The sequence below is a fragment of the Acomys russatus genome, chromosome 27 (assembly GCF_903995435.1).
Source record: "Acomys russatus chromosome 27, mAcoRus1.1, whole genome shotgun sequence".
Taxonomy (NCBI): Eukaryota; Metazoa; Chordata; class Mammalia; order Rodentia; family Muridae; genus Acomys; species Acomys russatus.
In genome coordinates this window covers 55,049,378-55,121,466 of record NC_067163.1, presented here as the reverse complement: position 1 = coordinate 55,121,466, position 72,089 = coordinate 55,049,378, and the positions used below count along the sequence as shown (strand labels likewise).

The 72,089-nt window shown below is 44.0% G+C and overlaps 1 protein-coding gene across 3 annotated transcripts; it reads right to left on the bottom strand.

Moving 5' to 3' along the window:
* Positions 1–22,915: 22,915 nt before the first annotated feature.
* On the bottom strand, positions 22,916–51,610 carry Ints10 (integrator complex subunit 10). Of its 3 annotated transcripts, XM_051169614.1 has the most exons (19): positions 51,445–51,610; positions 50,903–50,970; positions 49,167–49,270; positions 48,384–48,523; positions 47,804–47,885; positions 47,206–47,346; positions 45,077–45,248; positions 42,163–42,332; positions 41,155–41,288; positions 39,126–39,279; positions 37,711–37,793; positions 35,912–36,064; positions 35,336–35,444; positions 31,004–31,083; positions 29,479–29,641; positions 28,230–28,323; positions 26,188–26,265; positions 25,319–25,396; positions 22,916–23,105 (listed from the first exon to the last, which is right to left on the bottom strand). In XM_051169614.1, exons 1-19 carry the CDS (start codon positions 51,571–51,573, stop codon positions 22,949–22,951), a joined length of 2,289 nt encoding a protein of 762 aa, XP_051025571.1. In that variant the 5' UTR covers positions 51,574–51,610; the 3' UTR covers positions 22,916–22,948. The 3 variants fall into 3 exon arrangements, with proteins under 3 accessions (XP_051025571.1, XP_051025570.1, XP_051025572.1); XM_051169613.1 differs by lacking the exon at positions 26,188–26,265; XM_051169615.1 differs by lacking the exons at positions 25,319–25,396; positions 26,188–26,265.
* Between the last annotated feature and the right edge of the window lie 20,479 nt (positions 51,611–72,089).

Genomic DNA, 72,089 nt, shown 5'->3' with positions numbered 1-72,089 from the left:
AATAATAGAGGCCACTGAAATGCTAGAGATGATGAAAATGTTTCAAATTCATCAGAGGGTAGCAGGTCTGGGTGGTCTGAGTTTCTAAGGTTTTTGGTGTATGCCTTTAATCCCAGCTCTTGGGGAGCAGAAGTGGGAAGATCTCTGTGAGTTCAAGGCCAGCCTGGTCTACACAGAGAGTTTCAGGCCAGCCAGCCTACACACCAAAACCAAAACCACAACTAAGAAAACAAAAGAACCACATCCCAGCTCTGTCACTGGTCTCACCTGGGTATAGCACTCAGAGGACAGAAGGTGCTTGGCCCCAAGACCAAGTCTGTATCTGTCATTTAATGTCATGTTTTCTCTCATTCAACTCCGCTCTGGCATCTGACAGCTCTGGATTTTCAAACAATTTTGTTATCACTGTGGGACCCTATGAAATTTCTGAAACTGAGTCCTATTTTCTGGCCATAAAAATCAGGGTAATAAAGTCTCTCAGGCATCATGTAAGGAATAAACGAGGTAAGTGTGGTTAGTGCACTGTATTAAAGGGCAAAGGCAAGAAAATAAAACAGGAAGTGAGCCTATCATTTGTCCACTTTGGGAAGGTCACATTTGGAGCATGACTCAGCCTTATTGTGAAGTATATTAATTGGGCTACTAAATTACAATAGACTCATGATCTCAGGGTCAAGAGAATAAGTATGGGTGTGAATCTTTGCACATATACAGGATCATTCAAAACTGCTGCTAGTGTGTGTGTGTGTGTGTGTGTGTGAGAGAGAGAGAGAGAGAGAGAGAGAGAGAGAGAGGGAGGGAGAGAGAGAGAGAGGGAGAGAGAGGGGGGAGAGAGAGAGGGGGAGAGAGAGGGGGAGACAGAGAGAGGGGGGGAGAGAGAGGGGGGAGAAAGGGGGGGAGAGAGAGAGAGAGAGGGAGGGAGAGAGGGAGAGAGAGGGGGAGAGAGGGGGGAGAGAGAGGGGGGAGAGAGAGGGGGGAGAGAGAGGGGGGAGAGAGAGGGGGGAGAGAGAGAGAGAGAGAGAGAGGGAGGGAGAGAGGGAGAGAGAGGGGGGGAAAGAGAGAGGGGGAGAGAGAGGGGGAGAGAGAGAGAGAGGGAGGGAGAGAGAGGGGGGGAGAGAGAGAGGGGAGAGAGAGAGAGAGAGAGAGAGAGAGAGAGAGAGAGAGAGAGGTTATGGACAGGCTTTCTGTTTTTAAACTGTATCCTCACCTCAACGAGAAAGAGCCGTCATGGTATACCTATTTATAACAAGTTGGTTTTTTTCACCTAATTTATTATAGCTTGGAAATCTGATGTGAAAGCTTATTTGAATAGAGTGTCAAGCAAGAGCATGTCCGTTCTGAGGGATGAAGGTACATAATTCATCAACTCTTATGCATAGAACTTGTATAAAGTGGATTCTTTTTCCCATGTCAAAAAAAAAAATCTGCTTCTCTTTTATACCATGAGTTATCAAGGCTGTGAGCTACTTGAGAGAAAATGAAGTTTAGGGCTTATTCTTTGTTACTGACTATATTCAAGCTCTCAAATTTAGACTCAGAGTTTTCACTAGCAAATGCATCTGGAGAGGCACAGGCCTTCTGAGTGAGAGACCACAGACAGGTAGAGGGAAGGCTTTTCTGGTGTCAAGTGAGCAGCTGGCACACAGGATGGTTCTTTTGCCAGATGCCTTGGCAAACCTTTACTAGGTTCTGATAACCATCTCATTTAGTCAATATTATTGCAGGAAAAAAAGGCTAGAAGGCCAAATTTTTTAAAAGTAAGAGATAAACAGCGGAGGGAAAAAATCAACTCAACCTTTGGAGATGAAAGAGAGAAATATCAGACCAGAAGAGTATCTGCCATAGAGCTGGGAAGACAAAGCCCGTTTGTTCTTGATCTCGCTTTCACTGGATTCTTCTTTATCCCAGAAAATGTATTTGGTTCCTGGTTTCAGGTAAAGACATGTCCTCGGATCTTCATGGTGGCACCATTCCACATGCAGTGTGAGAAGGATGCTCTGGGGTCACCACTGTTGACAGAACTGTAACGTGAAATATTGTCTTCCTTGATTCGAATGGACACACTGCAGCCTGTGTCAGGGAGGACTGATTTCCGTAGACAACCAGAAACTGTGCTCCATGCTCTGAACTTGGCATCAAGGCCTTTTGTCAGGTAGATGCTTTTAAACCTCCAGCATCCATGCAAATACCTTTGGAACTTCAACAGAACAGATTAGGGTTCTGCAGGTCTGGGCGTGGTCTGAGTTCCCAGGAGATTTTTTTTTTAATGTGTGCATTTAATCCCAGAACTCTGGAGGCAGAAGCAGGCAGTGAGTTCAAGGCCAGCCTGGTCTACACAGAGAGTTCCAGGCCAACCAGAGCTATATGATGAGATCCTGTGTCCAAATAAATACCCCCCCCCACACACACAAAGCCACATTCTAGTTCTGTGCACTGATCTCACCTGGGTATAGAACTCAGAGAAAGAAGGCACTTAGCCTCAAGACCAGGTCTGTATCTGTCATTCAACATTGTATCTGTCATTCAATGTCATGTTTTCTCTCACTCAACTCACCTCTAGCATCTGACAGCTCTAGATTTTTAAATAATTTTGTTATCACTGTGGGATCCTACAAATTTTCTCAAACTGGGTCCTATTTTCTGGCCATAAAAATCAGAGTAATAAAGTCTCCCAGGCATCGTGTAAGGAATAAATGAGGTAAGTGTGGTTAGCGCACTGTATTAAAGGGCAAAGGCAGGAAAATAAAACATGAAGTGAGTGAACTGTTAAAAATCAGATCAATAGGCAAAGAGCTGCCAGCTCATGGGGCTCAAATAGCTCAGATGTTCTTAAGGAAGCTTAAGAAATTGTTGTATTTTTCACGCTGTTTCTCTTGTAAGTTTCAAGCCATGAAAATGACAAGTCAGGAAATGCCTCTGAAACTTTCCATTGAGTTAGAAATCTTAACTATCTTATTAGAATATATTTATTTTATTATATGTGTGCATCTATGCATAGGTATGCGCACGTGGGTGCTAGTGTCTGTAGAGGAGGCCAGAGGTGTCTGGTCCCCCTGAGCTGAAGAAACAGGCAGCTGTGAGCTGCCCAAACAGGGATGCTGGGGATTGAACTTGGGTTCTCCGAAAGCATAGGCAGTGCTTACCTATCCTGCTCACTCTCTAGGCCCTTAACCAAAGCTTTCAAAGCAGCCACTTCTTACACATATGCGATATCTTACTTTGACTTATGCTGATAGCAGAGACAAGAGATAAGGGTCTGGGTTCAAGCAGGATAGTTGGGAGATGTGTTAAGCTAGATAGATATTGAAGATGAGACCCCAAGATTCCCCACTCTGACTTGTGGGACTATGACAAGGTCGCCTGATGGAGATTACATGACTATAACACTGTAGAGCGGGAGGGGAAAGTCAGTTGGTTTTACTCCAAAGGGCAGGATTACTCAAATCAGTTTAATCTAATTACACAAGGCCTTTAATAGTAGAAAGTTTTCTCTGGCTCTTGGCAGAAAGGGACGTTACACAGATACAAGTAGTGAGAGGCTTTCACTCAGGCTTTGAAAAGGGGCAGTCAAGTGGGAAAGAACTGTGTGTAACGGGCAGCAGTGACTCGCACACTGAGCGGTTGTGTACCTGAAGGCAAAATGAAGGAGGGACTCTTTACCACGATAAAGGGGACTGGAAAAGGGGCTCGCGGTGGGGGTAGGCTGAGGGTAGGGGGATGGCAGTTGGGAAAGACAATGAGTAACTGCAGAGTACATAGCTGTATGCACATATCAGTATGCACACACACAGATGGCATTATGTCATGAGAAGCCCATTAAGTAACTTTAAAACTGATAACAAACCGAACCAACCTATAAAATGAACAAAAGGCCTGGGCTGGGCACGGCTTCCAAAAGCTGTGAACAACCACAGCTGACTGATGAGTTGCAAAGACTTGCCTATCCAAATGGTGCAGGCTCATCTTCCAAGCTATCTTGGAGGCTGAAGGCAGAATATTACAAATTCAACGACTGGTAGAATCCAGCCAATTCCATCTGACCTCTGGCTTATGGGGCAGGTGATAACTTTTATTATAGGTAATAAAGATCTGGTGACAAGTTGGATTTGTTATTCTGCAATAAAAACCTATTATAGGAAGGGGCCTCAGCAAGTAGGAGTGAGGGAGTGGAAAGGGAAGAGGGAAAATGGAAAGCAAGTGTAGGAGTGGCCGACGTGACTGTGTGACTGGAACAGAGCAGGCTCAGTTCTGTGACTTCCCAGGATTATGTGACAAGGTCATAGCATCCTCCTACTTACTCCCCTTGGGCTGGTTCTGCCTCCAAATGCCCTTCACTCGGGCCTCTGAATTATCTCCATTTCAAGGCAATAGTTAATACTGTCAGCAAGGCAGGATCTGAATCATGTTCTGGTGACCATAGGCCATAAAATATTGGGTTGCTACCTCATAACTGTAATTTTGCTACTGTTATGAATCATAATGTGAACATCTGATATGCAAGACATCTGCTATGTGACCCGTGTGAAAGGGTCCTCTAACCCCAAAGGTATTGAGACCCACAAGGAGGAGAACCTTGGGTCTAGATTAATCTCTGCACATGCCTATGAGGAATGTGTTGTTGTTGTTTTGAGGGATGTTCTTTGTGATATTAACTGGGGTGGGAAGACCCATCTTGTACGTGGATGGCACCTTCTGGCAGCGAGGGCCAGGGGATGGTTGTGAAGGCAGATGTAAGGAGGTTGAAGAACAGCTTTTCATTTTGGACTGCTGGCTTTCACATCCCACTGGAAAGTTCACCTGCCCTGTTCCTGAGTTTATCTACCTCGTAGCGCTCACTGCCATGCCTTGATGGCGTTCGGACTTCTTCAGCATCTCAATGTGATAGCGCAATCCTCCAGGTCTTGATGCCAGACTGGGACTGCTCTGGGATCCAATATCATAGGCTGAGGCTATCGGCAGCTTCTTGACGTAAGGAACCACGCTGTTAGACTACTCTGACCATCTTGTATACTCTCACCCAGTAAGTCCTCTTTTAATAAACATTCTTCCTATGGGTTCCATTCCTCTACAGAACCTTGACAAAGACAATGGCTGTTCTTGCAGCTTAGTCAAAGAGTGTCCAAAGTGGGCTAGAGTGGGCTCTGTGGCAGAGGGCAGAAAGACGTAAGAAGCCCTCGGGTGTGAAAAGCAAGTTCTATGGAATGATTCTGAGCTTGCACAGGAAATTCTAGAAAGCTGTGCCTGAAAGAAAAAAAAAAAAGTCAAGGTAGTATGAATGACTATTTGTGATGAAATAGTAATCATAAATAAATACCAACCTCTGAGTGTCAGGTGTGAGGCTTCGGGAGGAAACAGTGTCTCGGGGGACCTAGTGCTGCCTGGTGGGAATAGCAGCTGAAGCCTCACAGCCAGCCCCAAACCTCTCTCTGACCCTCCTAGGTCACTTCTAGCCTTTCAGTTCATTGTAACTCCCTGAGCCCTGGGAGCTTTGAACAAGCAACTAGTGTCAGCATTGTAGGGCGCTGGCAAAACAAAAACATCCTATAGTTCAGCAGTGCTATGAAGATCGCTGGAAAAGTGGAGACAATTGATTTTGAGCTTGGAATCTCTCTGCCATTGATTTTTGCCTTTCCTGACCTGTATATGTGTATGTATGTTTTCTCTCTGTCTTCTGGAGGAGGAATTGAATGAGAAATGAATGAACAAAGCCACCCTGTCTCCAGACTTCTTTCTGACAATATCTTGTTTTCCGCTCTGGAACAGTCATTCTGATCCACGTGGATTGCTTAAAGAAACAAGTCTACTATTTCTAATATCGACAGACACCTTATCTTGAACAACCTGCCTTACGCAGCTGATAGGGAGTCTATCAAGCCCCTGATAAAGACATATCTTCACTGGAAAAAGCAAGCGTCTGAGCATATCTTCTTGGTTTTGTTTGTTTGTGTGTTTGTTTCTGTTGGCCACACTGGGCAAGAATTCTCAGCATACGGAAGCTTCCATTCCAAGTACCCAGATTTGTAAAAAGGAAAAATAAGGAAGTGACAGACACTTCACCAAAGATGGAACAGAGGAAACATGATGACGTTCCAATGACCCCAACAGTCTACAGTTGCCTTAATGTCTAAGCGTGGCAATTTAGTAAGTCAAAGTTTCAACAACTCTGAACTCAGGATGCTGCTTACGTTGCTAGCGAATATTCGTGACATATTTAGTTTTGCCGAGCCATGTAACTCATTTCAAAACTATCAGCATCAAAGAAACTCACAGAGGCTCCTGTAGTCACCCGTACACAGCCTCACTTCTGTCTGCTCCCTGCTGTTTTCCTCTGCATCTGCCTTCTTTCGTAGACTTGCTCAGGGCTGAACGGTCTTGTCTGAAGCTGTAGATTTGGCTGGGCTTGAGAGCATTTGTACCCCTAATTCAGGATGGAAGTGTGTACTGAAACAGCCACGTAAATAAAATAGCTTCCAATCATGATGAATCTGCGTTTACTCACATTCTCTGCATTTTTCCTCATCGGCTTGCTTATTGGTTAATCAGCTCATCAATTGATTACCTCCTCTCCCCAGATCATAAGGTCCTGCCTTAGTCTGGACTCCTGACACACTCATAGTAGACTCTCAGGGAGTATGTTGAAAGAATGAGCATATGATAACTTTACTTTAATCCTGTAGCACACAATATTGGTATTACCAAGACAATTTTTACCCAAAATATTTCATTCTGTTGAATGAAAGAAACAAGAAAGAGAAACACTTGCTGGCATAGACCTGCCTGGTGTGACGGGCTATGTTAGCTCCAGTGTTAGAAACTCTGTCCCACCTCTTCATTTCCAGTATTATTTTATAATTAATTAATTAATTCACTTTACATTCCAATCATAACCCCTCCCTCCATTGCTCCCAGACCTTCCCTCCCTCTTTTCCCTTACCCCCTCCCCTACTCCTCAGAAAAGTGGAGCCTTGCCTACCCACCCACCCACCCCACCACAGTAAGCCACATGAGGACTGAGCACATCCTCTTCTACAGTGGCCTGGCAAGGCAGCCCTACCAGGGGGAAGTGATCAAAAAGCAGGCAACAGAGTCCATGTCAGAGACAGCCCCCAGTCCCCTTACTAGGGGACCCACATGAAGACCAAGCTGTCCATTGGGTACATATGTGTAGGGGGCTTAGATCTAGCACATGCATGGTCCTGTGTTAGTGCTTCAGTTTCCCTACCCCCACCCCCATCCCGGGCCCAGGTTAGCTGACTCTGTTGGTCGTCAGGTGGTGTTCCTGTCCCCTCCAGGTCCTTCTATCCTTCCTCGTACTCTCCCACAACCCTCCCTGTGCTCCACTCAACGGTTGGCCATCGGTTTCAGTTTCTGTTTCAATCCATTGTTAGGAGGAGCCTCTCAGAGGACAGCTATGCTAGGACCCCGTCTTCAAGCATAGAAGAGGGTTAATAGTATCAGGGGTTGGCTCTCTCCCTTGGTCTCAGGTTAGGCCAGGCATTAGTTAGCTCTTCCTTCAATCTCTGCTCTATCTTTATTCCTGCACATCTTGTAGGCAGGGTAAATTTTGGGTCAAAGTTTTTGTGGGTGGGTTGGTGTTCTGTTCCCTCTACCGGGAGTCCTGCCTGGTTAGCGGGTGTCCTCTTCGGTCTCCATGGCCCTTGTACTTGGGGTCTCAGCTAGAGTCACCCCGTATCCTCCCAGGAATGTACCCTGTCGTAGGTCCCCAGCTTGTCTCAGAGATGACCCAGCCCACAGTTTCTCATCTATCTGCAAGCCTTCTCTCCTCCCACCCCCCCCCCCTCTTTACATTTGATCCCCAACATAATTTCCCTCAGCACTCCCTCGCCTATCCTGTTCCTTCTCTTCAACCACTTCCTCTGACTGTTCTATTTTCCCGACTGAGTGAGAGCCAAAATCTGCCCTTGCGCCCTTCTTACTTAGCTTCCTTGGGTCTGTGAATTGTAGTATTGATATCTTATAATATATGGCTAATATCTTCTTACAAGTGATTACATACCATGTGCGTTTTCTAGGCCTGGATTACTTCACTCAGAATGATCTTTTTTAGTTCCAATCATTTGCCTACAGATTTCATGATTTCCTTGTTTTTAATAGCTGAGTAATTGTCCATCATGTAAATGTACCACAGTTTCTCCCCCCGCCCCAACCCCCTTAGTACAATAGTAAAGTGTTTTCTTGATTTTATCATTGAAACAAATCTGGTACATATTGTTGTATGGTATTAATGTTTAACATGAACAAGATGAACTAACTTTCTTCCAGAAATATTTGTGCTCTTTGAATGACATTTAAATATGACTTTGACAAAAACCTTCTGGTAACAAAGAGTAATAAATGTATCTAATGGCAATGACTATTTAAACAGATTTGAGTTAAGTTATGAGAAAAGCTTTTATGTTCAGTGGTCATGCCAGAAACTTTTATTTACATAGACTCCCATGAGAAAAAGTTTATATACACAAATTTTGTATTTTTTAAAAACCACCTAGAAGGAAGTAACAATAGGTATACTGTCAGTAGCCAACTTTCTCTTATAGAGGTATTTTGATGTCTATAAAATGTATAAGAAACTATTAGTCATAATTCACCAATGTAACAATAAAATCTTGTCATTATGAGAACTGGATGAACCCTAGGGACATTACACCAAGTGGAACAAACCAAATACCATGTAATGATGTCACCTACGTGTGTAATTTTAAAAAGTTGAACTCATAAAAACAGAATAGGAAGGTAAAGGAAGTCCTCAGGGTGTATGGGAGCAGATGGTGTGGAAATTGTTAAAGTGTTCAAACTTTGAGCTACATAATAAGTTCTGGACATACAATATCGTAATTGCAGTTAGTAATACTGTATTATACACTTGAAATTTATGGAGATATGTCTACACATCTTTAACACACACAATGAAAACTAGGTTTCGTATCAACTTGAAGGTGATGACGGTTTTACTTATGTGCACATATATAAAATCACCACACTACACACCTTGAACATGTCTTTTTATCACAACCACAACAAATCTGGGGGAGGGGTAGAAAATGCAGTCATGTAAGACCAGATTCAAAGAGTGTTTGTAAGTAGTGTAGTGCAGCCTTATACCACAGTTTCTTTACCCACCCTTTGGTTGAGAAACATCTGGGTTGGTCCCAGTTTCTGGCTATTAAGAATAAAGCTGCTATGAACATAGCTGAGCATGTGTCCTTGTTGTGTGGTGGAACATGTTTTGGGCACATGGTCAGGAGTAGTATAGTCTTGAAGTAGAGCTATTCCCAATTTTCTGAGAAAGCACCAGATTAATTTCCAAAGTGGTTGTGCAAGTCTGCATTCCCACCAGGAATTGAGGAGTGTTCCCCTTGCTTCACATCCTTGCCAGCATGTGCTGTCACTTGAGTTTTTAATTTTAGCCATTCTGACTGGTGTAAGATGGAATCTCAGAGTCATTTTGATTTGCATTTCTCTGATGACTAATGACATTGAGCATTTCTTTAAGTGCTTCTCAGCCATTCAAGATTCCTCTGTTGAGAATTCTCTGTTTAGCTCTGTACCTCATTTTAAAAATAGGTTACTTGGTTTGTTGGTGCTTAATTTCTTGATTTCTTTATATATTTTGGATATTAGCCCTTTGTCAGATGTATGGCTGGTGAAGATCTTTTTCTAGTCTTCAGGCTGTCATTTTGTTCTGTTGACAGTGTCCTTTGCCTTACAGAAGCTTTTCAGTCTCATGAGGTCCTATTTATTAGTTATTGATCTTAGAGCCTGAGCTGTTGGTGTTCTATTCAGAAAGCTGAGGACTTTGATCCACTTGGACTTCAGTTTTGTGCAAAGTGATAAATATGGATTTATTTGCATTTTTCTACATGAAGATATCCAGTTAGACAAGCACCATTTGTTGAAGATGTTTTCTTTCTTCCACTGTATGGCCTTGGCTTCTTTGTCAAAAATCAAGTGTCCGTAGGTGTGTGGGCTTTTTTCTGGGTCTTTGATTTTTATTCCATTGATCAATCAGTCTGTTTCTATGCCAGTACCATGCCATTTTTATTACTATTGCTCTGTAGTATAGCTTGAAGTCAGGGATGGAGATACCTCTAGAAGTTCTTTTATTGTATAGAATTGTTTTAGCTATTCTGGGTTTTTGTTTTTCCATATGAAGTTGAAAATTGTTCTTTCAAGGTCTATGAGGAATTATGTTGATATTTTTATGGGAATTGCATTGAATATATAGATTGCTTTGATAATATGGCCATTTACTGTGTTAATCATACTGATTCATGAGCATGGGAGATCTTCACATCTCCTGATATCTTCTTCAATTTCTTTCTCCAGAGACTTGAAGTTCTTGTCATACAGATAGTTGACTTTCTTCATTAGAGTTACACCAAGATTTGTGGCTATCGTGAAGGGTGTTGTTTCACTAATTGCTTTCTCAGCCTAATTTTTGTATACAGAAGGGCTACTGATTTTTTTTTTTTTTTTTTTTTTTTTTTTTTTTTTTTTTTGCGTTAACTTTGTATCCATCCACTTTGCTAGATATCTGTTGTAGGAGTTCTCTGGTAGAATTCTGGAGGTCACTTACGTATATAATAATATCATCTGCAAATAACCATACTTTGACTTCTTCCTTTCTAATTTGTGTCCCTTTGATCTCCCTTAGTTGTCTAATTGCTCTAGCTAGAACTTCAAGTACTATATTGAAGAGCTATGGAGAAAGTGGGTATCCTTGTTTTGTCTCCTGTTTTAGTAGAATTGCTTTGAGTTTCTCTCCATTTAATTTGATGTTGGCTATCTGCTTGCTGTATATTGCCTTTATTCTGCTTAGGTGTGGGCCTTGTATCCTTAATCTCCCGAAGGCTTTTTATCATGAGGAGGTATTGGATTTTGTCAAAGGCTTTTTCTGCATCTGATAAGAGATCATGTAGTTTTTTTTCTTTTCCATGCTCATCAAAGGAAAAATCCACCAAGATGACATCTCAATTCTGAACATCTATGTCCCAAATGCAAGAGCAGTCCCATTCATAAAAGCAACAGTATTAAAGCTTAAATCATACATTGGTAGTGTGAGACTTCAACACCCCACTCTCACCAGTGGATAGATCATTAAGACAGAAACTAAACAGAAATAATAAAACTAACACGTGTCGTGCATCAAATGGACCTAACTGATATCCCGCTGGATGTTCTTCTCCTGGCTGTGTCCCAGCCGGGCAAAAGAAAGGCTGGGCAGGCACGAACCTGGCTATTCCCATAGTCCCGCAGGCCTGAATGATCCTGGGGCAGCAGGCTTCCTCCAAAGGGAGCCCTGTGGGCTATATACCCTGGCAGGCAGGAGGAAAGCTGGGCACCCTTTTACCTGGCTTTTCCTGGAGCTGGCAGGCCTCTTCCAGAGGTGGAATTATGGAGCTCTGCTGGCTGTGTCTCTGGGCAGGCAGCAGAAAGGCTGGGCAGGCTCTAACCTGGCTCTTCCCACTTTCCAGTTTTTAAGCCTGTAAATTGGTGCTTGTTTGTCAATTCCCTCTCTGCTTCATAATCAAGACCAGAAATAAGCAAAGTACCTGCACATTTATTATTTGTGTGTGTGTGTGTGTGTGTGTGTGTGTGTGTGTGTGTGTGTGTGAGAGAGAGAGAGAGAGAGAGAGAGAGAGAGAGAGAGAGAGAGAGAGAGAGAGAGAGAGAGCACGTATGTGCCATAGTACATGTCTGAAAGGACAGCCAGCAGTAGCAGTTCTGTCCTTCCACTGTGGGTTCTGGGGATCAAACTCAGGCCACCAGCTATGTGCAGCAAGCACTTTTAGCTTCCACACTGTCTCACCAGCCTACCATGGATTTTGTTTCTTTCTTTTTAGCCTCAATAAATGCACCTTTGCTGGGGAATGACTTACTCACACCACCAATCATGACAGGAGAAGGAACATAATTCCAAATAATCCTATGGACCAATCCCCTTGGGATGCAGAATCCAGTCCATCTCAGGGTAAAGGTCAAAGAAGTTCTAATCTTTTCTATCATGTATGGACCCCTGAAATCCATTCCATTGGTACAAATGATGCTCTTAAACTTACCTCTCATAACCTGTCAGCCACTGAGCAAATGCCTTATCAATGCCGCTTTCCTTCCGCTTTCCATTGTGAACCTTCCTAACAGAACTGTAAGAGCAGTTTGATAAAATTGGAAACCTGACAGCAGACAAGGAGGCCTGTGCAGCACGAGGGTGCACAGCATGGATAGCATGGTGTCTCTTTTATAGAGAGAGAAGTTGAGCTTGAGGTGAAGCACTGTGCTGTGGGCACAGCGGGGAGACCCTTGATCTCAGGAGTGTCTACTCTTTCACCTTCAAATCCCAGTGGGGCCTTTTCAGCCAGGACTCGTCACTTCCACGTCTTACTTAAAACAAAAGCAAGACAGACCTCTGCCATTCAGTAGTGCCAAATTGGTTAAAATCAGAAAATCAAAGCCAGCTTCAGTTTCTTCTGGTTTCTATGCCCATCAAATGTCTGGTGTGCACACTGTAGTAACGGAACACTCATTCGTCTAGATCTCTCCTGTTTTCAGTGTCCTATTGTGTATTCTTTCTGTAGGGGATGAGATGCTGCCACTAAATCCCCAGAAAGTGCCACATGATGATAAAGAGAACGTGTCCTCTGGTGTGGAGGCACATAAGAATCTGTTCGGAGCCAGCCCGGGGTCATTCAAGGTTAAAAGAGTCTACTGGCTATGAAAAAATACTGATGCCCGTTCCAAAGCTAACTTCCTCCTTTCAGCTCCTGCAGATGTTTAACAGGTTAGCTGACTTCCTCCTCTCAGCTCCTGCAGAGGTTTAACAGGTTAGCTGACTTCCTCCTTTCAGCTTCTGCAGATGTTGTTTAGCAGGTTAGCTCAGGACTTCCCGAGAGATAGTTAGCTAAGATAAGATAGAAACTGTTCCCCTGACCGGATAGTATTATCTGGAGACGTTCTTGGGCTCCTCCTACTGCTTTGTTCCTGCCTCCACCCCATATAAGCTTTTGCTTTTGATTCAATAAACAGACCTTGATAGGAACTCTACTTGGTCTTGCCTCTTTCTTTCCCGTCCCATCCTTTCAGGTATGGCTCCCCTCGCGACCTCGTAATTACTGGTTCTGCTGGACGGGACAAGAATCCTCACCCAGTTCCTCATCCATAGAACAAGACCAAGGCACACAGTTACCCACACATAGAGAAAGGAATGGACTGGGAGAAAAAGTCAGCAGAGGAGCTCCTGCAGAACTATACCATCTGGAAAAAGCAGTTTGCTAATTGAAGTCAGGAGTGGGTGCGACAAAGAAACTGATGTAAGTGGGTGCAGGGGAGGTAATGGGAAAGCTGTCAGGGGTGGGTGGGAGGATGTGGTGAAGGCTTAGTGAGGCACAGAGATGCTAAGACTGGAGGAATAAGTGTGGGCAGGGGTAGAGAGAGGGGGGACGGGGGCAGGGGGAGACTTGAAGATTTCAGGGGCCAAACAGGACAGGAATTGATAAGGTCATTGTGGGTGAATAGCGTTTAGGAGCCACTGTGCAGAAACTCATTCCTAGTGTTGCTGCAAGATCCAGACTCAAAGAAAAAGGGGCTGAGGAGATGGTTCCTGGTACCCGAGTTTGATCCCTGGTAACCCATGTAAAGCTGAGTGTGCCTGCATCCCCGGTGCACAGAAGGCAGAGGCAGGAGGATCCCTGGGGCTTGTGCTGGCCAGCCAGTACAGGCAAAGCAGCAAGTTCTAGCTTCAGTGAGAGACTTTGTCTCAAAATAAAAATAGGATGGTGTTGGATTGAGGAAGACACCTGATATTAACCTCTGGTTTTCACATGCATGTGCACATAAACACAAAAACCATGTACACACACACACACACACACACACACACACACGCACGCACACACGCACGCACGCATGCAAAGAAACGGAACAGATTAGGGGGTCCCATCATGCGTGTCAATGGGATCAGAGACAAACTCACTAGGTCCCTTTCTCCTTAAATCAGTGTCTATCCAAATCTGATCACCAGTACCGCTGTGGTTTCAAACTGCTGTACTTTTAAACAAACTCTCAGAAGTCAGTAAATAAGTGAGCCGCTTCTATGGACATGTGCTGGTCTGCCCTACAGGCAGGGATTTCTGGGAAAGAGAAGTTAACAAATTCACCTCTGCTTTACAAAACAAACACCCAAGGAAAAATGGACCATGTCAGAGAATTTGATGATTTCAGTTTAGTGTGGTCAGTATTTGTGACCACGTTAATTTGTGGTTCCGTATACTCTGCAGAAACAAAGAATTTTCTCACTAAAGATCAAGCCACAATAGAAGGACCAACAGGGAGTGGCTAAAAGCCAGCCTGTTCCTGCTCTGAGTAGAGGATAGTGACACCTGCTGGCAATGTCTTGAATTTTTACTTCAAGGGCAAGTACAGTATTTAGATAGTAATTTTTAACTAAAAATAAAACAAGAGCATGTTTAAAAACTGAGAATAACCAACGGCATATGGTGACACTAGTTTAACGCCTTTCTCTCCCCCCGCAGCTCCTTGCTTCTTTCTGCAGGTGAGTTACTTCTAGCCCATTCTGGCTGTTTTCTTATTTTCTGGCTGTTTTCACATATGTCTGCTTTTGACTCACAGGCTTTTTTTTTTTTTTTTTTTTTTTTTTTAACTAAAGAACTCCTAGGTACCAATGACCTTGTCTTTTCTCTTGGCCACTCAATGTCCCCAGAGACAAACTCATCACTCTCTGACATGTGGCAGGCAGCTGTCCCTCCTAGAACAGGATTATAAAAGAGGCTTGGAATGCTTGTCCATCAAAAGCAACGGACTGAAAGCAAGCGGTGTAATCTCCATTAGAATTCCAGTGACAGTCTTCTCAGATTGAGAAAAAAAAAAATCCTAAAATCCATAGGAAGTACAGAAGTTCTGAATGCCCAAAGCAATTCTTACAGAAAGAGGGATCTCAGACTTTAATCACAGAGCCACAGCAGCCAAAACACTACGGTACTAAGTACTAGCACTAATATGGCCCCATATACTAATGGGACAGACTTGAGACCCCAGAGTCAATCACACAGTTGCAGCCACCTACTTTCTGATAAAGCCCTCAGGGGAGTATTACCCTGGCTGCTTGCTCCCTCACTCCCTGCTTCCTGGTATGGCATGAGTGGCGGGAGCCTCTCCTCCATGCCTTCCTTGACACACTGGATGCTCGGTAGTCATGAGCCACAATAAATCTTTATTCCTTTAAGTGGCTTGTCAGACATTTTGTCACAGTGACATAACAGGTCAAAAACAATGTGTTACCCAACAATCACATTCACTGGCAAGAACCAGCTGTGTTAATTTCTTGGCCACACATTCGTCAGTGTCCCTTGGGCCCTGTTGTGTCCACTAGGCCTCTGCCTTAGTGTGCTGAATCCAGTTTCTAAAAAGAATTTCGAGAAACCAGTTTTCTACTATTTACCCCTCCCTTCTAGCTAACCTCCTCCTCACCACACTTAACATGTAATTGGCTTCCTTTGGCCAGGTACCTCAAGCCCTCACACCTGGCCCAACTTCCTCGAAGTTCCATAGCTTCCTCAGCTGCCCAGTGGCTAAGAATCTCCACTCGAATTCCATCTCCTTCACACTGCAACAGAGTTAAATAAAATCTGCCTTGCTATTTTTAACTAGTACTGAAAAATAGGCTTCCCAGAATAGTGCCTGGGGAATTATTTCTGTTGTAAAGCTCAATAGCCCTCACAAAATGAGGAACAGAAATAGAGTTTTAAAGTACAATAGACCAAATGCCTAAAGGAGAAGGGCTTCTTTTTGTTCAAAATTAACTGTACTGTACCTTGTGGGAAATGAGGATACCTCGAGTCTAGAGAGCTGTGAATCTTGAGATGCAAACAGACTTTGTAGATAAACAAAGCAGGATAATTTTTTCACAGTTTTTTTTTAACACATTTTTATTGAAAAATAAAATAATTCATATTACATCTCATTTTCTATCCCATCCCATGCATCCTCCCATTCCTCCCTCCCTCCCACTTTCACCCCAATCCCCCTTCCCTATGACTGTGACTGAGGGGGATCTCCTCCCCCTGAATATGGTGCTAGGGTATCAAGTCTCTTCTTGGTAGTCTGCTATCCTTCCTCCGAGTACCATTGGACCTCCCCAACAAAGGGACATGGCCAAATATGGGGCACCAGAGATCCTGTGAAAGTCAGTCCCCAGTCTCCACTTAACTGTGGAGAATGTTCTGTCCCTTGGCTAGATCTGGGTAGGGGTTTGATGATGACCAAAGCAGGATAATTTACACGGGAGTTTAGCTCTTGTCTCTGGCACCTTTGTACTGTAATGGCACAACCGAGGAAAAGCAGCACAGGCCCTGGAAGCCCCAAAGATTTATCACCACACCATTCATATAAGAAATATTTTCAAATATATAATATAAATGATATTATAGGCCAAACTTAGATTGATCAGAAATTCAGGAAGTTGGAACCAATCTGGGTGTTTACAGCGAGCCCTGTGGCTGGCTTAAGAATGAGGTAGTGGGTGGGGCAGAGGCCTCAGAGGAGCCAGTAGTTCCCTTTGTGACGTCAACACTGAATTGGGTTTAATTTGGGTTAAATTTGAAAATCCATTGTGTCACGGACTCATGGTGTACACAGCTTTTAGTATTGCAAGTTTACTTTAAAAACTCATGTGTTGGAAATTCTTAAGTTTAAGAAAATCAGAGGTAGAAATGGCAACATCAAGGATTTAGGTTTTCCATATGATTCTTTTTTTTTTTTTCTTGAATAAGGGATATTATGAGAAAGAAAAGATAGTGTTTCAGGAAACTTGTAATTCTCTGAGGCTATCAAAACAGTGGAAATAAGTTGGCACGCCAAGGCACTTACTTGTAGCATGATACGAACAGCTCTTTGCTTTCGTAGAAACCCTCACCACATTTGTAATGATGTCATCTTTATGTCCTGCAGAAGAAACTGACTGTGTGAGCTGCGAATACTGCTTTAAATGCTCATACAGGCAGGCTAGCACGCCTTAGAAGGTTACATTTATATATAAGTAAGGTCTGTATGTCTCCTAGGATTACAGACGTCATGGAGGGTGGACTCCTTAGGTGAGCCTGATAGACGGGTTCTTCAATTATGGGCAGGAGGAAGAAACACGAACCCTCCGATTCATTGTTCCTTTTTCTTTTTGCTTATATCTAATCTCCTTACCTTTTTAGAAAACTATAGCAGAGTTAGGACTTAACTAATTTTAATATAGGCTTAAGCATGAGAGCTAGAGAGAGGAGCACTGAGTAGGCTTCTCCAAGAAGAGTCCCTGGTTTTCTTCAGTTTCATTAGCGTGCTCTGAGGTTTCATTGGTGGCCTCAGGGGTGCAAGGTGGTTTCTTTTCTGAGCCTGCTCTCTTAGATGTGCCACAGTCTCTGCAGTTTTGCTTTTGGTTTCAATTATACACATAGAGTTCTTAGAAAGTAAGAATAGTTTCATAGTTCAAGAACTAGGAACCAATTACTCATTCAACTAGAAAGAGGTTAAAGTTTTCAAAGGGCCAGTTAGAAATTTATCTTGGGCCAATGAAGAGGCTCAGCAGGTGAAAGTGCCCGCCACCAAGTTTGCCAGCTTGAGTTCAATCCCCAGGACCCACACAGTGGAAGGACAGAACCAACTCCACCAAGTTGTTTTCTGACCTCCACACATGCACTAGCATGTGTACATCCACACATGACACAAGCACTAGCCTGTGTACATCCACACACATGAATAAATACAATTTAAAACTTCTTGTTTTGAGGATTTCACTGTGTAATCCTGCCTCACCTAGCATTTGTTATGCAAACCAGACTGGTCTTGAATTTACAGTTTGTGTCTCCTGGGTGTACTAGGATTAAGGGCATGCACCACCACACGTAATCTGATAATTTAAAAAAGTTAATTTTATGTCTCAAAATATACATACTAAATAAAAATATCAACAATAACGAAATAAATTCTGACCACTTATACAGTCAGTTGTGACGTGACGCCTTTTTTGGGGGGGCAACTATTAGTAGACTATGTCTACAACTTCTAAAATATTCATTTAATGCTTATATCAGATAGCATGATAAATGCTTTATATTATAATGTAATAGCTCTATTTACTTACCAGTAAGTAATAGCATGGCTTTGTTCTCAGGACCCTCACATCATCTCTGACCCCAAATGTCACGCTTCCTTTGGTTTTCTGATGAGTGATAAGGAACTGGGACTTTGAATGAGACTCCTGACCAGTGCTGTCCCTGCTTGAGTGCTGGGAGGGTCTCAAGGTAGTTCTGTCAGTTACTGCACTGCAGTGTTTGAGGTAATGCGTGCTAAAGACATCCTTCCCCTTTGGGAAGGAACATGGTGGTGACATCAGTGGACATCAATATAGCTTCCACTTGTGTGCCTCACCCCTCTTACTGTATAAGTCAAGTCTGGCAGGTCCTGGAGATATAAAGGAGTCTTACTGAGAGTCAGGGTATGCTCAGACGAGCAGACAGTGGATATGACCTGGAATGTCTCTGCTGGGTCCTGTCCCACCGCCACATCCCAGCACCACAAACAACTACAGGCCCCTCGTCCATGGGGGGCACAGACTACACAGAGGTGTTTATTGTTACTTAGAAACTGAACACATTTCTTAATCACTGGCCCACTCCCAACAACCCCCACCCCAAGGAAATAAATGCATTTTTCTTAATTTTTTCAGTGTTCATTTCTTCCACTGATCACTATGTACCCAATAAATTGCCAGCCAGTATTTTTTAACAATTGTACTCAACCATTAGAATTTTGCCTCCTTAGTTGCTAACAAAGATGAACCAAAGCTCTTTAAGTATAAGCTTCAACTAATAAGGGAAATAAAAGTCAACTAAAACCATCATTCCTTCTCTTATTTCATTGAAAGAGCTTTTAGATTCCAAAAATGTTACAACAAAGGTAGCAATTAATTTCTAAGAAGTCTCTCCCTACATCACGGTTTGACTTTTAATCACACACAGGAAATTTTTCATTGCCTTTGTCTTCACTTCCTGGAGGTGCCCTTGAGGGAAAATGATTAACATGGCAGTCTAAATTTACATCCTCCTACTCTGGCGAGTTCATATATGTTTGTCTAAAGTGAAGGATAGGCCACCTCAAGTTGTATATTCAAGAGAAATATTCAATGCATAAATTCCTTAAATGCAAGCTCTTGCCCCTGCTTTGTGTAGCCTGTCTTATGTGAAGAATTATAGAACACAGATGGTGCTAAAAATTTTAAACGTCTTTGTGAGGCGGAGGGGAGCTTATTATTCTGTTGTGGTTTGAATGTGAAATTTCCCCCACAAGCTCAAGTTGTTTAAACACTGGTCCCCACAGGCTGGGGACCAGCGCTATCGAAGGTTGTAAAGCCTTCAGACTTGGAGTCCCACAGAGGAAGTGGAGTTTTAAAGCCAGGCCCCACTTCCTGTTTACTGCTCTCCATTCCTCCTGCATGCCTTCCCTGTCTCCATAGACTGTACCTCCCCACCTGGCCCCACCCAATTTTAAGTAAAAATAAATTTGCCTCCCTTAAGTTTCATTTATCAGGGATTTTGTCAAAGTAATGAAAAACATACTAGTCCTGAAGATCATGGAAAGAAATGGTGTTACTCAACTGTTTCTCTTCAAAATATGTGTTGAGAACATAATGGAGCGTTGAGTGGTGTCCTCCTGGGAGGGACAACAGCAGGAGGCCAGGGAAGGTTGGAGCTCAGTGAGCTCTGGCCACCAGGTGCTTGGCAAAGGCTTCAACGGAAGGAATAAGGGAGCAAGGCTGCGGCAACCCCGAGATTGGATGTGTACCTCTACAACTGTGAGGTAACAGCCTTCTCTCTTGACACCCGGTTCATCATCCTTTGTTATAACACCCTAGGACACAAACACCCAGAGCCAGAGCAGCGTGTGCAGAAGCGATAAAAGAAACTACCTGAGCAATCTGTGCTGATGCGGGGAGGGGGGGGGCGCGGGGAGAAGCCCTCCCAAGGATGGGATTAAAAAAAGGGAGGGGGGAGATTAAAAGTGGGTTGAGGACAATTCTGCTGGATCCCATCTCTGTGGTGTGGCTGTAGTTGACACATGGAGGTGCTAATCTGTTTAGAAAATTCCCTACTATGGTACTTGAAATTTCACCATTAGGAACAAATGGTCAGTCATTTTGGGAGAGGCAGAAATGAAACAGCTTTCATGAAGATGTGTGAGTTAGTTACTGGTTTCCTTTGACTGGTGATGAACTCTGCTGCCTGAGTTTAAATCAGACAGAATTGAGGGGTCTGGGAGGGGCCAAGATTAACCGTGACTCCACAGCAATGCACTGATCATGAGCTATTAACTCAGTGACTGTGGGGATGGAGCCTGTCTTGTTCATAAGTAGTTAATTTGCATGCATTTACTGGACAACTAAAAGGCTTTGTTATACCATCTTTGCACATGTACTATAATTTACATCAATTACAATCACCTTTCCCCCAGTGCCAGGAATGAATCAAAGCCAAGGCTTTAGAACACACTAAGCAAGGTTCTACCAAGTTATATGCCCAGCCCTTGTGGGTTTGTTGTTATATTTCCATCTGCCTGAATGCCTTCTTCCTAGGGGCATACAACAGGATTCTATGCTCATCAGTCTAATAAAATCGACTTTGTACTTCCAGGTCTTGTACGTCTCTGGAAGGCCTCACCAACAGCCCCTCCCTTCGTGTTCCATCTCTAAATGTCTGTTTAGTCTCATTGACTCAGGCTTCTAGTCTATGGGGATCGTGTGTGTGTGTGTGTGTGTGTGTGTGTGTGTGTGTGTGTGTGTGTGTGTGTCCCCCACTTGTCAAGCTTTTTCAGGCAGGAAACAACACCCACAGTCTTTACAGTCACCCACATGGGGAGCTCCCAGAGAATCCATCAGAATGGCTGCGTCTCAGTCCAACACCAGAAGCAGAAATGCAGTGCATGACCTCAGTGCAGAGAGAGAACCTTAGCCTAGATCCTTCATCCACTCATAAAATCCGCCTCACAGTGTTGACATGAGAAAATATATGTGACATCCATGGCATATGGCCTGAAATAGAGCTAGCAAATGTTAGAATTATTTTACTATAAGTTAATAACTGACCAGTGAGGCCAAGACATTCAAAAGCTAACCTCTGCTTCTACAGTTTGGCTTATCAAAGTGAATTTTCACTTGGTTTGTGGTGAACTGATGTCAGTTCCAGGGCAACCCTTATCCAGAGAAGAGCTGCTCCAACAGAATCCTGAGTCACAGAAAAGTATGGCAGGTGAAAAGCCACTTGAGGGCTTGAACTCGATGAGAGGCAGGGCCAGGTTGTGGAAAAGGTCACCCAGATACACCGAATTCCCTTTACTTTTGCTTGAAAGCACTGAGATAGTGTTTAGTATTACCCTGAGTTCCAAATTTGACAAGAAAACAGTAACAAAAATTTCCACCCACACTGGGCTAAGCAGCGTCCCAGAGGGCACAGTGGCAGAACCGCGGGCAGACAACAGAGCCTCAACAGTAGGCAGCTAGGGATTGCACCCTGGAAAGTTAACTTGGGCTCCTGTGGTGTGGGAATGCCTCCCATGGCAAGCAGGGCTCTGGGCAGCTGGAGTTCTGGCTAAACCACCGGCATATTGTTCATCAGTCAGTTACCTCAGGGTAACTTCCCATAAGGTTGCCCCTTGACAAAAGGAAAGACCCTGTAAAGTCGCCCAGATCTTAAATTGGCATCCCATTAGGAATGTAACTTTTAAACCTTTAAACTACTATGCGACTGTGGCCCGTTTTTATCCTTTTCTATTAATGGAATGTGGGCAATGGCACTTAAATCATAAGATCACTTTATTTTTCTCCCAGATTACTGCCATATACTCCAGCATTGTATTTTAAAGGTACTTGCTGGGACTCTTAAAGACTTTTCAACAGGAAATAAATAAATGAAATAATAATAATAATAAAGGAACCCTTACCGACAGCCTGCAAAAACAGCCATTGTTAAATGTATGATACACTAAATTAACATGAAGTTAGAGGGCCAATTTAAACACAATGACCTTTGGGTAACACTATTGGGAGACAGCTGATTTCCTTACACCTAAGGGCTACACCTCAGGAGGCTCTGTTAAAACCCAAAGGCTACCCAGAATGACCCTGGGAGATAGAAGAATGCCTTTTCTTTTTCTGAAAACACCTACAAAACAACATCTGTGCTCACACACACAGATACAGCAGAGCAGGGCAGGGGTGCCAGCTAAAGCCAAGCAGCGCTGTCTGGCTCCAAAGGCCCAAGGAGAGCCCACTGGCCACAGTGACTCTGAGGCCTCAGCAGGGAAGAGGCTCTCCTGCTCCTCTGCTGGTTCCCTGTACTTCCTGTCCAGCTTTTCAGACTCTGGAGCACCATGCCTATGGAGGACTCTCAACAGGGACAGGACAGGCTCAAGTTCAATTTTGCATAAAAGGAAAGGTCGAATGTTATCTTGGTATGTAATACTTACCAAAGTACAACATTGAAAACACAGCTGTGGTCATGGTAGGCATATTCCATCATATAAGTATATGGTAAAATTCATTCCTCCATTCAGTTGTGTTGGATTTTTACCCTCTTGCTGTATGCTTAGGAAAATAAAAGACAAATGTACCCTACTTGAAACTAAAATTAAGGTTTTTTTTTTAACCTTCAAATTGTAGGATTTTTATTTACAAAATGGACTGACTCTTGTTTTATACAAACTAAAAAACCTGAAGTCTTAAAAATAGAAATAACTTCCCACACTTTTGAGATCGACTTTTAAGCAGCTAGGACTTGGTTTTTCTTCTTCATCAGGCCGGGTCTGGCAGCACTTGCCACTGCTGCGTCTTCCATAGTCACACAACCGAGCCAGCTGCCGGCAGCCCAGAGGTCTGTCAGGTCAGAGTCTGAAGGAGCAAGATCTTCTCGTTAATGCAGAAGCGATGCAGTACCACCATCAGGTTCTCACCACAGCGGGAGACCTGGCGCTCCATGGCCAGGCGGAAGTCCTCCTTCACGCCTTTGGTGATGCCTCGAGTGACTGTGTGGTGCCTGAGGTCAGCAACAGGGAAACAGAAGGAGACCTCGGTTAGAAACAGCACCAAGGCCTAGTGTTACCTGGGTAGGAGTCACCTGCCTCACAGCTAACTGTAGTCACGCATTTACACCAAATTTAAAAAGAAAAGCTGCAACCAGGTAACCGCACCTGCCCATTCTTCTCAGGCTCAGTGCTATGCAGACATCTTTCCTGCCCTAGACTGGGTCATTTTCCACAGTCAAATGGCCAATGAAATGCCACCTGCTTTGGCTCTGAACTCCTGAAGCTCGCACAACGCAGTGCCCTGGGGGCTTTAGCTTCCACCCTCACTGGCCTCACTGTGCGGGAGAGACCTGGCCCCAGACCCCAGAGAGACAGCAGTAGGACGAAAGACCCAGCGTGTCCCAGTCACCAAGGAGCTCTCTGGCAGGCCCTCCATGGTTAAGAGGTCCAGAAAAGCTCAGGCGTCAGCACAGCTGCTGGGGTCCTGCGTGCAGGCCTAGCCCACGGAGCCAGGCCAGGGCAGACCCCTTTGAGTGCTGTGTCCATCCAGACTGTTGTAGAAAAAGCAGGGACCCTGGGGCCCTGAGACAGAGCCGTGCCACAGGTCAGAAAGATGCAATCAAGGGTCTAAAAGGAGTAGAGATGTCCAGGTGTTTGCTGTCTGTGGGTGCATTAGTGGGAGCAAAAGCCAAGAGGTGTCTAACTGTGCCCCAAGAGCCGTGCGTTAGGACGGGAAAGGACAAACAGAATCCCAGAAAGTGAGGACAACAAAATGGACAGAGGAAAAGAAAAGTCCAGAAAAACTCAGTGGACTTGACCACAAACAGGAGTTTTGGCTGCTAGTTTGGTAATGTGACAGTTTCAGACAAACGGAAGCTACCTCTGTTCCTCACCCCTAAGTCTCCTGCAAGTCACAAGGTTTTTGGGTAGTGAGAAAACAGGCTGTGGCCATCACGGTTAATGCTTCTGCTTCTAAAAAACATGGTTATGTAGAAAGTGAGCAGGAGTCCCAATCCCTCAGCGCAGTAGCAAAAAGATGCAGTGTATAGATAGACTAGTGAAAACAGAACACTGTGCAACTGCCCACAGCCACTTTAAAGGGCTTTGCAGGAAGACACCAGGGCTATGGGGGAACTCAGTTCTGCATGGACATGTTAAGCCTGGCTGGCGAACTCGGCTGGGTGTCTCTGAAAGTCTGGGTCCTGCTGGGCACAGAGGTGCACACTGTTTATGCTGCCTTGAGAATCTTCTAATCTGAGTCCCTGGGCTGAAATCCAAAACTGGACCAAGCATAAGTTACATGCCTCTACAGGCCATATGTCAAAGTACAAATTCTCCCCCCAAACTACTGACGACACAATTAAATGTTACTCTACTTGTTATATGGTCCAGTGGGACTGTTTTCAAGGAGGTGTGGAAACAGGAGGACAACCCAGTTACACATGCATCAGAGATTTTATGCACATCTGGATGATGTCAATTACATTATGCTCCGCACACAATGATGGACGCACTGGTACCTACAGCCTGGGTCTGTGGCAGATAGGCTTGAGTAAGTGCACACTATGACGTCCATACAATAGTACAGCGCATGATAGGTGTGTCCCTGGTGTTAAGTGGCACATGACTGTAGTTAGATCTTATGGTTTAAGTACAGGAGAATCTAGCTTAAAAAAATAAAAAAATAAAAAAAATTCAGCATCATTTTATCTTATTAGATATTGCCAATTCAGAAAGGTAAGGTCTAAAACAAAGCAGCCTACTTTAAGGCGGGGAAACACTGTGTGAATGTCTATTTAGAGCAAAAAAGTCCTGATCATTATTAACATGGAAGCCCACAATAAAAGTTTACTAGTGGTACATGTATGCCAATGTCCTTAAATACTCATGACCCAAACCTTTGCATTTTATCAAAACAGAATCGCAGCTTAGCACTTCCTCAAATACTCACTTTGTCTAATACAGTTTTATCAAACTTTGTTTCCCCCGCCCCAGATCCATAATGATTTTTAAATTCAACACAAACACACTGGCAACTCATGGAAAAAATTAAAAAATGTTACAATATTTACAACCAGATGGTTTGCCAAGGAATGCAGAACAAATTAAAAACAAATAAATAAAGCATGAAAAAGAGCACCGAGGGACAAAGAGCTGAAAACCATGGGCGGGAGGACATGTTGACGAACAGCACACTATGAGCAGGTGTTTTTCCACTTGGTACCTGTCAGCAGTCTGTATGCTGGGCTGAAGCACAGGTAAGAATTCCTGCTGCAGTAACCCCATGGGAGGGCTAGAAGGCCTTTAAAAAACAGCAAACAGCAGCATTCAAACACCCACACCAGCTCACCCTGCACTGCAAAAACAACACTCCGGAGAAGATACACGAGACTGGAAGCGGACTGTACAGAAACTTTAACCTCCACGAGCCCCTGGCCGTGGTGTCTTCAGGGGACTGGGAGAAGCTGAGGGCCCCACCGCACCTGCTGCTGGCGCCAGTCTAGAGGCATCTTGGCTGCTGGTCCCAGAGCTCCGCCCACTTGTGATTTGGAGTGAAAAGGCATCAGTGAGGAAGAGGGGGATGAGATGGTCGTGGGGCCAGGCAACATTTGAGAAGGTCTGACTCAAAATCCAGCCTCCTTCGCTCTTCTCATGCCACGCTGGTCCCAGAAATAAGCCTGGAGACGCTGCCTAGCCATCTTTGGCAGAACTGAAGCCCCGTACTGAGTGGCCCTTCAGAGAGGACTCAGGTGGGCTCGCAGTGTTTTCAATAAAGAAAGGGGGTGAATTTGAGATCTGGGGGAAAACCAAGGCTGGGACATGTGGTTTTGCAGCATTCTGGAATAAAGATTTAGCACATTAGCTGGTAATCACCCCAGAGAGCATCTTTTCCCATCCTGATCCAGTCTAATGCAGCTATGGTAGTGTGGGTATCAGCATAGAAACATTTCTCTAATTTAACACACATCAGAACATAGCTAAAACAAATGAAGACTGTTATGCCTCCTTTTGGTCTGGCACTAGGTGCCTGGTGTTTGTACTGTACCTGCTTGCATCCGAGATGCTACAACTAGGACGGACTCACAACCTTACCCCAAGGGGAGGAGAGGTACACTGCTCACAACATCTCTGCCACTCATCTGGAGGGACCACCCACAAGGTCTGCAATGGCTTCAGAGAATTTGTTTGAACCCAAAGGGAAAAGGAATATAGATAGTTTTATTCAAGAGTCTAAACACACCTCGGTCAGTCAAAGCTCTGTCTTAGGCAATTTAATTCTCTCGGTGTTGTTCAGGTATAGATTATCTGAATTACAGATTTCAAATTCATGGTGAGACCCTCACAGAGAGCATTCCTACAAGGCCAGACCACTAGTCAACAATCCCTAGTCCCCTGTCCTAATCAACCAAGGCTCTTTTAGGAGGCTTGTCTTCTATAGAAAGTTCAAGGAAACTATGGTTAGGCTGAGCAAGGTAGCAGAGCCTTGGAAAGCAGGACGGATGCCTCCTTGGACAAGCAATGTCTTCCAGTGACATTATCTGGACAACTGATATGTCCTCAGTTCATATCCCAAGACCTAGGGACTGTTTGCAGGTTAACACTCTTCAAGCCAAGAAAATATAGGCAAAGGAGAAAGGCCCAGTACAGCGAGGCCTGAGCTCAACTGTTGAGGACTGTAGGTTCACTCATCCTTCATATTACCACAGACACTCGCTAAGTCATGCAGCAATTCTCTGCAGATTGCTCCTCCTGTAGGGAGAGTTTGGCTCTACAACCATTTATCGCATGACAATTTGAACGATGTGTTTTTTCTATGAACTAAAAAGCTTTGTTAAAGACATGTTTGTATGATCAATTTCACGGGACCTAGAAATCACTACAGAAAACAGGTTACCTGGGTTTCCATATACAGAAGCAACCTATTCTCACACATGGTTAAGGACACTTGGAACCATGCAGCTATATCCCCCATGATTCTGGTTCATAATCAAAGGAGTCAATGCAGAAGGGAGAGGAGGCTAGGGCATCCTGACTGGCAATCTGATCTGCAAAGGGCCTCCTCGCCTCCTAAGCATTCCCCTCAGTTCTGTCTTGGTTTAAGACATTTTTAAGATGGGAAGAGGATCTCCCAGTTTTCTTTCTGTCCTTGAGGACAGATTCTGTCAGGCCCTGCTCTTGCTAAGGCACAATAAGGAAGGAATGCTCACTATGGGCCAAATTCCTGAGTTACAGAAATCCAACACAAACATTTCTTACCTCTCTTCTCCAACACCCCTAAGATCTACAAAGACAGAGCAAAGTAAGGACTTCCGCTTTCAATGACTAAAAAACTTGCTTCTGCCAAAACTGGGGGATGGAGGAGGTTTCCTCCAGTCTCAGCAATGCATCCCTCCTGCTCTGGGTAACTGACTCTGACTTACAGGCACACTGAATATGCAGGAAGCGAAGGAGGAAGTATGCAAACTGCACACGGCACAGCAGAGAGAGTCTATTAGCCAAACTGCAATGAGCACTGAGGATAGAAGCAGGGATTATGAGCTATTTAAAAATCATGAATGGCCACTGACTTGGTATTTTCATCTGAGACAACCTGGGCTTTCTGTAGTAGACTATGGGCTCAGGGGTACACATGGGATGGAGTACTGCCACAATCACTGGGGTGGGGGCAGGTGTGTTTTAGTGGCACTAGAACCAGCTAATTCACTTTGCATACACAAGCAACGAGAAAGTTCAGAAGGGCTTAAGACATAGTTTATAAATAAAACCTGCAGTTTCCCCTTCAATCCAGTATAATACTAAGCATGGCTGCTTTCAGTTAAAGTCACTGTATGTCTAATCAGAAATAAATACTACATTTTGGAAAGGAAATGGCATATAGAAATTTCTGTCTAGTAAAAAGTTTCAAAAGTAACAAAATATTCTAATTTAAGCAACTTTTTTTTTCCTTCCAGAAATGTAGCTAGGAAATTCATGCCTTTAAAAGACACCCAGGATCAAGTGGACCTCGAAAACGAAGACCGGGTTTGGATTCCTTTCCATTAAATTTCTGAAAGGTACAGAAATTTACAAGTAAGTCATGCAAGCACATGAAAGATGAGCACTTGGCTTCGAAGAACAAAAGACAATCTGCTTACTTGATCAGCATTCCTTGATTCGGGAGCAACTCCAGATGAATCTTCCCTCCTTCCTGGGTCCTTAAATAAGCAAATTCCTCCAGCATATCAATGTCTGCGGGGCACAGTCAGGTCAACCAACAGGTAACACGCTGCCCTGCTCCCCCAGGTGCGAAATAGTTCTCACCAGATAAAAAGCCTGCTTAGCACCCCTACTAACAACAGAAGTCAGTTCCTCAACGTGATGCTGGGTTTCACATTAACCGAACTGCCCTAGGAAAGAAACCCCTCGTTGCACACAGTCTGCCAGGCGGGGCCAGCAGTGCAGCTCAGTGGCGAGTGCGAGGCTCCACATCTTGCATGGAGTACATGTGCTCGGGCCCCAGACCCACCAAGCTGTTAGCACGTGGTTTTCCCACAGAGATAATGAAATGGATTCTACAGGGCTGTAAGAGCAGTTTCTTAGTAAGAATTCAAAGAGACGGGAGGAGCAGAGAGAGATGGTCTGGCTGACAGAATACGAGCTATGCAAGATGATTTCTTTAGACCCAGCAGACAAGATCTTTTAAGTACTTCAAGAAAGGAGCCCAGAGGATTTCAAATGGTAGATGCTGCATTCTTCCGGGGGAAAGTTATGTAGCATTCACTAGAGTATTTTTTTTTTTATTATTAAATGGCTGCTTGGGTGGGCACAGGAACATACATGGTACACATCCTACAACTTGAGAGAGTATACTATAAGAATTATATTAAAGAAATGAGAACAACCAAATTGGGGTATACCCTCAGTGCAAGGCTGTGAAGTCGAGTGCTGCCCATCTCACAGAGCAACTCTGCCTTAGTAGTGTAAACTTTGGCAGCTGACATGGTGCAGGCCCAGTGCTATCAACCGATCCCAGGGGCAGCCTCTGTCCCAGGTCACATTTTTTCCATAGATAAAGCCCAAGGTCTACACTACAGAGGCCACAGTCTATGCTAAACCAACTGCTCTGTGCTTACCTCTAGACCCAGAGGCTATTCTAATTGTAGGCATCTTGGCTGCCTTTTTGGAAGTCAGCTAGAAGTGCAACAGTCGTCGACACTCCTGATTCCTTGAACTGTATCTCTGAAACTTCATTTGATTTTTACTAACCAACTGCCACGGTGTCATTTCTATCCCTCACTACCTTCTCTCCCCACAAATAGTACAGGCAGAATCTGTGCTGAGCATGGCGCATACTCTAGGATGCCCTTGCGCTAACCATTCAGAAGCGACCCAGAGGAAGGATACTTGTAACATAGCTGAAGAAGTTCTCATACTGGAAATTTCCTTGCTGGCAAATCTTACTGATGGCTTTCAGGAAAAGGTTCTCTCCCCGTGGCCACTCCTGTTGGAGCAGTACAATCACATGGCCCAGGGCCATGTCATCTCTGTTGTCCGTAAAAGCTCTCAGCTGCAAGACAAAGTTTCACACAGAAAAAAATAAATCCACAAAATCTAGGTCGTACCACCTCATAAAACAGGGCTGCATCTCTCAGTATATGCTATAAATCATTACTATATAAATCATTACAACTACACAGTTGTGGCTGGACACCATACTCTTCCTTAGAAGAAGGCTGGACTCTAAAGAAGCCCCAGGGCTCCTCTTTGGCCATGCATAGTGGGCTGTCAGGTCTTTAGACCAACACTGGACATGAACAGGTGAACTGGGAGTTTTTGAGTTTGAGATTCAGGGATAAATAAGGTTGAATATTACTAATCCATGAAGAGAATAAACAGGAATTTTTTGTTATTGTCTTTTCTTGTCCTGTTTATTTGAGACTGAGTCCCACGCACCATAGGCTGGCCCTGCATTTGAGACTGAGTCCACACACCATAGGCTGGCCCCGCGTTAGTTAGATGGCTGAGGGCATTCTTGGTCAGATCTTCCTTCTCCCAGCTCTCAAGCGCTGGGATTATCGTTATGTAGCACAATGCCCAGTTCATGTACCACCAGGAACTGAACCCAGAGTTCACGGGTGCTGGGCAAGCACTCTACCAACTGAGCCATCTCCTTAACCTTAGAGATATCTTTTAAAGAACAATCCTGAGTGGAAAAATAGGAAAGAAGCCATCACTGAAGGGCTTGAGACAGGGATGCTGGGAAAAAGGAAAGACAGCAAGCAATCAAGTGTGAGCTACAGAAAAGCCCAAGGTTTGCCTTGAAATGGACAGCTGCATAAATTCACACTTCAGAGGGATTCTTTGGTTCCCAGCAGCCCTCGTGCTTAGCTTAGTGTGGGAGTACTACGTAAAACGATAACCAGTGCTTTTGCCTTTTGCACATTAGCTACTGAAAAGCTGGACCCCACCCCCGCCCCAAGGCTCTACTGTAGCCAAGGGTTGTGGAGACTACACGAGTCTTGGGAGCTTTCTGAGGCTACTGGGCCTTTGCTGCTGCTGACTCTCATGTCTAAAAGAATTAACTCTTCACACACTAGCGACCCCAATATTTATACATTCTGTAAATACATTCTGGCATATACAACATCAAGTTTTCCCCCCTGTATACCAAGCCCTAGTGGGTAAGGGAATGTGCCTGTCTGCCTTACTATTTATTACCCATATACTTCTCAAGATGGGCCCTATTTCCTCTTCACCTTTGTCTAGTGCAGTTGAACTAAAGAAAACACTTGTTAATTCCTATCCTACAAGCTTTTCCCAGCTGCCTTGTGAAGCACCAAACAGTGTGACCAAGCTCTGACTTCATGCCAGTTCACCAGGACATACTTCAGAGAAAGTGTGCTTCCTGCTAATCCCATTTTAAGCTCACCTTAAAGCACGCCAGCATCAAGTGGAGGCAGTATGGCATGATAGCCTTACTGGTACAGGGCAGAAGCTTCAGATCCAAACCTAACACAAGGCCAGACTGTTAGTGCATGTTACCATCAAAGACAACAGCCTTGACACACAAATGTTCCACATGCTTCCTCCACAAGGTCAACAATACTCAGAATTTGTGACACAGCGGACAATCATATTTTGTGATGAGGACACTGATTTTTGGTCTCTGGTCTCTAGATTTCATTTCTCAATTTTCTTTCCTATTCTATCAACTAATTATTATAAAATATGTCAAATATGTAGAGTATTATGTAGATGGGATCTCATAAGCTCCATGTGCTTGTCACTCACATGCTGCTGAGTGTGCCTATCTAGTCTGCACGTATGTATGTGTGTGCCACATGTGTGCAGGGCTTGCAGGGGTCACAGAGGGTGTTGGATCCCTGAGAGCTGGAGCTACGATGATTATAAGCTGCCATGCAGGTTCTGAGAACCTAACAGGCCATCGACAAGAGCACCAAGTGCTCTTAACCACTGAGCCATGTCTCCAGGGCCTGATCTGGCTTTGATTTTTTAAAGATTTTAATATAAATTATCACAAAACCAGTTGAAGCTTCTTATACTGTCTTGATTTTATCCTCTTCTCCTGTGCCAGGGATAGACACAATTCTGAGTGTGATGACTGTCACTTCTATGCAGTCTGCATGCTACTGCCACAAACGTTTGTATTTACAACAACACACAGAAATGTCTGGCATGTTTTCAGTCTACTATGTCAAATGATGACATAACATGTGTATCTTCTGCAAACTAACTTTTGTATTCCACCTTCTGTGTTTCAGATTTGTCAACAACACATGTGTTGAGGCAGAATTTCCAGGATTACACGGTATTCTATTATTTATACACATATACAAGGGAGTCATCTGGTCATAAACACCACAGCTGGTTCATGGGATTCCTAAGTTTTAACTATTAAACACAATGTTTGATCAAACACATTTACACATGACTTCATGTGTTCTTATAGGAAAAACTTAAGCAATGGCTTTTAAACCAAGATCTCAATCTTTTTCCTTATGACCTGTGCTCTTTATAGCTTAAATCTTCTTCTTCTGAGAGGCAAAAGAAATAAGTGCCTTTTTTATCCGTGGGGATCCTCCTTAACACATTATATTCCTACCTAAAATGAAACACTGATTTATTTTCAGGACTTATCCTTTATACTAGAAGGACAAGAATATTCCATTCCACTGAAAAAGGAGCCTTTGGGTTTGGAACTCACGACCCAGGAGGCAAAGACTCAGGTCTAGGGTAGTGGCTGGGATGGGGCACAGGGCTGGGTAGTGAGCAGTCCTGGCGGTGCTGAGTGCTAAGTATCTCCGCGCCGTCTGAAGCCCCGGGAAGGCATGCTCCTTCGCCCTCACTCAGGACCAGTGCTCAACAGTCCTGCTTTCTGCAGTCTGCTTTCTGCAGAACGGCGAGGGCGTCACTATGTCAGTCTCACTTGCTCATGCCACCGACAGGCTGGGCACCTTTCAAACGGTTTATGTTCATCCAGAGCTGTTTCTGTAGACCTACTAGCTCATACTTTCTTTACTTATTTTCCTTGGACAGGCTGGTTGGCTATTTTTTTTTTTTTTATTGATCTGAAGGATCTTTTTGAAACTTCTAGGAGCCAAATTTTGATTGGCTTTAGTTGCCACACAGTCTTTTGTCGGTCTGTGACGTACCTTTTCATTCTGACTGGTCTCCTGGTGGCATCTTACAGTTTAGTCTCTCCACATTTTGGTCTGTGCTCTTTGTAACTCAAGTCCCTTCTCTAGCTAGAAGGCATGAAGGTTTTCTTTTATAGTTTGTTCTAAAACTCACATGTAAAATTTAAAACCGAAAATATCTTCAGGTAGCCTGAAGGTGCGTGCGTGTATGTGTGTGTGTGTGTGTGTGTGCGCGCGCGCGTGTGTGCGTGTGTGATCCTTTGCCTCTTACACCCACTGAACTGAACTATGACCTGGTCCTCAGCTTTCTGTTCAGGTCCACTATTCAACACCTACGTCAGTGCTACACCCCCGCAGCTGTTACAGGTTCACAGTCAATCGGGCTGAGCCAGGGCAGCTGTCCAGATGTGTTTCTGATCCTGAGATACCTGCTTGGTGATGGTCAGAGGGACAGACTGTTTCAAATGTGCTCCGAGTGCCTGCAGCCCGCACGCTGCGAGGCCTGTCTCTCCTCACTCAGTTGCCTTGGTGCCTTCACTGAGAATCTTCTGCCCTACCTGTTTTTTCCCATGCCTGTGTTTTGCCTCCACTGTCTTACTTATTACAGTTACACACTCCATCTTGAGATCAGCTGACAATGGTTTCTTTTGCAAAATGTTTTTCACTACTCTGAGCTGCACTTCCATATATACAAAATTCCAAGGTTTACACTCAGTTTGTTCATTTTTATTTGCAAACAAAATAAAACAAAAACCGCCTGCTGATGTTTTGGTTGGGATCACATCGAATCTGCGAGTACATCTGGGGCAGAAATAGGACTTTAATGGGATCAAGTCTTCTGATGAGCAACCATGTGGCATCACTTCAAAGGCTGTTTTTCTTTCTCTCAGAAACGTTTCTCAATATCCGGTACGGAGGATCTGTGTATCTCTCATTAACTTATGCCTTCAGTCTAAGTACTTGATGTTTTTTTTGAGGTCATTTAAACTGTAAACAAACATTTTCATTTTCTAAGAGCTTATGAACATGCGCAAACAACTGCTTTTCACACTGAAATGCTTTAGAAATTTTACTTATTAATTTCAGTAGCTTTCAGGAGATACACAAGGCTTTTCTACATAAGCAAATGTGTGGCCAAGAATTATGGGAGTCTGTGGAGAGTCTATGGTGTTCACTTCAGAAAAGCTCTTGTTTGATTTCATATGTAAGAGCCAGGTTGGCAAAAAAAAAAAAAGGAAAGAAAAAAGAAAAAATAATAATGCATCCAGAACCATTATGTCCTACTCTCTGAAAGACTTTTAGTGTCACTTCTTAAGTTCTTCATAAAATTTGCAGTGAAAGCATTGGCCCTGATATTTTCTTTATTCAAAGTTTTTTTAATATCAAATTTAATTTTCTTTTGCCACAATAGATTTTTTCTATTTTATTTTTTGTCATTTTTTAATAAGTTGTGCTTATCAAGAACTTCCCTGACATAAAGCTGTTCAGAGCTTGTCCTCTTATTGTCCTTTTATTATAACCAGGACTTGCTGTAGTGCTGCCTTTTCATTCCTGATGTTGGTAATTTGTGGCTATCATCTTCTGCACTGAGCTTGTTAGGATTTTATCAACTTTATGCATATTTTCACAGAAGTAACCTCGACTTTACTTATTTTCTCTACTGTGCTGACTCTGCTTGAATTGTTATTATTTCTCTTTCCTACTTTCTTTATCTTTAACTTGCACATCTATTTCTAACTTCTTAGGTGGAAATATAGATTATTAGCTATTTATTAGTGTCTTTTTTCAAGCAATGTGGAAACAGGTAAAGCTCAAAATGGCCCCAGAGGAAGATGGTGACAACCAGAGGTGCACACGAGAGGAGGATGGTGACAACCAGAGGGGCACACGAGAGGAGGACAGTGACAACCAGAGGGGCACACAAGAGGAGGATGGTGACAACCAGAGGGGCACACGAGAGGAGGACAGTGACAACCAGAGGGGCACACAAGAGGAGGACGGTGACAACCAGAAGGGCACATGAGAGGAGGACGGTGACAACCAGAGGGGCACATGAGAGGAGGATGGTGATAGGCAGAGGGGCACACGAGAGGAGGACGGTGACAACCAGAGGGGCACACGAGAGGAGGATGGTGACAGTCAGAGGGGCACACAAGAGGAGGACGGTGACAGTCAGAGGGGCACACGAGAGGAGGACGGTGACAGTCAGAGGGGCACACGAGAGGAGGACGGTGACAGTCAGAGGGGCACACAAGAGGAGGACGGTGACAGTCAGAGGGGCACACGAGAGGAGGACGGTGACAACCAGAGGGGCACACGAGAGGAGGATGGTGACAGGCAGAGGGGCACACGAGAGGAGGACGGTGATGACGAAAGGGGCACCGGCGGATTAGTGTGCTGAGTTCCCGAGTGCTAGTGCAACACAGGACAGCTGCAGAGACGAGAAGCTCATGAACAGGAACTCAGGCTGTGCACAAGATACAGAGTTGCAGCCAAGGAAAACCTCAGCTTTCCACAGAACACAACAATATAATCTCACAAGGAACTGCATCACATCTCAGCCACCGGTCCTAAGACATAAGACAAAGAGGACTTCAGCGTACCTTTTCTGAACTTGGGCTTCACTCTGGAGGGCTCTTCTTGTGACTTCCCTCCATCCTGTATGGGTAGCACCATGTAGCACATTAGATCCAGGACTTTCTCACACGTCATCTGGAGGAGACAAGACCATAGGTTAGACCCGAGGTGCTAAACCGAAACCAGTAAGCGCAACTGCACATGTGTACAGCAAAGACGCAGGCAGCAAGTGTACACGCAGACTTGTACTCCTGTGACCATCGCTGAGATAGCCCCAGTCAGAGGAAGTCTATGAAACAGAGGGAACAACAATCTATTCTTCACTGTTAAAAAAAAATGCCTTGAATTTGTATATACTAATAAGCGTATATATTGCCTATCTGTAAACTACACAGCAAGTTCAAAGTCTGGGATACATGATATCCTGTGTCAAAAAAAGAGAATAAACAAATAATACTGAAGACACTATAGAAACATCAAGTAAAACAAGATCATTGTGATTTTCAGCAGCAAATTAAGTAACAGATCTGAGTGGCATCGACTTGAAAAGCCACTGCAGGGAAGAGACACCCCAGCGTGCCAGGGAGCCTCAGGTTACTCACTCTGTACTCTCCCAGAGCGAAGTGACAGGCAGCCAGCTGGATGAGCGCCCTCTGGTGTTCTAAGGTTCCCTGTCCTGTGATCGGGGGCTGAGAAAGGGATCCCTGGAGAGCCGCCAAGTGGTGCAGGCTGGCTATCGCCTTCTTATACTGACCCTTGGAAAGACACAAAGGCAGGAAGCATGGACATTAAAATACACGCAGGCAGGTCTCCTGAATTTATTAGGCAAGCATATGTAAGGCTCTTACGTGGTCATCTCTGGAGGAGAGGGAGACTTAGCCAGAGAGGTGAAGTTTAGAAGTACATCCCTGGGAATCCTCAGGACACTGGCTCTAGGGACCCAAGGACACCAAGATATGCTCAAGGCCCTAATATGAGCATTTGAATATAACCTATATACATCCTCATGTAAACTTGCAATCATCACTAGCTGGTTAAGTAATGCTGCACTATGAAACAGTGATTAGGGGGAAAGCCTGCATTGGTTCTTCAGATGTTACCCACCCTTGGTTCAGCCTGCGGGTGTTGCATCTGTGATATAAAAGGCCAACTGTACAAAGCCTTTCTGAAGTCTTCAGAGTAAACAGAGTAACCAGTGGACTAGAAGACAGCCCAGCCAGCAAAGTGTTCGTTTATACCACAAGCATGGGAACCTGAGTTTGACCCCCAGAACCCAAAGGGAAAAATTGAGTATGGCTGCATGCACTCAGGAGCGAGAGAAAGGTGGATCATGGAGCCCTGGGCCAACAAAAGGTCTTGTATTAAAATCAAGATGGACAGTCCCTGACGCAGAATAACAGCCCAGGTTGTCCTCTGGTCTCCACATGACCACGTGCCCGTGCTCAGACACACACATGCACGCACGCACGCACACATGCACACACATGCATGCGCACACACACATGCAGACACACACGCGTGCGTGCACACACACACAGACATGCACAGACACAGACATGCACAGACACACACATACAGACACACACACACAGATAGACACACACATGCACGTGCACATGCACACACACACACAGAATTTCTGATAAAGCACATTTTAGCTATACTATTTCTACAGAACCAGCTCACTACTTCATAAGAAGGACAGAAGCAGCAAGCTGGCCAGTGCAGCAGGCTGAAATGACAGTAGAGCTGAGGGAAGAAGGGCCCGAGAAGGTCACCTTCCACTGAAGTAAAACGGTTGCTTTTTCAGGTAACCCCTCCTCAGACAATACTACATGCTTCTCTCCTATGTTCAGCTTTGAATGTTCATATGTGGGTGTAAGTGTAGGTAGACAACATGAGACTAGAAAGGGCATCACAAGTGAGGATGGTATTTAAAATGGAAAATTGAGAAGGGGCCAGGCATGGTGGCTGACACCTTTAATCCCAGCACTCGGGAGGCAGAGGCAGGCGGATCTCTGTGAGTTCGAGGCCAGCCCGGTCTACAAAGCAAGTCCAGGGCAGCCAAGGCTACACAGAGAAAGCCTATCTTGGGGGGAGAGGGCAGAATAAGTATTCATGCTATCTTCAACATACATGAGGGCAGAGGTAAGTATGTTGTGGGGTTCATGCTGCTGCACACAGGGAAGAGCAGGGGTATGACAGGCCACACTCAGTCACCACGAAGGTGTCACTGTGAGACACTGGAGATGAAAATGGACTGTAATATCACAACCACAAAATATGCCAAGATGTGGACAGGGCTAGCCCCCAAGGAGCACAGCACACTCTTCTGCTAAGAGCAGCTTGCAGCAACCCCACCCTGCCCAGTCCTAGCAGTGGGAAACGCCTCTCACTGTACCTGGTAGATGATCATATCTGTGAGAAAGATTCTTAGCCACAGCCAGGTGTCTGTCTTCCAAGCCAAGCAAATTCTTGTAAATTCTGTGTGAGAATTCAAAAGCAAATTCACCCCAAACTGGTAAACACAGAAGCAACAGAAGGAAAACCACACAAATTAATTAAAAAAAAAAAAAAAATGGATGGTGACTTTGACCAATGCTGTATAATTTCTGGTAGGCAGTAAAGCCAGAAACGTTTATCACTGACATGGCAGGGTTCTTTTCTTCACATTTTATTTACTTTACATGTGCACGTGCACCATGGCGCAGATGTGGAGGTCAAAGCACAACTGACAGGAGTTGCTTCTTTCAAGCCTTTACTCACTGAGCCATCTCACCAACCCACAAGAAGAATTTTTATACACCAGTATGTTAGGCATATATTATATGCCAAGAAATATACTTCCCATGAATTACCCCACGTATCTTGTTTTTGGTTTTTTGAGACAGGGTTTCTCTGTGTAGCCCTGGCTGTCCTGGAATTTACTCTGTAGACCAGGCTGGCCGCAAACTCACAGAGATCCGCCTGCCTCTGCCTCCCTGGTGCTGGGGCTACAGGCCTGCGCTACTGCGCTGGCTACCCCATGTATGTTGTTTTGTTTTTTAGGTCAAGGTTTTATGGAGTCCTACCTGCCCATTTATTTCTCTCTCTCTTTTTTTTTTAAAGGTCGATTTATGACTAAAGAAAATATCCTCCACAATAGTCACATACATAGCCCCAATAGTAAATACAATAAAAGAAACTGAGGTGATAGTCCCTTAGAAAATACAACACATCTGAGGAGGGCTGCCCGGCCATGTGATAGGAGGCCAAGGGCTGTATATTCACTGCCTGACAGCCAACTACTGGGCCCCGATTTCACAGGAAAGCAAAAATGACTAGTCAGCAAACTGAGACTCAGGAGGATCCGTCAGTTTAAAGCCACTCTGGTCTACATCGCAGGTTCCAGGCCAGGCAGATCTCCACAGTGAGATCCTGTCTCAAGAAAGAAAATAGGCTTTCCCCAGTGTCCCAAGGCAACAGGGCTGAGGGCTGACAAAACCAAGTTATTGCCTTCTGTATTGCTGAACATAGGCAGCTTGAGGGAGCAGAGAAAGGGAGCAACACAAACACAGGGGAAAAGACCATCCCCTTCCCACTCTGCACAAACTCCGAGGGTAACACACAGGCTGGGAGGAGCTCAGAAATGAATAGCTATTCTACTAGCAGTTGAATAGGTTTCCTGACCAAAAAACCGAATCTTATAAATTGAGTGAATGGCTAGACCCAGTTCAATGAGCTCAGAGAGCTGACACTTCAAATACCACAGTGATCTTTTAGAGTGTGATTTTTATATAGGAGATTACATGGTGTTAGTGACAAGCACACGCTCACCTTTGTCAAGGAATTCCTGGGAATAGAGCAACTCCCAGCTCTCCCTGGCCAGTTTGAAGCTCTCCAGCACTTCAATGGAGTTGCTCAGCTCAAACTTACTGACGACAATGTGCCGGTTCCTTCCTTTGGCTGAACACTCTTCGTCATCTGAGCTCTGCGTGTGGGACGGGAAGAGCGTGATCACTGACAGTGGTACGTGAATCACAGCCTGAAATATTTTGTAGTCATTGCTCTGAACACTGTCTCCTATGGCTTTTATATCATAGAATATTTCTTTTCCAATTTGCCATTGATCTCTGATGATCAATATATGATTTTCACCTTGACATTCCCCATGCAATCAAGTTGTACCTTTGAGTTTGTTGGGTTTTGATGCGATAACCTTATAAATTCAAAATACATCATTTTCAACAAAATTAAATGAAAATGGTCTTACACTGACAGATAACGCATAAGTGGCACTTGCTATAGCTCCTCATTTCTTTAATATATGACATTAATTAACTGGGTTCCTCACAACAGTCTGTCACACAGTAGAAAAGGAAGCAGCTGCCCGTCAGTGCCCCCCTTTGCTCTGCACACACATGCCCAGGGCCACTCCCATCCCTCCTTCAGCTCTGCTCCTGAGGTGTCAGCCTAGAGTCTACATGCATGTACTCAGGAATGCCCTCTGTGTTTTACAGTAACGATTTCTACTCCTCTTTCTTTTGTGCCATACAGAAGGCCACTGTCATAAATGTCACTGGGCACTGGGCACGGGTAGATATGTTGCCAAAACAGTCAGGGTGAAACGGGTTACTGAGTTTCATGTTGTCACAAATGTCTTCAGTCAGTCAGTTACTGTAGCCAATCGCTTCACCATGTCAACAGCCCCAGTTAAATGCTCCCTAGCTTTTCACTCCACTGAGGTCACTACAGTGTGACCAGGTTTCAGTGAAGCATCTGACTCCCAGCCATCTCACACACAATGACACCTCTGCCTTGGATGCCTTTCTCTAAAAATACACTCACACTCTCTCTCTCTCTCTCTCTCTCTCTCTCTCTCTCTCTCTCTCTCTCTCTCACACACACACACACACACACACACACACACACTTTCATTGCTTTTAACTATGTACACGTGTTTGTGGTATGTGCTCATGAGTGCAGGTGCTCTCAGAAGCCGGAAGTGTTGAATTCCCCCGCCGGCACTAGTTATAAATGGTTAGGATGTGCCTAATATAAGTGGTGGGAACTGAATTCCGGTCCTCTGGAAGAGCAGCAAGTGCTGTTAACCATTGAGCCATCTCTTCAGTCAGACTTATGAAAGAACGCCAATATGAGGGGAAGACAACATGCCATCCCAAACAGCTTTCAAAGAAGCTCTGAGAAGTACAGTTTGGGAAAAGCACAGCGTGAAATACATATGGGCATCAAAGCTCTGAGAGGAGGCTCCAGTCCAACAGTCCCGGCTGAAGGGACACACACACTCACACACACATACACCGCGCGCGATGCGCGCGCATGTGCCTGAAAGCAGAAGTGCCATTCAGTCAGCTCCCAGGCGCATGTGAGCGGTTCGGTGAGGCTGAGTGCAGACCTCTTCTAAGGCTTGAGGAAAGCCTTCCTATATCCTGTGGGGCTGCCCAGGCTGCCAACACCCACCATAGCATTCCACTCCAGCAGCCAGCGCTTCCCAGGTGGGCTTATAAAGGGTTCCCAGACCTCAACATGCCCGGGCTGCTGGGCTCTTCTGTTTGGTGTAAGATGTTTGGCCCTATCCCTGGACTCTACCACCAGATGACAATTAGCAGTCCTTCCTCACAGAACCACACCCGTGACAACCAAAAATGTCTTCAGACATTGTCAAATGAAGCAGGCAGATAGAAGGGGGCAAAACTGCCTCCCCTGAAGGCATCGAACTTACACATAAGTCTACTATCATTTCATCAGTCATATTATTTTAGCTCCAAAATCACACTTCCCAAAGAGTCAGCTCAAGCAAACAACACACGTGCGATCTGTCGGCGATTAAGTGGAAAAGGGTTACCATGGTTTTCTCTCTCCCCTCAGCCAACTTCCTCTTCTTGTGTATGTGTTTGCTGCGGTCCACTTCTACATCGCCATACACATTGGCTACATCTTCCAGGAGAACCAGCGGAACCTGGCTTGGGGCGTTAGGACCTACGCAAAGGAGGACGCATGAACAATAAAAACACAGCAAGGAAAAGAGTAGCAGACATGAGCAGGAAGTAGGTCAAGGGCCAGGTGAGAATACAGCTTATAAAAAGTGTATCCACTGTGACCCTGCCTAGGGAAACAAGAGCATACACACAAACAGGAAAAAGACCACATGGGTCTATACTGAAGTGCTTATGTGACATGTACGGCATAAATATATGCTCCAAGGAAAACAGAACATACGAAAGACCATTAAGTCAACATGCAACATATATTATAGATTATTTAAGTCTTTGTCTATTGTGCTGTCTTTATAAAACCTACATTTCGGGGGATTTTTTTTTTTTCCTTAATGTTTTTGTTTTTGTTTTGAGAAAGGGTTTCTCTGTGTAGTGTTGGTTGGCCTGCACTCACTTTGTAGACCAGGCTGGTCTTGAACTCACAGAGATCCATCTGCCTCTGCCTCCCTGAGAGTGCTAGGATTATAGGCATGTGCCACCATGCTGGGCTGTGGGGTTTGTTTGTTTGTTGTTTTTGTTTTGGTTTTTTGGTTTTTTTTTTTTTAGAGAGGGATTCATGTAGCCAAGGCTGTCCCTAAACTCCTGATTCTGCTTTCTCAGCCAGCCTCCAAAGTGTTGATTTCCTTTGCAAATAGAGGAATCAGTACCCCTATTTAGTTTTATATGACCACTATAGGTCTCACTGCAGGAAGTTTATGAAAAATATTTATGTAAAACTGTAAGTCATTCTAAACCAAACAAAACCACCAAAGAGCATATGACAGCACCCTACAACTTCTTAACCTCACAGCAACGGTACAGGTGGAACATTGTAAATATTTTTGTTTTCGGCGTTCCCCAGGAACCCGTGAGCTAACCTGGGAAGAGAGATGGCTGTATGCTGCTGACGTACTGGAACGCGCTCTTGAACAACACCAGCATCGTGGAGTAGAGCACTTGGTTTCTGTAGTTGGCGTGAGCCTCGCTGTCGAAGTTGTTCATGTATCTGCAGAGCTCCTTCATCCGGTGCAGTATGTCACTACAGCTTCTGAGGGGGAGGGAGAAGTTTTACCTTACTGCCTGTGAGCCAAAGAACGAATGAAAGCTCTGGAGAGGCACCACATTTGCCAGAGGCAGCTGCAGGTATTTGAGTACTTAAACTTTCATGGTTTTAAGTAAAATAAAGCTTTAAAAAAAAAAAATCACTTTTTATATAATTTATTTTACTTTTATACACAATAGTATTTTGCCTGCACGTATGTCTGTGTGAGGGTGTCGAATCCCCTGGAGCTGCCATGTGGGTGCTCGGAATTGAACCCAGGTCCTCTGGGAGAGCAGCCAGGGCTATTGCTTCAGCCCTTGAAAAAATTATTTTAGAGCTGGCTGTGGTGGCGCAGCCCTCGGGAGGCAGAGGCAGGCAGATCTCTGTGAGCTCAAGGCCAACCTGGTCTACAAGTTATACAGAGATACCCTGTCTCAAAACAACCAACAACAACAAAAAGTCAACTGCGCAAATTTATATGCTATGTTGTGATAATATGGCAAAGTATAATCAAATCAGGGTTATTAATATTTCTAGCTCCTTAAACATTAAAAAAAAAGGTATATATCACAAATTGCCGAGTGTAACATTTTAATGCATGTGGACCATATATAGGTCAAACCAGGGTAATTACGTTTCTTTTTGAGTCAGGGTTTAGATTATTATCCTGGCTGGACTGGAACTCATTCCGTAGACTAGGCTGGCCTCGAACTCACAGAAATCTACTTGCTCTGCCTCCTGAGTGCTAGGATTAAAGGCGTGTGCAGCCAGGCATGGCCATAGCGTAATTAGGTTTCTGATGTCATTCAAGCTCCTCTACTCAAATTATGTAAATTAGATCTATAACAAGCTATTTATTACAGGGCTGCGGCTTCGGATCAGCAGTGGAGAACTGGCCCAGCATTGGCAGGAACGTGGGGTCAATCCTCCTCTTCATCACACACAAGGTAAATTCTCGTGTACCATCATCACGTGCCTTCTGCTCTGGGGAACAGCAGCAGTCATTTTTCTTTGATAACTGTAGTTGGCTAGCGTCAGGCAATGCTTCACTGCTTCCCGCCCGACCGCCGTGCCCAGGCGCACACTCTCACTCTTCTACACTCCCAGCGGCATCTGTGGCATCCGCAGTATGAGAGGGAACATGGTGACTCTGTGCCTGACTGACTTCACTGTGGCACCTAGGCCCATCCATTCTGCCAAACACAGTGTAATCTGATGCTCACATTTTCTTAATCTACTTAAGGGCATCTAGATTGGTTCCATATGGCAGCTATTGTGAATAATATAGCAACAAACATGAATATGCAGATCTCACTGATATGCTAATTTTCTTGGGGTCAAACTGATCATAAGGCAGATCTACTGTGAGATCTTGTGACCCCCTCCACACTATTTTGCATAATAGCTGACAAATTTAGCCGGGCGTGGTGGCACACGCCTATAATCCCAGCACTCAGGAGACAGAGGCAGGCCGATCGCTGTGAGTTCGAGGCCAGCCTGGTCTACAAAGCGGGTCCAGGACAGCCAAGGCTACACAGAGAAACCCTGTCTCGGAAAACCAAAAAAAAAAAAAAAAAAAAAAAAAAAAAAACTGACAAATTTACATTGCTATCAACAGTTCAATGTTAGCTTTCCTCCATGCTGAGGATTTGTTATTTCTCATCTTTTCATCACTGTGTTAGACACTTGAGGTTCTTCTGAGACAGCTCGCTCATGTTATTCTTTAGTTTGCATGAGTGGTAAATTTCCCCTTCTGACCTGCAGCTATGTCAAAGGTAACTGCACGACAGAAGCATGTCAAGTTAACTTCTTCTCTTTTCTCTGCATGACTACAATTAGGATCAAGCCCAGACGTTGGTGGCAAGCATCTTTAATCCCAGCACTCAGGAGGTGGGCAGATCTCTGTGAGTTTGAAGCCAGCCTGGTTTACAGAGTTCCAGGAAAGCGAGGCTACACAGAGAAACCCTGTCTCGAAAAAACAAACAAGATAGGATCAGGCTGTCACACTGTCTTTTTAAAAAATTATAAATGTATTACTGGGTTTCTCTGTAATGCCCTGGCTACCCTGAAATTCACTCTGTAGACCCTGGCCTTGAACTCAAAGAGATCCGCCTGCCTCTGCTTTCCTAGTGCTGGGATTAAAGCTACGCACCACTACACCTACACTACATTGGTGTGTGTGTGTGTGTGTGTGTGTGTGTGTGTGTGTGTGTGTGTGTTATGCATACTTGTGTGTTTGCTTCTGTGTAGCACCGAGCATAGGTACTGCTAGAGCACAGTGAATGCATGTGCATGTGCAGACCTGAAGTTGATGTCAAGTCTCTCTTAATCACTTTCCACATTATTTATTGAGAAAAGAGCTGTCACAGAACCCAGGACAAGGCAATTCAAGCCCGTCTAGCAGGCTAGTTTGCCCCAGGACTTCCGTCTCTGCCTCCCGATTGCTGGGATTACAGGCAGCTGTCACGCCTGCCCAGCTTGAATCCTGTTCCTCACATGTGGGCAGCAAGCACCCCAGCCCCACTCCATACCATGTTAGGCACCTACCCTTCAGTTACGAATCTTTGGATAAGATGAAAAATTACCCTCTTCTCTTGTATAATTGGTGACTGTTACAAAATTTCCCCCAAAGAAGCGTATCTATGTATGATAATGATTTTTTTTAAAAATAGTTTTGTTTTCTACAAGGACTCTGAAATGACACAACCGAAAGACTTGATAAGCAATTCTGAAAATAAAGTATTCATTACCGTCTTCCTTTATCCATCTGCCATTCGCATCTCATTCCAACAACGTTCAGAATCTTAAACAACCTCTCCCAAGGGTCCACAATCTGGGATGATTTCTCAGTCAGTCCTTCTATTATGTACTTCTGAGAGCTACGTTTGCTAGGCGACATTAAATCAGATGTATCTTGTGCACCTGAGAGAAAAAGCAATTAATGTCCCAATTTATTTATACAGTGTTTGACAGGGGAAAAATATGACAATTCACTCAAAAGACCAAAGTACTGGCACTAATACATCACAGTAGGGAAAAAAAAGGCTCATAGGGATATATAGACTTAAACAAACAAAAAACCTCACAAGCTACAGTTATTATTAATTACGTGGCACTAGATAGAGAAGACAAACATCTAAATCTTCATTCAAAAGGGTAAGCAGCGATGCTGACACATCAATTGCACAGTGCCCCAACAGGGGTCCCCTCAATGGTGCGGCCGCTTACACAGCTGCAGTCTATAAGGTCATGCTGGAAGTGCAAGGTTCCAATCACCCAGGAGCAAAGAGCCACAGAAGAGGTAACAGAGGGGACAACGCTGCAGAAGAACGCAGGACAGCACGTGGGGAAGGCCGGCAGAAAGAAGCCGCTGCATCTCAGCAGCTCCCCACAGCATCTGGAAGCAGACACTAGCACCCAAAGGTTCTCACTAGAGTGGAGCATGGTGACTGCTCGGCGGGAAATCTGGGACAAAAACAACCAAGCGAAGCACCAAGGGCACAGCCCTCAAAAGGCACCAGTTTCAGAAGGAGCCCAGGCAGGTCCTGCGGGCAGGATGGGGCTAAAGATGGGACCTGGGGGCGGAAGACAGATCAGGAATAAGCACTGCACACTCCTGCCTTTGTTGTTGTTTTTAAAAAGTAGGGCTGGTAACTGAGGGGCACAGCTTTAGGGGACTCTTTCTTTTTCTTTCTTCCTTTCTTTCTTTCATGTGTGTGTGTTAGAAGACTTTATTTTCCTTAATTCTTAAATTTTTAATTAAAATATAATTATATCATTTCCCCTTTCCACTCCTCTCCAAGCCCCCCCCACTCAAACCAAAAACATGAAAAAATTTTTCCTAGCAACAAGCTTATAAAGACACACAAAAAACCCACTATTTTTCCAGCTAAGCAGTGTGTTAAAATGTTAAAAGAAAAGCTTCATTCTTTAAATCAAAAAGTTTAAAGTTAAAGTACTAGTTTATTAGTAAAGGAAGACAAAGCTTTTAATAGATTTTGTGTAGGCTGGATCTACTGTGTTTACAAGTCCACAGACACACGAGGTGAGTTGAGGCCTCTTCTTCCCCTGAACCCCCGAGACCCAGTAAGCTCTGCCCAAGGCAAGTGCCACAAACAGCTGCAAGTTTTGTCTCATACAGTGCTCTCTGTACATCCTCTGTGGTTAGGAATGCTGAGATACACAAACACCATGTGCTCCCTTCACCTGTAGCTGACTGATTTGTACTGGAGGGGCAATAGGCTATTCCACACAGACTCAAGGAGTGGGCTACACCATCTAGCTTGGTATACCTACCGTATTTTTTGGACTATAAGACGCACCTGACCATAAGACGCACCAAGTTTTTAGAGCAGTAAAACAAGAAAAACAGTAAAAACAGCAATTGGACCATAAGGTGCACCCTAATTTCTTCCCCACTTTTGGGGAGGAAGTGCGTCTTATGGTCCGAAAAATATGGTATGTCCACACAGTAAAATCGGTAGCAGCACGTGTGTGAGACATCTGGCTCGCTTTGCTCTAGGACTTGCAATTGGTAGCTGGTTAAAGCAGGAAGTGGCTTCTGAGCAATGGCCCCTGGGTGATGTTCAAGGTGCCTGTGTTCAGCAACCAGACTATTTCAGTTAAGGGGTAGGACTGAGTACAGAAAATTTTCAGATTTTTTCTTTCAGACACAAAGTTGTTTATTTTTTTACTTTTAATTTGCATATTCACTTTATATAAAATTTCAGACCTTAATTCTTTACTTTTCTTCCTTAGAAGAATCTTTTAGGAAAACAACTATGAAATATATTCAGAGAAGGACAACTGCTACAACAAGGGACTTCTGACTGATTTTAGCAAAGCTGGGCTGAGCAGGGCTGCAGGATGCTCCAGATACCTTGATGCTGATTTTCCAACTGTGTGGCCCGAGTGACATAGTTGATGTAAAACTCAGCTGCTTTGTTCAAGTATTTATATAACAGATTGGCAGGCAGGCGGACATCGTGGTTGTTGATTATTAGAGGAAGGACATCGCAAACTGTTGAAGGAGAAAACACACTGGTCAGGTTGTTTGCACGAGGGTTCTGACAGAAACAGCGAACTCATTCCACTCCATTGAATGTAGCATCTAAAATACATGGGGGGGGGGCAGCCATTTGAGGCACGCCTGTTTGAATGGGCTGTACAAAAGGACACCAGTGCAGGGAGGCAGAGAGGAGCCTGCCCGTGAACCTGACACCATGGCTGCTGGCCCACGCAGGAGGCTCAGGTGTCCATGACAACACTTCAAATGCACACACATGCTATATACATCCTATGAAATACACAATTAAGGTTTGCTTAAAACGCTCTGCAGCTTGAGAAAACAAAAGCAGGACTAAATTTCATGATATATAAAGAGCTCCTTTGCTGTATACGTGATCTTACCCCTAGGACGACAATCCCAGGTGTTCTACTTGCCCCTAAGAAACAATACAGAACACAACACTTCTTACCAAATAGCTTTCTAAAGCAGTTAACAGGGGACTCTTGTTCTTCAATGGTCTCAGCTTCCAGCAGCGCCTCCCCAAGGCCGACCTGGTTCAGAATAAAAATCACTTAAACTAGCACTGTGGAAGATATCAGAATTACAGGAAGAAACGGCGTTCTCTTATTTATCAGAGGGACAAACAATTCTACTTTAAAGACGAGAAACATGGGAGTACATCAGCGACACTGCCCAGACGATCAAGTTCACCGACCTAACTCCCTGTTCTCTGGTCTCCTTCTCCTCCGAACTAGCGAAGCTAAATAAGAGTTATCACAATGTCTAGCACAACAGTGGAGGAAGAGCACACATGACAGCTGGGGAGACTGTCTAAGGAACTGGAGACCAACCTTACACTCTGTCAAGATATGCAAAGGTGACAACACTTCCCCTCCAGAGACCCCAGTAGACCACAGTCATACTGTCAACAGCTGGGGGACTATGCCATAGGCTGACAAGACTATGCTGCCTAGAAATGTGTAGTGAGTGCAGAGCAATGGTCTGACGAGCAACTGTAGTCTTTTCTTAAAGGAAAGAATCAACCCTACCCCATGTTGCACCACCGTCTCAGGAAAGCGCCTCAGAAGCAACAGCAACATCTCTGATCGTTCCAGTGTGTTGAAGCATTGTTCCGTCACCTTCAGCAACATTTCACACTGGACCCGACCCGGAAGAGTTTCAAATAAACCTGTAAACAACATTTTACCTGTAGAGAGTACCCCTCCTCCCCAATAAAGAAAATGCTAACCTGAAAGTGGTGAGGAAGTCATTTTCCATACATAAATCTATAAGCACTCAGAAGTCACCTGCAAACTAGCTGTTTCTGAACTCCAGTGTATTTGGCATGAGCTGTTTGCTGAACGATCAAGAAACAGCTGGAGGCCTAATGAGCCAGGGGTCAAGAACAGCCTGTGTGCTTCATCAGCACCGAGCTAGCTACCCTAAGGTAAAGGCAGGAACTTGCTTAAGTTGAAATGGCCAAACCCATCTGCAGAGTCTTTGATTGGCTATAGCAACCCACACAGAAGTTTGAGGATTTTCTCCTATGTTGTGATGATCTGGTTTATCTACAGATATTTTCTAGTTATTGGAAAATGTGTTCAAAATACACTCATTCTCCTGATCTCATTGACCGAGTGCTGTCCCATAGGAACATTTAAAGCGTTCTAAGTAAATGCTGAAGGGACCAAATGACATCGCTATGGACTTTCATTGTCTGGAATAAAAGAGAATGTGAGTACCACTCTGACAGGTGTGACTGAGGTGTCTGTGACAGACATGACAAGTATGAAGTGACCATTAATAAACTATTAGGCTGTTACTGTACTCACTCCTTAAAAACTGGGTTTGTTTATCCTGTGAGTCATTCCTCAGTGCTGAGGTTATGATACTGATTTCTCTCCACACCACCGGCTGCTCTGGGAAATTCACAAACCTGTTTTTAAAATGAACAAATTAAAATAAGATGTTAGATTCAAAAAAGTAAGAGTACTAGCGTTTATAGAGTTTTGTTTTTTCTTTAGGTGAATGATTATATATGTCAAAACAAAGCAAAAATAAATTCACAAAAATAATCTATTAGTTAAAAAATTGACCGTGCTTATAAAAATCTTTAGAAGTTTTTGTAAAAGAGGGGCTGGAGATGTGGCTCAGTTGGTGGCCACTTGTCTATCATGGACAAAGCCCTGGGTTCTGTCGCGGTGCTCCATCAACCAGATATGGCTGAGGATGCTTGTAATCAGACTTCGGGAGGTTAGGGAAAGAGGACCAGAAGTTCAAGGTCAACCTCAACTTCCTTACTGAATCGGAACCCACAGCGATCTGGGATCCGTGAGACCTCATCTCAGAAAGCCAGAGAAAACAAAAGCGAGCTGAAAGCCAGCCTTCATGCACCCTCTGTGGTGTGACCAGCCACCTCCTCCCCCACCAAGATGGACTGTTTCCTCAAACCCCGAATCAGGGTACACCCTTCCTTCCGAAGCTGCTTTCTTCAGTCACAGAAACAGAAAAAGTAAGTGATACTCTAGTTTCAAAAACAAGACAAAGGGAAATCACAGGCCACAGGTAACCAAAGGGAACAGCTGCAGTGAGATCTGACACTGTTGGGTATATGAGGGGCACAAATTTAAGAAGCAATATGGTAAGGTATCATTTTTTCCTCAGGATACACATCAGGTATGGTGGTGTAGCCTGTGCCCCAGCTACATAGGACACTAAGGCAGGAGGAGCATGTGAGTCTGAGTACAAAACCACCCTGCCTAAAAAGTGAGATTCCTCTGTCTCAAGAGAAAGAAAGGGGGGAAAAATTGTGTGTGTGTGTTTGTGTGTGTGTGTGTGTGTGTGTGTGTGTGAGAGAGAGAGAGAGAGAGAGAGAATATATCACATACAGGTTGGAGAGTATGGAAAACTGGCATAATTACATATCACTTGTGGAAATAGATATTTAGCCTATCCTTTTTAGAGAGTAATTTGGTAGATGATGAAATGTACATATCCCTCGGCTACAGAACAGAAACACCAAAATACAGATACAGACTTACCCGCTGACGTTCCAAACACTAATTTGAAATAACTGGAAATTAAACGAAACTAAGAAAGGAGGGGCTAAGAAGTGCTACGTGGGCATAAACCAGGCACAGACGAAAGCAAGCTCTGGAGTGAGAGCACAACCGCCTCACTTTCCTAAGCTCCCCAATGGATTGATACCTTAGCGTACAGATGCAGAGGCATGCACAAAGCTTCCGTCTGCTTTCGAAGAGATTTCAAAGTTCATCCTGTCGATTACTGTCTAATGTTTGTAGTAAATGTATGTTTCTTAAATAAACCACTGAAGACAAATTTGGGGATTAAAACGCAAGCATTAAAACAAAACAAAACAAAACAAAACAAAAAAATCATCTCCGCAGAAGGCAAACTAAGAGGGCCTGAGTTCTGGGCCCCAGGACCGTGGACGACCTTGCAGAGCGCCAACTCCTATGGATTGTTGATATCTGAAGAAGTCCCCTTCAGAAATCAAAACAAAGAAAAGTTCCTGGAAGAATCCCAGAATCCCAGACAGCTAACTCACATGTCATACAGCAGTCTCCCTGCAGTGGCGGTCCTCTCTGCGTTCCGTTCGATCATGTACATCTCATACTGAAACAAGACAGACAAGGGTCAACACCTTCCACAGTCTTAAGCGGGTCCAGTCCCGGCCCACCCGCAGCACCGCTCAGGGCTGGGCCTTCACCCAAAGCACACCCAAGTGAAAGGGAGAGCCTGAGCACAAAGCATTTCCTGGCGGCCCAGAGTTCAGGACAGGGATCTCCTGGGATCAAGTGAGATAACGTCTCAAAAGTAACAGACACTGTAGAGATGACAGTCACAAGGATCAATAAATGAATGGCCCGGGCCCTAGTGGCGATGATGTGCCGTGTAGGCCCAGTAACACCAGAATCTAGTGTGTGGTCTCCGTCTCTGCAGACCCTGGGCAGAAGGTTGGTCAACTGCGCTGTGGAGCCTGGTAGGAGGGACGTGGGGAGGGAGGGACGGCCGCGCGATGCGCCCAGGGCCACTCGACTCAGCCAAGCGCTCTCCTCCGCGCGTGGAGACCCACGGGGTCTGACTCACCTGGATGTTGAAGTCGGCAGGGTAGAGGCTGCGGGCCGTGATCAGCCACGCCTTGGCTGCCCACAGGTCTTGGGGCACTAGCTCCCGGGCTCGCTGCACCAGAAATTCACAGTCGCCCTGGGCCGACATGACCCAGCCACTACCTTCTCCTACCGGGGACTCCCCGGACGCCGCCAACCCCGCGGCGGCCACTGCGCAGGCCCGGAGGCCAGCCAACCACACGCCGCAGCGGCTCTGTAGGGTCCTCTGGAAACTGCGGAGTAGTGGAGTTTCCATCTCTAGGATTGCCATTCCGCGGATTGCAGGGCGGTGCTGAGCGCCTGGGAGAACGCTCCAGAACCAGTAATCCTGTGCTCCTAGTCTTTGCGTTCTCCTTGGACTCCCAGAGCGGTTATAAAGATGCTGGGTACCTACAGACAGCCCTGGTGTTTGTTTCGGCTGCATCTATTATTTTTCTCCAATACGGAACAATTAGCATTTAGAAGATGCTCAGCTAGGTGTCCGAATGCCCAGCAAGTATTAAAATCTTTGCTCATTTTGACCAACGGAAAAATAGCTGCAGTATAAATCGGTGACACTTTACTGAAACTCCGGCTTTGTTATTTATTGAAACAAACAGCCCCAAAGCTCCCAGTTCTGTTGACAAGGCAATCAAAATTCATTGGGAAGATTAACCTGAAAGTGAGTTTGTGAGCTTTCAAATATATATATATTCTGTTTGTATCAACTTGCCACCAATTGCCACTTAAAACCAGGACATAAAGGATTTAGAACTGATTAAGATTTTCTTTTCCCTTTCTTTCTTTCTTTCTTTCTTTCTTTCTTTCTTTCTTTCTTTCTTTCTTTCTTTCTTTCTTTCTTTCTTTCTTTCTTTCTTTCCTTAGAGACACATTCCCTCATATCCCAAGCTGACCCTAAACTTTGTAAGTATGTGAGGATGGCCTTGAATTCCTAATCCATACTTCCCTTTCCCAAGTGCTGGAATTAAGGACCTGTACCTGTCCTACTGTTTTGTTTTTTCCTTAACAAACGAAATTGGCATATACTTATATAAGTGGAAAATACAGATATTTAAAGCAAATATGAATATATCCATTATAACAGTGAGCTGCAATTCTCAGATGAAGTTTTGTTTTTTGTTAAAGATTGTGCAAATAGCTTAACTTTAGGGGATTAGAATATTGTTATTGTGAAGAGATGAGAACCAAAATTATTTGAGGCCTTTAATAGACATCTACCTTGGGCTGGAGAGATGTCTCAGAGGTCAGGAGCACTGGCTGCTCTTCCGAAGGTCCTGGGTTCAAGTCCTAGCAACCACATGGTGACTCACAACCATCTATAATGAGATCTGGTGCCCTCTTCTGGCCTGCAAGTGTACATGCAGGCAGAACACTGCATGCATAATACATAAATAAATCTTTTTTTTTTAAGACATCTACCTCAGCACTGATACCTAACCTAACATTCTTTTAGCAGATAATCTTTTTGGGGTGGGATCATTAGGCCTAGAACTTGAGGCTCCACTGACCTTAAAGTTAAGAATGATATAACATCTGGGCATTACAGAAGGTTCTCCAGCCTTTGCTGTAGTCCAGGAAGCCTCCACAGTGTAGCTGGTTAATGCATTGCTCTATAACTCTCTTTTGTTCTATGATTCTAGAAGCTCAGGTGGCTCCTGTCCAGTAAACATGTCATTCAAACCAAGGTGAATCTCTGCCTCTGGCCAAAGACCTCTCACTCATATTTAGCTTTGAATAAAATTTAAGTCCCTTTATTGTTTTATGTGAATACTATTTATAGAAGCATGAAAAAAAACCAGCCTTCTTTCTTTACATTTTCTAGGTCTATGTGGCACAGCTGGCAAGACATCACATCCAAAAATCTTCTAGGTCTGTGTGATCCAGCTAGAATACAAACACACCTTTAATCCAGGAGGCAGAGGCAAGCAGATCAGAGTTCAAGACCGGCCTGGTATAGAGCAAGTATCAGGTCAAGAAAAGCGTAGGTCCAGGTGTGATGGTGCATGCCTGTAATCCCAAAGGAAGGTAAAGTTAGTTTGTAGAAGGAAACACCCATGCTTGAAAGTGATGTCTCACACACACACACACACACACACACACACACACACACACACACACACGGCAGCTGAGAACTGCTCCCAATAAACCTGTATTTACATACTTTAACTTGTCTTGCATTAGTTCATTTCGCAACTTTTGAGAAGATTTATCACTGGCCATGATGACAGTGGACTAAACCTCAGAAACTGTAAGACAGCCCCAAATAAAATGTTTCTTATATTTTTAGTTTGTGAGCCTAACTATCTCTCTAGCCCTAAAATGTTTCTTTTTCTTTTTTTTTTTTTTTTAAGATTTATTTATTAAAAGCCGGGCGTGGTGGCACACACCTTTAATCCCAGCACTCAGGAGGCAGAGGCAGGCGGATCGCTGTGAGTTCGAAGCCAGCCTGGTCTACAAAGTGAGTCCAGGATGGCCAAGGCTACACAGAGAAACCCTGTCTCGAAAAACCAAAGGAAAAAAAAAAGATTTATTTATTATTATGAATGCAATGTTGTCTGCTTGTAGGCCAGTAGAGGGAATCAGGTTGCATTATAGATGGTTGTGGGAATTGAATTCAAGACCTTTGGAAGAGCAGGTGCTCTTAACCTCTGGACCATCTCTCCAGCCCATAAAATGTTTCTTAATAAGAGTCGGCCATGGTCACAGTGTTTCTTCACAGCAGTGGAACACTAAGACAGAACTTGGTGCCAGACTGTGTTATTGCTGTGACAGGCCTGACCATGCTGCTTGTTGGTGGAATGCCTGAGACTTTGGACTAGAAAAGCAGTTGAACACATTAAGTGGGGTTTAACAGGCCATCGAGCATAAGAGACAGTGGTGCTAGCAGCAATGCAGATTCTGACAGGCCACTTCAAGGGGTTTCAGAGGAGAAGAATGTTAGTAAGTGGCCTAGAGAGCATTGGTGGTGAAAAATGTAGCTGCTTTATGGCCTTGCCCCACCCTCCAAAAAATCTATCTAAGGCTAAATTGAAGAGTTTTGGATTAATGGTGTTGGCATATGAAATTTCAAGACAGCCTAGTACTGACTGTGCCATGTGGTTATTAGCAGCCACTCTTACACAGATCTGTAATGAAAAGGAGCAAGCTGAGAGAGGGGGAAAAAAAAACCAAACCGTACAGTTTGAGGAGAAAGGGAGCACAAGGGAGTCCAGTGTTCAAGGAGATAAAATCTTCTTTAAAGTCCTGATGCTACGTGGAATAAGGGGAGTTGCGACCTCAGGGCAAAGACTCTACCCAGCTGAGCTTCCAACTTGTGAAAAGGAGTTCAGGAAAAGCTTAAGCAGCAAAGGAAACCATCAAAAAACAGGAAGCTGATGAAAATGTATTTGAACAAGCAGGCCAAGTTCCAGCCATAACAAGCAGAAGACCTCGGCAGCTTTGGCAACTTAGGTTTGGCTTTAGAGTCAAGGATACAAGAAAGGGACTGAGATATATATATATATCTGGCTTTGAACTGGTCTGCTTGCTTCCACCTCCTCAATACTGGGATCACAGGCATAGGCCACCATTCCCAGCAAAGAAAGGTTTTTAATATTGACATGTGTGTCTGTGTATGCACTATATGTACCTTGTGCATGTGGATGTGGGCATGTGTGCAGTGGTCAATGCCAAGTGTCTTTCTCATTGCTTTTCCACCTTACTTTTTGAGACATGATCTCTCACTGACCCTGCAGCTCATTGACTTGGGTAGATAGCAGGGATCTGTCTTTCTGTGTCCACCCGACTCCTAGCACGGTGGTTATAGACACATGCCACTGCATCTGGCTGTTTACATACGTGCTGGACCCAAACCCAGGTCCTAATGCTGTGCTCTAAGTACTTAATGACTGAACCATCTCCCCAATCCCTTTATGTACTAATACGAGAGAGAGAGAGAGAGAGAGAGAGAGAGAGAGAGAGAGAGAGAGAGAGAATGAGCATGTCTATAGAGAGTCTTGGGTAGCTGTTCAAGCAGCCAACTGTCTCTGTCACTTTTTATTTTTTGGAGCCTGCAAGCATGTACTTCCTGTTTAGTCAGGTAATTATTTTTTATTCCTTCTCAAGTCTCTGATGGGGTTGAAGACCAGATAGTTTAGTTTTACAATTAAGCTTAGTTGTTTAGGAGTCAGGAAGATGCTTTTAGGTCTAGATAGATGTTTTTAGGTTGATAGAGATGAGATATGATAGAGCTTTAATCCCAGCACTCGGGAGGCAGAGGCAGGTGGATCGCTGTGAGTTCGAGGCCAGCCTGGTCTACAAAGTGAGTCCAGGACAGTCAAGGCTACACAGAGAAACCCTGTCTCAAAAAGAGAGAGAGAGAGAGAGAGAGAGAGAGAGAGAGAGAGAGAGAGAGAGAGAGAGAGAGAAAGAGATATGATAGAGATTGGTTCAGGTTCAAAATTTTAGACACACCAAGATAAATAATATTTTCTTCAAAGTTGCCAAATACCTTTTGATTAGACATTATGTATATAAGTCTTACCTATTGGTTTTTGTAATTGTTTCATAATTGTTCTTACTGTATATTATTTTTAAATGGCCTTTTTGTTTAGACAGAAAAGGGGTATTGTTGGGGCTTGGTCTGTATGCTGCCCAAATGAGCAGACTCACGTACCCCAAATATCACTGTGTAAACTTGCCTAAAACTTATTTCTGTTTGACCAATAAAAATCCAACACACCTCACCTGGGCAGGGCAAATGGGATAGGCATGGCTGAGGTTCATAGGCTTTTGGAATAGAGATGGGAAAGGAAACAGTCAAGGACCAGAAGAGGATCTTGGGAAGGAGACCAGAGAGAAGGAGAAGGAAGCAGGCTGCCGCCATGGGTTAGGCAGAGTACGAAGCACATGGCCGGCATGGGTGCAGGATTTGGCACCAATGACGAACATTAGCAAGCATTTAGGATTATGGATGGAGGTGGCTTGATGGAAACTTTTAGAAGCAGATGGTATGGGATTTTGGCAGGGAGATATAGGAGGTAGTTTAGGGGATTAATATCTGCCCTGCCCCAGGTGAACCAAGGCTATTTTAAAATATAACAGGCTTCTGTATTTTTATTGATTGATAATGGGTTAGAAAACACCACTGTAATAACTATAGCCTAATAATAAACATTTATTAGGCCAGACATTTAAACTAACTATAACACACTGGCCTGAAATTTTTCAAGGTTATCTGTAATTTACAGGCCACTCTCCTGGAAGCTGCAAGCCTTTGAAGCAGCTCCAGAATTTCACAATACTTCTTCACACAGACAGAGCCTGTGGGTCAGCCCCACACTGACTTTTCCTGACACCCTAAGGGATTCAGTCTTGCAATTCTGCTACAGATTGTCCTAAATGTTCTGTGTCAAAATTAATTTAACATTTATGAAAACTGGCCACAAGTTGCTATGTAAAATTTAGGTCCATCAAGAGTCAACAGGAAGCTGAGTGGTCATGGTGCACGCCTTTAACCCCAGCACTTGGGAGGCAGAGGCAGGCAGATCGCTGTGAGTTCGAGGCCAGCCTGGTCTACAAAGCAAGTCCAGGACAGTCAAGGCTACACAGAGAGACCCTGTCTCGAAAAAACCACCACCACCACCAACAACAAAAAGATTCAACAGGAAATGGATTTTTTGATATTTCAAGGACTTCATGTTATTTTTTGCGGGAGGGAGTTATTCAAACACATAAGGAGGTGTAGTTTTACCTATGACATCTAGCTATAGAATCATACCAGAGGAAAGTTGGAATTCCTGGTGAATTACAACTTTGAGGTTTCCTTACAACTATTGCTGTCATGCTAAAAGTAAAAAGATATAGTATATTTAGATTTTTAAGAAATCTTGATCAGGCGTGTGCCTCAGGAGTACAAAGCCCTGGATTCACCACCCTCCTCCTCAGCACCATGTAAAACCAGGTACATGCAGTGCACACCTGTAATGTCGGCATTCCAGACACAGAGGCAAGAGGGTCAGGAGCTCAGGGCCGTCCCCGGCTACACAGGAGACCACACCTTGCTTTACAGTGCTTTTGTGCCATTACTAAGTGCTCAACGAGAGGTCTAATGCAGGTAAACTAATAAGGATAAAAAAAAAAAATACCCAAAGTTTATGTTCTTATTGTATCAGGCTTCTTGTTTTTTAAATGCTTTCTTTTTTATGTTAACTTTAATGTGTTTGTTTGCTTCTTGTCAGATGCCATCATTCAGTAATGGGTCAGATTACAGGCATACTGTAGCCAATTCCTTAGTTCATCTTTTAGTCAGCCCGCTGATCTCATCTTCCTGATTTGTCACGAGCACCCCGGCCACTGTCTGTCTCTTTGCTCTACCTCATGAAGAAGGGTATTTGAAGGGCCACGGGATCCTTTTCTAGACTTTCCCAACAGCCCAGATATCACAAACTCAGCTCCTCCATGCAGATAAGGCTGTATCTAACACGGTATCCAACAACCAGCAAATTACCTGTTTACACCGTTCCTTCTTGCTGGTTTTGCCATAGCGGTGTGTAGATCACTTCCTTTACTGACTCATGGCTCGGGAACACTGAGCAATGTATGATTTCACTCCAGCACGTTATCTGCAGCCTTGTGGAACTTAATAGAGTTCCCATTGAAGGTCAGAGAAGGTGAGGAAACAGCACATCTTACGGACCTTTGGGCTCACACCGCTGATGCCTCTGGTTCTGATGACAAAGGCCAAGCTGGATTCTGTAGCGCATAGGCACTGCCACTTGTCACGTCCTCTTAGCCGTTCAACTGTTACTTCTGTAATCTGACTCTATCCCTATAGAGGTGCTCAGCTTTCTCACAGACACGCTTCCTGCTTGCCCTTTGAGGCATCTTTTGGCCAGACCTTTTTTTTCCCCCCCAGACACGGTTTCTCTGGGTAGCCTTGGCTGTCCTGCAACTCACTCTGTAGACCAGGCTGTCCTCGAACTCACAGAGATCTACCTGCCTCTGCCTCCCTGAGTGCTGGGATTAAAGGTGTGGGCCACCACCATCTGGCTTGGCCAGACTTCTTTTGAGTTGTTTTACCTTCCACACTGAAAAATTCTTTTCCTTTGCCACATGGGTTTTGGTACAGAACTAACCTTTCCCCACCCCCCCCCCCTATGGCCCCCCCCCCCCATACCCCCCCACCGCCCACCTCGGGGACAGTTACCATGGTTCCAGCTGAAAGGGGCCTTTAATTTAATACTTTTAATTAAACCTGTTCTATTCTACTTACGATTAAGTCTATTTTATTCTCTGAATCATCAATACATTTTGTGTTTTCATAAAGCCTTTTGTCTTGGACGATTTTGTGCTGATGTGACAAAGTGCCTGGCAAAGGCCCAACCGCACAATGCTGGTATCTGGTCCAGGGCTGTTTCTGTATCACAGTGTAGCAAATAACACTACATAGTGAAAACCGTGCTGGGGCATGCAGAACCAACTGCATCAAAAGGAGTCAAATGAGAACAGGCTAAGAAAGTTGAAGTCACTGAAAAATTTATTTCTTTAAATAGGATGTAAACCGCCAGGCCTGGCTTGATTATGGCATTTCAGACATCTGTGCCAGTGTAGCTGACACATGTTCAAATCCTCCTTTTCCTCTGTAGCCCTTCTAATCTACTACAGATTCCCTTCCCCACCCACCCTTATCTATGTGGATGAAGTCTCCCTCCCTCCCTCCCTCCCTCCCCCCACACACACACAAACACACACACACAATCCTAGGAATAAGAGTAACAATCTATGAAAAAGATTTAAAAATGTCAACAAAGGACTGGGTGTGGTGGTGCAAGCCTTTATTTAATCCCAGGACTCAGGAGGCAGCAGATGAATGTGAGTTCGAAGCCAGCCGGGTCTACAAAGTGAGTTCAGGACAGCCAAGGCTACACAGAGAAACCCTGTCTCCAACAAAACAAAACAAAATCAACAAAGAACTTCAGAGTTAAATGGTACCACAGAGCCAATGGATTTAGCAGACATCTGTAGAATATTCCACCTGACATCTGGGAGTACATTTTTTTGCTCAGCAGCTTATGAACTTCCTCTAAGTAGTTCACATTTCATAATGTCTACCAAGTCTCAATAAAAACACAAAAATTTGCCAGGCATGTTGGCATGGGACTTTAATCCCAGCACTCCGGGATCGCTGTGAGTTCAAGGTCAGCCTGGTCTACAAAATGAGTCCAGGACAGCCAGGGCTACACAGAGAAACCCTGCCTTAGAAAAAAAAAGAAAGAAAACAAACAAAAATCCCCAGGAAGATTGAAATAATTTCTTGTGCCTTATCAGGTAAAAATGGAATGAAGCTTGAAGTTAGTAGCAGAGCTCAGAAGTGGTACAACCACCCAGGCATGGAACCATGCACATGGACTGACCAGCACATCCTTGGGAAACCAGTGAGGAGTTTTAAAAAGTCCCTAGAATGGGAGGATACAAGGGATGAGGTAACTATTGAGACGTAATATGAATGGATTAATAAAAAGGAAAAAATAAGAATAAAAAGGTTCCTAGGATCAAGCGAGATGGGAGGCATACCTTCCCAGATCCTGGGAGCAAAGGGGGACTGGGTACAGCTGTGAGTGTTCACAGGAACTCACAACACAAGCCCTGCTTGAGGAAGTTAACTCAGGCACCACCCCCCCCCAACACCTGCCTCACCCCTGGGAGACAAGATTAGTATCCCAGGTTCCCTACCCGAAACCCATCGTTTTTGCAAAGTTACAGACCAAGTTTGGGGACAGCCCATACCCAAACCATAGCATTCCTGATGTCTCCAACTTCTCTGAAGTCAATATCCCAATTAAAAGTTTTCTTGGGGAGTCAGACATCGTAGAGTATTCCTTTAATCTCAGTACTCAGGAGGCAGAAGCAGAACTCTATGCGTTCAAGGCCAGCCTGGTCTACAAGGAGAGTTCCAAGATAGTCAAGGCTACACAGAGAAAGCCTGTCTGGAAAAACCAAAACCAAACCAAACCAAACCAAACCAAAACAAAAATGTTTTCTTGGGAGCTGGAGAGATGACTCAGCAGTTAAGAGGCCTGCTGAGTTCAATTCCCAGCAAGCACATGGTGGCTCACAACCATCTATAATGTGAGCTGATGACCTCTTCTGCCATGCAATGTGCATGCAGATAGAAAGCACTCATATACATTAAATAAATAAATAAATACATAAGAAAAAACAATTTTCTTAATGGTTTGCACTGTTGAGTACAGTTGCTATTTGACTAGTATTTGCTAATTATTCTAGATATGAGAAAGCTATGAATTTTATTTTGTAATATATGGATGTAGGGACACATTTATTTTGAAAAATGCTACATTAGTAAGAATTCTGATGGGACTGAAAGCAGGGAATTTTTTTTCTTGATGTTTTTATCCAAATTATGGCCCAAACTTCCCCCATAACTTTTACTGCTGCCAGACTCTGTTTGGCATGTTAATAATTCATTGGAATGTGGATAGGCTGATAACTTGAATGTTTTACATTTGGTTATAAGTCATTAAACAAAATAAATGAAACTTTCAAGCAGGAAAAGGCCACTATTACTCAATTTTAACTGTATAGCACCTTATAATAGTTTTTGAATCCGTACTATAAATCATCCACATATCCCATAAATTTAATAGCTCACCATTCAAATTTTATTCCCCTAGACCTTGGCAAAAGCCATTGATTTTATTCATCAGAATCAAGCAATACTTAGCTTTCCAAAAATAAGTAACAGTCATTTTGGTAAATTAGAAAAGTATAGAAAAATCACATGGAAGAAACAACAAATCATAATTCAGTCATTCAGAAATAAGCATTTTTAAAAAAATCATTGTGGACTGCTATTCAGTGTGTGTGTGTGTGTGTGTGTGTGTGTGTGTGTGTGTGTGTATTCAGGCACGTATGAAGGCCAGAGGTTGTTCTCTGGTATCTTCTCTTGTCATCTTATGTTTTGAGACAGAGTCTCTTGCTCAACCTGACTGGCTGGCTAGCAAGTGCCCGCGTCTGCCTGCTTCTACCCCCTTCCTCCACAGTGATAGACTCACGCCATCCTGGTAAGTATTTTACATGTGTGCTTGGTATCCATGCTTAAGTGTTCATGCTTGTAAAACGGCCACTTCACCCACGGAACCATTTTCCAGGGCTGCCTCCCTTACTTTCTGAGGCAGAGTTTCATGCAGTCCAGGCTGGTTTTGAAGTCCTGACAGCAGAGGATGACCTTGAACTCCTGATGTAGCTGTGTTGGGAGAACAGATATGTGCTACCTTGCCCTGCTCTCAAACTTAAGACTTAGATTTACACATAAATTGACTTTAAAAGGATAATTAGAAAACAAAAAAAAAATTTTTTTTGATGTTATATTCACACTTTCCCTAGAGTGCCTTTTAATTTTATTTTTGATAATTTAAAAAATAACATTTTTGTTGCTAAAAAAAACTATGGCTATAAAAATTCACAAAAGAGCTAGCGAGATGGCTCAGTGGTTAAGAGCACTGGCTGTATTTCCAGAAGACCCAGGTTTGATTTCCAGCACTTACATAGTGGCTCGAAAACATCTGTAACTCTGAAAACATTTTTAACTCCAAAAACATCTGAGGAGCTCTTCTGGCCTTCGCCAGCACTGAGTGTACATGGTTGCATAGACAGACATGCAGGCAAAACATCCACACACATAACACAAAAATAAATGTAAAAACATGAAAGGAAGGAAGAAAAAAAAGAATAAAGAAAAGAAAAAGAAAATTTGCCGTTCTGTCAGGGAACCAGGAACACGGACAAATCTTCACCTCTCCTGTTCTCCCAGGTTTAATCACTCAGTCTCATCACCAGCTCTGCAACAGAATACCTGCTGCAGGCTTCCCCCACCTCATCTCTAAAAGTCCCCACAGATCTTCTCCTCCCAAGCCCCCTCCCTCCAGTTGTTGCTTTATCCCAGCCCCAACTCCAACAGTCATGCCATGCTAACCCACAGGCCCCTCCTGTCAGGGAGCCAGCTAGGCTGACTGTAGATCTTTATTTTTCCCTCTGTTCCTCCATATCCAATCCCCAACCCCCCAATCCCCCACCCCTGTCTCCATCCCGAGCTCTATAGCAGACCTTCTGGGGTGACCTCTCTTCACTGGCTAGCCACATTCTAAGGAGACTAAGCAAGCAGATCCTGTGCAACACTCTGCTCTGCTCCCTCCTGTGAACTCTTTCAGACCCCCAGCCTTTCCCCATTCCTAAGTGTCTGCTCCCAATACCCAGAAACATATTTTGCCTGGAACCCCCAGTGGCCAAACCTATCAGGTCTACAGAAAAATTCCTACCAGGCAACACACAGGCTCCATACATTCTTAAAGTCCAGGGAGGAAACGTAAATCAAAACGCCTACCCAACAAAGACAAAATCAGGTATAAGTACCTCTTAGGGTCCAGAGGAAGCCTCACAAGCCGCTCAGACACCAGTCTCAGTTTGATATGGATGGTTTATTGAATGCAATAAGACTGACCAAGACTGACCACAGTCAGGGACACAGAGTGGACTAGAGAGCCAAAATAAGATGACCAAAAATTTTTCAAGGCAGCTTAGAAAGGCCAAAAGCACAATTAGCTCAAAAGGGGGGCAGGGAAAGGGGGAACAGTGGAACATGGTAGTCACCTCTAACTCAAGTTACTTTTGCTAATTAGACAAAACAATTCTAGCTGACTTTTAATTTGATTGGTCCCAAGTAGAGTTTATAGCTAAGGCCAACTGCGCTTATGGTTGGGGCATTTCTGGGAATAGCAAGGCCATAGAATATGCTGGACATAAAAACATCTCAGCAACAAGCTGAGATGATGTGCCTGAGATAAAAATGGCTATAATTCAGAGGAAGGATAGCAGGCTACCAAGAAGAGACTTGATACCCTATGAGCATATACAGGGGGAGGAGGTCCCCCTCAGTCACAGTCATAGGGGAGGAGAGTAAGGGGAAAATGGGAGGGAGGGAGGAATGGGAGGATACAAGCAATGGGATAACAATTGAGATATAATATGAATAAATTAATAAAATATATTTTTTAAATGTCTATAATTATGCAAAAGGAGTAGGCCTCAATAGTACCTAGACCGATAATCATCCCAATTGCAGATGCCCAGAGATGCCACTGTAAAAACATCATCAGTAGCAGCCAGGGCAATATGGCTCCACTAGACACCAGCTACTCTACCACAGTCCCATTCCCAGAGATTCCAACACAGGTGAAGCAGAAGAGAAAGATCTTAAACCAGCCTGTGTGAAGACTCCTTAAAGAGTCAAGGAGCGACTCCCTTAACAAATTCCAAGAAAACACAAACAGTGAAGGAAAATGAAATCCCTTAAAGAAATCCAGGAAAACACGACATGGGAGAAAAATGAGTAAAAAATTTAGGACCCCCTCTCACCAATAGTGAACATCACACAAAAACTAAACAGAGAAATGCTGGAGCTAACAGATATTATAAAAGAAATGGACCTAACAGATGTTTACAGAACACTTCACCCAAACACAAAAGAATATACCTTGTTCCCTGTACCTCACGGAATTCTCTCCAAAACTGACCAGAGACTTGCACACAAAGCAAGTTTCAACAGGTAAGCGAGCATCAAAATAACTCCCTGTATCCTATCAGACTACAGAGTAAAGCTGGCTATCAATAACCACAGGAAGTTTACAGACGCATAGAAACTGAACCACTTACTACTGAATGAAAAATTAGTTAAGACAGAAATAATTAAAAAGAAGAAGTTAAGGACTTTCAAAATGAATGAAAATAAACATACAACATACCCAAACTTATGGAACACAATAAAAGTTGTGTTGAAAGGAAAGCTGATAATACTAAGTGCCTACTTTAAAAAAATGTAGACATCTCACACTAGCAGCTTAACAGAACACCTGAAAGCTCTAGAACAAAAAAGAAGTTATCACACGCAAGAGGAGTAGATGGGAGAAAAATAATCAAACTGAGGGACACTCCATGGGAGAGAGCCAACCCCCGACACCATTAACGGTAATCTGCTATTTTTACAGACAGGAGCCTAACTTTTCTGAGAGGCCACTACCCAGCAGCTGATCAAATCAGATGCTGAGACTCACAGCCAAGCATTAGGTGAAGCTCGGTAGTCCTGTGGAAGAATGGAAAGGAAAAATAGAAGGACTTGGAGGGGACAGCAATGCTGCAAGACCAATAGAGCCAACTAGCATGGACCCATGGGGGCTCACAGAGACAGAAGCGCCAACCAATGAGCACGCATGGACTGGACCTAGGCCCCCTACACATATGTAACCAAGGGCAGTGTGATCTTCATGTGGGTCCCCTAGTAAGTTGAGCAGGTCACTGTCTGTGACATGGACTCTGCTGCCTGCTTTCCATCACTTCCCTGTAACCAGGCTGCCTTGCCTGGATTCAGTGGATGAGGATGAGCTCAGTCCTGATCAACTTGATGTGCTGGGGTGGGCTGGTCAGTGGTGGGAGGGGCTCTCTTTTTTCTGAGGACAAGGGGATAGGGAATATGGGGAAGAGGATGGGAGGGAGAGACTGGGAGGAGAGGAGAAAAGGGGCTACAATCGGGATATAAAGCGAATATATAAATTAAAAATAAATTTAAAAAATGGAAACAAAGAATGAATAAAAGAAAGAGCTGGTTCTTTGAGGAAGTCAACAAGACAAACCTCTATCCCAACTAACTAAGAGAAAGAGACTATCCAAATTAACAAAATCCTAAATGGAAAGAGGGACATAACAACAGACAGGGAGGGACTCTAGAGAACCATAAACATGCTTTCAAAACCTGTACTCCACCAAATTGGAATAGCTAAGAGAAACGAATAATTTTCTCAATAGGTAATATTTACCAAAGTCAAGTCGAGATCAGATAAACAGTTTAAACAGACCTAAAACCCTTAGTGAAACAGAAGCAGGTTGTTAAAAGTCTTCCAACTGTGAAGTAGGGTAGGGGTTACTGCACATATTGTCCTTGGCTGGTGTCATAGTTTGAGCAGGATCCTTGGGCCCAGATCTAGCCAATGGACAGGACATTTTCCACAGTTGAGTGGAGAGTGGGGACTGATTTTCACATGAACTCTGGTGCCTCATATTTGACCATGTCCCCTGGATGGGGAGGCCTGGTGGCACTCAGAAGAAGGATAGCAGGCTACCAAGAAGAAACTTGATACCTATGAGCATATACAGGGGGAGGAGGTCCTCCTCAGTCACAGTCATAGGGGAGGGGAGTAAGGGGAAAATGGGAGGGAGGGAGGAATGGGAGGATACAAGGGATGGGATAACAATTGAGATGTACTATGAATAAATTAATAAAATATATAAATTAAAAAAGTAGTGGTGGCACATGCTTTTAACCGCAGCATTCAGGAGGCAGAGGCAGAGGCAGGTGGATAGCTATAAGTTCGAGGCCAGCCTGGTCTACAATGTAAATCCAGGACAGCCAAAGTTACACAGAGAAACCTTGTCTCAAAACAAACAAACAGACAAACAAAAAACAAACAGACAAAAAGTCTTCCAACCAAAAATGCCCTGGGCCAGATGGATCTAGCTCAGAATTCTACCAGACTTTCAAAGAAGAGTTAATGTAACATTCCTAAAATTATCTGGATATTAGCTGTTAAATAAATAATAACCACGCTACAATCTGTAGACCCAGAGAGGTTAAGGTTAGGTTTAAAGGAACTGACTGGGGGGTGGGGTGGGGGTGGGGAACACATGGGTCTTGTTATATTTTAATTTGTTGAAAAAAAAAAAAGGAAGTCACATAAAATAAAATGAAGTTTTGTGATTTGTTCTAAAGCCAGCATCCTTGCAACTACATTCCAGGTGAGGAGTTAAGACTATTATCTCCTAGAAGCTGGTCCATGGGCTAGAGAGATGGCTAGGCGGTCCAGAGGGCCTGTTTTCCAAACATAAGGCCTACAGTTCTGATCCTGGCACCCTCACAGCAAGCTGTAGTTGTTTCCTGCAGATACCTGTTACCCCAGCTCTCAGGAGGGCCAGGCAGGAGGACCATCCTGGCTGGACACAGTAGCTCAGGATCTGCCTCAGAGGAGCAGTTGGAAAGAGATTCAAGAAGAGACCCAATGCCCTTTTCTGGCACACACAAATAAATACATAAATTAAAAAAATAAACAAACCCAAACCCTCCTAGGCCCTTCTCCAGCCCTATCCCTTGCCCCGTGTGCATTCATTATCCTACCTTAAAAAACAACTTTTTTGTGTGGTGGTACAGAGTTAGTCCCCAAGGGTGCACTCATACACGGTGTATGGTCTATTCTATTTTTTCCTCTTCGACAGGGTTTCTCTGTATAATAGCCATGGCTGTCCTGAACTCACTTTGTAGTCTAGGCTGGCTTGGAACTCACAGAGGTCTTCCTGCCTCTGCCTCCCAAAAGCTGGGATTAAGGGGGAGCACCACCATGCCCTGCTCATTGTATGGTCTATTAAAAGTTAGTATCTCATTCCTTGTTATTTTGTAATTGAGGTATGCCTTGCTTGACATAAAATCTACCATGTAAAGTGTGTAATTTGGTGGTGTGGAATACTTTCTTATGGGTGAGCACATAAAGTTACTATCTACAGTGGACGTAAACATGTTTTTGTTTTGATCCCAAGTGTGGGGTGTGAAACAGGCTTGTGTGAGAGTGTGTGGTGTTTCTCTGCTGGAAACAGACTTGTGAGAGAACAGGTGATGGTTGTCCACTAGAAGAGAAATCACCTCTTGCGTAGGCATGGTCTTTGCCAACCAATAAACATCCTAGTATGGACTCAAAGGATATATGTGAGTCCAAAACAAGAGGCTGGGCTCTTTGGTTTTGTCATCATTTCCTATTGTTTGGCTGTTCATTGCTGCCATTTGAGATGCTCCTAGAGAGAACTGTTCCAGCAAACGCTTCGAGGTTCTGGCTGCTGCTCCAGGTTCTGGCTACTGTGGTTGCAGTCACTTTTGCTGAATTGCTGGTTTGCTGTTTGACAGGAAATCCTGCCAGTGGAATCGCTCCAAGGAACTGTGTCTAAAAAGGCCCATTTCTGTTCCCGTTAACCTGTTTTCTCTATGTATCGTAGGTGAGTTGCAAGAGACGTATAAGCATTAAAGAACCCCAAATAAAATAGGTTTGAAAAACCTCAAAGCCTACAACTATCCAGTTCCAGAACATCTTCATACTGATGAGATGAGTTGCAACAAATAGAACTAACTTCCTGAGTCCTTCAAGGCAGCCCTGGCAACCACCAGTCTACCTTCTGTTACTATAGATTTTCCTGTCCTCCACATTTCATATACATTGAATCAAAGTGGTGGCTGTGTGTCTGGCTTTTTGCCCTGTGCATAATTTCTGCAAGTTCATCTATGTTACATAACACATGCTTTTAGTATTTCAACCCACTTATTATGGCCAAATTATAATCTACCATATGTGGATAATCACGTTTGGCTTAAGCAGTCTCCATATCTGGTCACTTGTGTTGTTTCTGCATCTGGGCTAGTAATTTATTATAAACATTCTGGGCAAGTGTTTACATGACCATGTGTTTCTGTTCTCTTGGGTACATGTGTGAGAGTTGGCTTGCTGGATTACAGAGTCACTCTATGGTTAACTTTTTGGTAAGCTGCCAAAAGGTTTACCCCAGCAGCTGCACCATTTTACATGCTCACTAACAGTGCACACGGCTTCCAAATTCCTTGTCAGCCCTTATTATTCTGGAATGCTCTCTGCCCTGTTTCTTTCTTCTAACAATTTATATATTAAGAAAACCAGGCTGTTTGACCTGTAGATATCCACCCCACACACACTTGGATATTGCTGAGTGTGTGCACAATGAAGTTAATTTTTTTCTGGTTAATTTACTCCTCTATTTGCTTTACATACTGATGACAGCTTCCTCCCTCCTCTCCTTTCAGTCCTGCCCTCCTACCCTCCTACTTTCTTTTCCCATTCCACCCTTCCCTCCTTCCCAGAGTAGGGATCACAGACACCCCCACCACCCACCCCACTGCTCCATGACTCATCATGTCCTCTTCCACTGAGGCCAGGCAAGACTGCCTGGCTAGGAGAAAGTGATCCAATAGCAAGCAACAGAGTTCCTGTGAGAGAGAGTCCCCACTCTAATTGCTAAGGGACCCACAGGAAGACCAAGCTGTTCATCAGCTCCCTAAGTGTCGGGGTCCTAGGTCCAGTCCATTTGTGCACTTAGGTTGGTGATTCAGTCTCTGTGAGCCCCCATGGGCCTAGGTTAGTTGTCTCTCTTCATCTCCTTGTGGAGTTCTTGCCTCCTTTGGATCCCTCTATCCTCCCCTCCACCCCTGACACTCCCACAGGATTCCCAAATCCCCTTCCAGTGTTTGGGTGAGGGTCTCAGCATCTGTTTCAATCCACTGATGTGTGGAGCCTCTCAGAGGACAGTTAGCTAGACTCATGTCTGTAAGCATAGCAGAGCATCATTAGTTGTGACAGGGGTTGGGACCCTCCCATGGGATGGGTCTAAAGTTGGGCCAGTCATAGGTTGGCCATCTCCTCAAACTTTGCTACGTCTTTATCCTTGCCCGTCTTGCAGGCAGGGTAAATTTTGGGTCAAAAGTTTCAACCCAGTTCCCCTTCTTCATCTACTTCTGATGTCTATTTTATTTCCCCTTCTGAGTGAAATTCAAGCTTCCTACCTTGGCCCTCCTTGTTACTTAAGCTTCTTTGGGTCTGTGAACTGTGATATGGTTATCCTCTATCTATGGCTAATATTCTCTTATAAGTGAGTATGTACCATATGTGTCTTTTTGGGTCTGGGTTACCTCACTCAGGATGATCTTTTCTAGTTCCACCACCCCCCCAAAAAAGAAAAAAAAAATACCAGAAACAAGACCTCTGGATTCCTTCACATTCTCAAGGTTTATTTTTTAAAAAGTTACATTTCCAGGTGTGGCAGATGCCCCTGGCTTAGAACTAGTTAACCATCTAATCCAAGCAAGGCCATGAATATCTATTTTTGTTTCAATTCCTTATGTATTGGTAGAATGTATGTGATGGGCTGCAATCAATGTTTCATAAAGGAAATGCTGGAGATCCAAGATGGTAGCACATAACACACCATGTTTGATCAGCAATACAACAGTGACCATTCAGCAACCTAAGGACTGATCTGAGACCCATGAAACACTAGCACTGGGGTACCCCCCAGGTGAGAGGGCTCCAAATTGGGTTGAGCATGGTTGGGTCTGGCCTCCATCCATCCAGCAAAACCACAGAAAAGACCCAGAGATCCAAAGGCTAGCACCACACATCTGGCTGGTGAGCAGCCACCAGGTTACTGGACATGAGGACACTTGCCTGGCTGGCTGGCAGTGCCTGAATTCCCAGGGTGCAGAAAGAGCCTTGACTCACAAAAACACCAGCGTCTGTGGGTCCAAGCCCCAAGCAGACACCACAGTCTAGAACACCACTAGATCTGACCTCAGGTCACCCAGAAAACCCACAGAAAGCTCCTGGTGTCCAAGCAGCCACTGTACACAGGCTCCAACCAGAGACATCACAATGGGAAGAGGTCAGCGTAAGAACACAAGCAACACTTTCCAGGACCATTTGATACCAATAGAAATCAGTAGTCCCACCACCAAAACAAGGCCTGGAGATACTATCACAGCTGATACACAAAAGAAGGATTTCAAATCTGAGGTTACGAAAATGATAGTGCCTGTAAAGGAGGAAAATAAATCCCTTAAAATAGAACAGGAATACGCAAAGAAAGAGAGGGAAGAATTTAACAAATTGCTTAAAGAAATTAGCGAAAGACAGGAAACTATAGTCAAACAGGAGAAGGAAATAAAAGATTGCAAGACCTAAAAATGGAGACAGAAACTATAAAGAAAACAAAATATGAGATAATCCTGGAGATGGAAAACACAGCAAAGAGAACAGGATCTACAGACACAAGCATTAACAGCAGAATTCAAGAGATCGAAGAAAAAAAAATCAGAGCTAGAAGATATAACTGAAAAAATGAATACAGCAAAGAAAATGTTAAATCTAAAAAGCTCCTGGCACAGAATATCCAAGAAATCTGGGACACCATGAAAAGACCAAATCATAGGGATAGAAGAAAAAGAAGACGCCCAACTGCAAGGCCCAGAAAATATTTTCAACAAAATCAGGGAAGTAAACTTACCCAACCTAAAAAAAGAAATGCACATAAACATACAAGAAGCCTACAGAACCCCAAATAGATTAGACCAAAAAAGAAAATCCTCCTGCCACATAATAATCAAAACACTAAGCATACAGAACAAAGAAAGAATATTAAAAGCTGCAAGAAAAAAAGGCCAAGTTACATATAAAGGCAAACCTATCAGAATTACACCTGACTTCTCAACAGAGTCTATGAAAGCCAGAAGGGCCTGGACAGATGTTATGTAGACTCTTAAGAGACCACAGATGCCAACCCAGACTACTATACCCAGCAAAACTTTCAATCACCATAGATGGAGAAAACAAGATATTCTATGACAAATCCAAGTTCAAACAGTACCTAACCACAAATGCAGCTTTATAGAAGATACTAGAAGGAAAACTCCAACCCAAAGATGGTAACTTTACACAGGAAAACAAAGGAAATAAATAAATAACCACACATCCCCTCCAAAAAAGAGGAAACTCTTTCACATACTCTCTCTACCATTATCAAACTAAATGGAGGGAAACTTAAATAGGAAAGGATGAGGTCAAAGTATCACTACTTACAGATGACATGATAGTATATATAAGTGACCCTAAAAACATCTACCAAAGAACTCCTGCAGCTGACAATTATCTTCAGCAAAGTGGCTAGACACAAAATCAACTCACAAAAATCAGTAACCCTGTGGTATATAAATGACAAATGGGCTGAGAAAGAAATTAGGGAAACTACACCCTTCACAATACACACAAATAATATAAAATATCTTGGTGTAACTCTAACCAAGCAAGTGAAAGACTTATATGAAAAAAAAAAAAACCTTCAAGTCTCTAAAGAAAGAAATTGAAGAAGATATCAGAAGATGGAAAGATCTCCCATGTTTCTGGATCAGGAGAAGCAACATAGTGAAACTGGCCATCTTACCAAAAGCAATTTACAGATTCAAATGCAACTCCCACCAAAATTCCAACACAGTTCTTTACAGACCTTGAAAGATCAATTCTTAACTTCATATGGAAAAACAAAAAACCCAGAATACCTAAAACAATCCTGTACAATAAAAGATCTTCTAGAGGAATTTCCATTCCAGATCTCAAGCTGTACTATAGAGTAACAGTAATAAAAACTTCATGGTACTGGCATAGAAATAGGCTGGCTGATCAATGGAAGTAAATAGAAGACCCAGAAATAAACCCATACACCTACGGGAATTTGATTTTTGACAAAGAGCCAAATCCATACAATGGAAAAAAAGATAGCATCTTCAACAAATGGTGCTGGTCTAACTGGATGACTACATGTAGAAAAATGCAAATAGACCCATATTTTTCACCATGCACAAAACTAAAGTCCAAATGGATTAAAGATCTCAACTTAAAACTGGATACTCTAAATCTGTTAGAAGAAAGTGTGGAGAACAGCCTTGAACTCATTGACACAGGA

Bases quoted from the DNA above. Each gene is read 5' to 3' on its own strand.
- Ints10 (XM_051169614.1), bottom strand. From the start codon at position 51,573: ATGTCGGCCCAGGGCGACTGTGAATTTCTGGTGCAGCGAGCCCGGGAG. The intron at 36,065-37,710 runs GTACAGTGAGAG...TGTCTTTCCAAG, and splicing joins CAGATATGATCATCTACCAG to GGTCAGTATAAGAAGGCGAT. The intron at 28,324-29,478 runs GTATCCTTCCTC...TGTGCCCCGCAG, and splicing joins CTTCTTCAGCTATGTTACAA to ACATTGATATGCTGGAGGAA.